We start from the raw sequence: 72089 nt of genomic DNA, 5'->3' as shown, positions 1-72089 counted from the left end.
ACGGATCAGAGTCTGTTTACGCCCGGACCCCGCACGCAAATCGAGGTGAGTAGAAATAATGTTTTTAAGGCTAACGGGCCCGGAATAGAGTCTTAATTCACAAGATGACCATTTGGGTCATCACAATCTCCACCTCTAAAACAACCGTTCGTCCTTGAACGGACATAGAAAAGTACCTGAACTGGCGAACAAGTGGGGATATCTACTCCGCGTGTCCGACTCGGACTCCCAAGTAGCTGCCTCAACAGGCTGACCTCTCCACTGCACTCGAACTGAAGGGTAACTCTTTGACCTCAACTGACGAACTTGTCGGTCTAGAATGGCTACCAGCTCCTCCTCAGAAGTCAAATCCTTGTCCAATTAGACAGAGCTGAAATCTAACATGTGGGACGGGTCGCCATGATATTTCCGCTGATAAACTAGGTGGTAATGCAAGCCTTTAGGCTACTTCACCCACCCTTTTATGAATTTTGAAGGTTCCGATATACCTAGGGTTCAACTTGCCCTTCTTTCCGAACCTCATTACACCTTTCATAGGTGAAACCCGGTGCAATATTCTTTCTCCAACCATGAATGCAATATCACAAACTTTACGGTCGGCATAACTCTTTTGCCTAGACTGAGCTGTGCGAAGTCGATCCTGAATAATCTTGACCTTATCCAAGGCATCCTGTACCAAATCGGTACCCAACAACCGAGCCTCTCTCGGTTCAAACCAACCAACTGGCGATCGGCATCGCCTTCCGTATAATGCCTCATATGGAGCCATCTGAATGCTTGACTGGTAGCTATTATTATAAGCAAACTCCGCAAGTGGCAAGAAATGATCCCAAGAACCTTCAAAGTCTATAACACAAGCACGAAGCATATCTTCCAATTTTTGAATAGTGCGCTCTGACTGTCCGTCTGTCTGTGGATGAAATATTGTACTCAACTCCACCCGTGTGCCTAACTCACGTTGTACAGCTCTCCAGAAATGTGAGGTAAACTGCGTACCTCGATCTGAAATAATAGACACGGGCACCCCATGAAGGCGGACAATCTCACGAATGTAAATTTCAGCTAACCTCTCTGAAGAATAGGTAACTGCCACTGGAATGAAATGTGCTGACTTGGTCAACATGTCCACAATGACCCAAACTGTGTCAAATTTTCTCTGAGTCTGTGGGAGTCCAACAAAAAAATCCATTGTGATATGCTCCCATTTCCATTCAGGAATTTCTAACTTCTAGAGCAAACCACCAAGTCTCTGATGCTCGTACTTAACTTGCTGACAATTTAGACACCGAGCTACATATGCAACTATATCATTTTTCATTATCCTCCACCAATAATGTTGCCGCAAATCTTGATACATTTTGGCGGTACCTGGATGAATAGAATACCTGGAACTGTGTGCTTCTTCAAGAATTAATTCACGAAGTTCATCCATATTAGGCACACAAATACGACCCTGCATTCGCAGAACCCCATCTTCCCCCACAGCAACCTGTTTGGCATCACCGTGTCGCACCGTGTCCTTTAGGACAAGTAAATGAGGATCATCACACTGCCTCTCTCTGATGCGCTCATATAAAGAAGACCGAGCGACTGTGCAAGCTAGAACCCGACTGGGTTCTGAAACATCTAACCTCACGAACTGATTAGCCAAAGTCTGAACATATGAGCTAATGGCCTCTCACCATTCGAAATATACGCAAGACTGCCCATACTCACAACCTTTCTACTCAAAGCATCGGCCACCACATTGGCCTTTCCGGGGTGATACAAAATGGTGATATCATAGTCTTTCAACAACTCCAACCATCTTCTCTGCCTCAAATTAAGATCTTTTTGTTTGAACAGATACTAAAGGCTACGATGATCAGTAAATACCTCACATAAGACACCGTAGAGATAATGCCTCCAAATCTTCAGCGCATGAATAATGGCTGCCAATTCTAAGTCATGAATAGGATAATTCTTCTTGTGAACTTTCAACTGCCGCGATGCATATGCAATTTACCTTGCCATCTTGTATTAATACTGCACCAAGTCCAATGTGAGATGCGTCACAATATACCGTATACGATCCTAAACTTATGGGTAATACCAACACTGGCGCCGTAGTCAAAGCGGTCTTGAGCTTCTGAAAGATCAACTCACACTCGTCTGAGTATCTGAATGGGGAACCTTTTTGGGTCAATCTGGGCAACGAGCTTGCTATAGTTGAAAACCCTTCCACGAACCGACGATAATAACCTGCTAAACCCAGGAAACTCCGGATCTCTGTAACTGAAGTAGGTCTAGGCCAATTCTGAACAGCCTCAATCTTCTTAGGATCCACCTTTATGCCATCTGCCGATACAACATGCTCCAAAAAGGCAACTGAGTCTAACCAAAACTCAAATTTCGAAAACTTGGCATATAACTGATTATTCTTCAAGGTGTGAAGCACACTTCGAATATGATGCTCATGTTCCTCTCAACTGGTGGAGTAAGTCAAGATATCATCAATGAATACAACCACAAAAGAATCCAAATAAGGCTTGAACACCCGATTCATCAAATTCATAAATGTTGCTGGAGCATTTGACAACCCAAATGACATCACTAGGAATTCGTAATGCCCATACCGAGTTCGAAAAGCTGTTTTAGGGACATCAATTGCCCTAATATTTAACTGATGGTAACCAGACCTCAAATCGATCTTTGAAAATACCTTGGCACCCTGAAGCTGATCAAATAAGTCATCAATTCTTGGCAGCAGATATTTGTTTTTGATAATGGCTTTGTTCAACTGTCGATAATCTATACACATTCGCATAGAGCCATCTTTCTTATTTACAAATAATACTGGTGCACCCCAGGGTGAGACACTAGGTCTAATGAATCCCTGATCAAGAAAGTCTTGTAACTGCTCTTTCAATTCTTTCAACTCCGGTGGGGCCATACGGTATGGTGGAATAGAAATAGGCTGAGTGCCCAGAGCCAAATCAATGCAGAAGTCAATATCTCTGTCGGGTGGCATCCCCGGCAAATATGCAGGAAATACTTCTGGAAATTCACGAACAACTGGTACTGAGTCCATAGAAGGAATATTCGCACTGGGATCACGAATATAAGCCAAATAGGCTAGACACCCTTTCTTGACCATACACCGAGCTTTCATATAAGAAATAACCCTGCTGGTAGAATGACCAGGAGTTCCTTTCTACTCTAACAGAGGTAACCCCAGTATGGCTAGAGTCACTGTCTTGGCATGACAATCCAATATAGCATGATAAGGTGACAACCAATCCATACCCAAGATGACATCAAAATCTACCATATCAAGAAGTGGAAGATCCACACTAGTCTCAAGATTACCAATAGTAATCACACATGAATGATAGACATGATCTACTACAACAAAGTATCCTACCAGTGTAGATACATACACAGAAGCACTTAGAGAATCACAAGGCACAACCAAATATGAAGCAAAATAGGAGGACACATAGGAATAAGTAGATCCTGGATCAAATAGAACTGAAGCATCTCTATGGCAAACTGGAATAATACTTGTGATCACAGCATCAGATGACTCGGCCTCAGGCCTAGCCGAAAAAGCATAAAATTGGGGCTGGGCCCCACCACTCTGAACTGCATCCCTGGGACGGCCTCTGACTGGCTGGCCTCCACCTCTAACGGTCTGACCTCCACCTCTAATGGCCTGACCTCCACCTCTAATGGCCTGACCTCCCCCTCTAGCTGACTGACCCTTACCTCTAGCTGGCTGAGCAGGAGGTGAAGCAACCGGTGCCGGTATAATGGCTCGAGAATCTTGCCGAGATCTGTTACTCGCCAGTCTAGGGCAATACCTCCTGATGTGACCAATGTTTCCACACTCATAACACCCATCCTGATGTTGTGGCTGCTGAAGCTGAAGCTAACCCAAATGGGCCAGATAACCACTGTAGTAACTCTGGAGTGGTGAAGCATTGATAGGAGCTGAATTCCGGCTGTCCAGAGTAAGGCATAATAGGACCGTGACTCCCTCAAGCACCGGGAGATGCATAAAGTGATGAATGAAACAGTCTGGGAGGATGACCCCTACCAAAATTACCTCTGCCTCCAGACAAAGCACCACTGAAACCACCGAACTGACGAGGCCTTTTGTCGGACCTCTGCCCTCTCTCCTGTGCAAGAACCATCTCGATCCTCCTTGCGACATTAGCAGCCGCCTGAAAATAAATCTCACTTCCGGTCTCCTTGGCCATCTAAAGTTTGATAGGGTGAGTGAGTCCCTCAATAAACCTCCTCACTCTCTCTCCCTCCGTAGGTAGTAAAAGGAGAGCATGACGGGCCAAATCCACAAAACAGGACTCATACTGAGTAACAGTCATACTGCCCTGTTGTAGACGCTCAAATTGCTTGCGAAATTTCTCTCTTAGTGTGATAGGGAGGAACTTCTCCAGAAATAGCTGAGAGAACTGCCTCCAGGTAAGTGCAGGTGATCCGACTTGTCAGGTCAATGTATAATCTCTCCACCACCTCTTGGAGGAACCCGCCATCTGAAATACGACAAAATCAACCCCATTGGTCTCAACTATACCCATGTTCCGTAGCACCTCATGGCAACGTTCAAGATAATCATGTGGGTCCTTAGAAGGTGTACCACTGAAGTGAACTGGAAAGAGCTTGGTAAACTTATCCAGTATCAATAAGGCCTCAAAAGACATAGCGGGCCTATCACCGATCTGTGCCGCAACAACTGGCTGAACTACCCCAACTGACGGGGCTGCTGGAGCCTGATTCTGGGGAGCCATCTGCTCCGGAGCGGGAGTAGTGGGAGTTTGTGCTCCTCCCCCAGCCTATGAGACAGCTGGTGCCACTGAAAATGTACCATTCTGGGACACGCCCTCCATAAGACTTACCAAACGGACTAGAACGTCCTGAAATACTGGAGTGGCTATGAATCCTTTCGAGACCTGAACTGGTTCAACTGGTACAGTCTGAACTGGAACCTCCTCCTGAAGGTCCACTAGAGGTTCTTCAACAGGTGCAGCTGCTCGAGCTCTGGACTGAACTCTACCTCGGCCTCTACCTCGGCCTCTAGCACGACCTCGGCCTCGACCTCTACCCCCGTCCGTAGTTTCCACCGGTGGTTCTGGTTCCTGTCCATCGGTAGAGGTATTACGTGTTCTCACCATCTGCGAAAGAATAAGAGTAAATGGTTCAATCATCGATGATAGAATAAATTCACACGACAGAATAAGAAAGAAGTGGTATTGTTCCTAAAAATCATAGCCTCTCAGAGATAAGTACAGACGTCTCCGTACCGATCCTTCAGACTCTACTAAGCTTGCTCGTGACTCGTGAGACCTATGTAACCTAGTGCTCTGATACCAACTGTCACGACCCGAAATTCCCACCTTCGGACCGTGATGGAGCCTAACATTTCACTTGCTAGGCAAGCCAATGTTAGAATAATATTATCCATTTTTAAAATAATTTTTGAATTTGTTAATAACAAAGAATAAATGCAGAAGTAAAGTCTAAAATATATTGAATAATCCAAAAGAAAAAAAATAATGGTGTCTAAATTACATCCCAGAATTGGTGTCACAAGTGCACAAGCTTCTAGAATAAATACACATAAAGGTCTGAATAAAATAAAGCTGTCTGAAAACAAACACACAGCTAAAGTAAAGTAGATGGGACTTCAGAACTGCGAATGCCGTGCAGTTATACCTCAAGTCTCCTCTCAGTAGCTGAAATCCGAGCAAGTCTATGGTACGCCGCTGGGACCAACTCCAAAATCTGCACAAGAAGTGCAGAGTGTAGTATCAGTACAACCGACTCCATGTACTGGTAAGTGCTGAGCCTAACCTCGACGAAGTAGTGACGAGGCTAAGGCGGGTCACTTACATTACCTGTACACAATATTAGTAACAACAACAATAGTAGAAATAAATCAGGTAAATCGTTTATAATAATTGAAATCAACTCATTAGTCATAACCAATTATCATTTCTATCAATTCTGTTGCAGCGTGCAACCCGCTCTCACAATATATTTACATTCAATTTTGTTGCAGCGTGCAACCCGCTCTCACAGTATATTCACATTCAATTATGTTACGGCGTGCAACCCGCTCCTCCAATATATTCATTTTAATCAAGTCTGTTGCGGCGTGCAACCCGATCCCCCAATATATATATGTATGTATATATATATATATATATATATATATATATATATATATATGTATGTATGTCGACTTTTAAATAAGTCTGTTGCGACGTGCAACCCGATCCTCCAATATGGACTTTTAATAAGTCTGTTGCGGCGTACAACCCGATCCTCCAATATGGACTTTTAATAAGTCTGTTGCGGCGCGCAACCCGATCCTCCAATATATTCATTATAATTAATTCTGTTACGGCGTGCAACCCGATCCTCCAATATAATCATTATAATCAATCCTGTTGCGGCGTGCAACACGCTCCTCCAACATATTCATTTACTAATTCTTATAGAAGAATTTTCCCCAGTAAATGCAACAATTAATATAAAATTATAATACAACAAGCATACACTAATTATGATTTAATTACGAACAAACAAAGGTAAATATTTAATATGCTAAATGTCAAATAACAATTAAGGCACATAATTCAAATAGCATGCAATAATTAATGCAAGAATTCAAGAATTAATATTTGACAAAGAATAGGAGAGAAACAATTATTATAACAATTAATTCATAATTTAAAATAATTTATGATTTTTCAAGTAAATACACAAACAATTAATTTAACGACGTTTAGACACTCGTCACCTCGCCTATACGTCGTTCACATGCATTTCACATGACAAATAATTTAAGGGTTTTATTCCCTCAAGTCAAGGTTAACCACGACACTTACCTCGCTTTGCAAATTCCAATCAATTATTCAACCACAACTTTTCCTTTTAAATTTGTCTCTGAAAGCTTCAAATCTATTCACAAATAATTCGATATATTCAATACTAATCATAGGAGTTAATTCCATATGAATTTACTAATTTCCAGATAAAATTCGAAATTCATTAAAATATTCGGTAGTGGGATCCATGTCTCAAATCTCGGAAAAACTTATGAAATCCGAACACCCATTCCGAGACGAGTCCAACCATATAAAAATTATCCAATTCCGATATCAAATGGACCTTCAAATCTTAAATTTTCGTTTTTGGAAGAATTTATAAAAATCTGATTTTTCTTCCATAAATTCACGGATTCATGATATAAATGAGTATGAAATCATAATATAAATCAGCTGCGGATGTCACATTTGCGACCTGAGCTTCGCAATTGTGAAGCTCGCAAATGCGGAGGGTTCATCGCAAATGCGAGAACCTTTACATTTCCGCTGCCTTCGCAAATGCGAAGATTATGTCGCAATTGCGAAAATAAACTCGCAATTGTGAGAACTGCTGGCCTAGGCTTTCTTCGCAATTGCGATAAAAACCTCACAATTGCCATACCTGCTTGGTTCGCATTTGTGTTGTCTGATCTCGCAATTGCGAGATCAGAGGCCTGCAACAGGTTCAGTTATACCAGCAAAATTTTCTAAGTTCAAAACATCTCGCGGCCTATCCGAAACTCACCCGAGCCCTCGAGGCTCCAAACCAATCATGCACACAAGTCTAAAAACATCATGCAAACTTGCTCGTGCGATCAAATCACAAAAATAACACCTAAAACTATGGATTTAGCACCAAAACTCATGAATTCCTCAAGAACATTTCAAAACTACTATCTTCTCAACCGGACGTCCGAATCACGTCAAATAAACTCTGATTTCTACCAAATTTCACAGACATGACTTATATATTATATTAAACCTGTACCGGGCTCCGGAACTAAAATACGGGCCTGATTCCAACGATATCAAACATTAATCTATTTCTTTAAATCCATAGAATTTCAGTCTTACAATTTTCATCAAAAATTCATTTCTCGAGTTAGGGACCTTGAAATTCGATTCCGGGCATACGCCCAAGCCCAATATTTTATTACGGACCTTCCGGGAATGTCGGAACAGGGATCCGAGTCTGTTTACTCAAAACGTTGACCAAAATCATCTAAAAATTAATTTTAAATCTCAAAAATTATTACTTCATAAATTTCCACATAAAGGCTTTCCGAATTTACGCCCGGACCTCGCACGTAAATCGAGGTAAGTAAAAATAAGGGTTTTAAGGCTAACAGGTCCGGAATAGAGTCTTAATTCACAAGATGACCATTTGGGTCATCACATATATAGACTTTTAAATAAGTCTGTTGCGACGTGCAATCTGATCTCCCATTATAGACTTTTAAATAAGTCTGTTGTGACGTGCAATCCGATCCCCCAATATAGGCTTTTAAATAAGTTTGTTGTGGCGTGCAATCCGATCTCCCAATATATATATATATATATATATATATATATATATATATATATATATATATACTTTTATTTACGTTGTGACGTGCAACCCGTTCCCCCAATATAACTTTAAACAACTCATAAATGTAATAAAAATTACTCCAATAAATACCACGTCCAATGAGAAACTATTTAGCATCAAGGCACACAATAATTATAATTTATTTATGAACAAACAATAGCAATTAGTAATTAATTGTGAAAATCGTGGAGAAAATAGACAGTTAATATTTAGTATGCTAAATGTCAAATAATCATTAAGACACATAAATCAAATAGCATGTAACACTTATTGCTGGAATTTAAGAATTAATATTTGATAAAGAATATGATATAAACAATTATTCTAACAATTAATTCATGATTTAAAACGATTTATGATTTTTTAAGTAATTATGCAAATAATTAATTGGATGATGTATAGACACTCGTCACCTCGCCTATACATTGTTCACATGCATTTCACATAACAAATAGTTTAAGGGTTCTATTATCTCAAATCAAGGTTAGCCACGACACTTACCTCGCTTTGCAATTTCAATCAATTACTCGACCACCGCTTTTCCTTTTGAATTTATCTCCAAAAGCGTCAAATCTATTCACAAACAATTCGATATACTCAATACGAATTGTAGGAATTAATTTCATATGAATTTATTAATTTTCCGGATAAAATCCAAAATTTACTTATGAAAATCTGATTTTTCTCCCAAAATTTCATGGATTCATGATATAAATGAGTATGGAATTATAAAATATAATCAATATAGGATAAGGAATACTTACCCCAATATTTTCCCGCGAAATCGCCCAAGAATCGCCTTACCCGAGCTCAAAAATTAGAAATGGTTAAAAATGGGTCAAAATTCCATTTCCAGAACTTAAGTTCTGTTTTTCAGATTTTTATTCATCGCGATCGCGTAGAACAACTTTTGCCAGGTCTATTTTACTCTTCGCGATCGCGGATAATTGTTTGCGACCGCGAAGCACAATTTGGCTGCCCATTTTATTAACTCTACGCAATCGCGTAAATGGCCATGCGATCGTAGAGAACATTTTCCCAACCTTACGCGATCGCGTACCGACTTATGCGATCGCGTAACAAAAGTTTAGTGCCTCGGCTTTGCCCACGCTTTCCCAATGCCTTAGCTTTTCCAACTGTGTGATCGCGTATAATACTATGCGATCGCATAGTACAAATTTCCATTAGTGCTCAACAAGCCTTCCCGATCGCGGATGAAGCCACGTGATCGCGATTAAGGTAACAAGAACTGGAAATACCAGAATTTTCTAAAGTTTCAAAACACCCGTAGCCTATCCGAAACTCACCCGATCTCTCGGGGCTCCAAACCAAACATGCACCCAAGTCCTAAAAAATCTGTCACGGCCCAAAATCTAACTAGTCGTGATGGCACCTAACCCAACCCGCTAGGTAAGCCAACTTTCAATTATCCAATTCCAATAATAATTATTAAAGCAATTTAAGTGAATAAAGGCCTTAATCTTATACAATCCCCAAGAACTGGTAGTACAAATCATGAGCTTATAGGAATAGAGTATACAAAGCGGAAATGAAATAAATACATACTCTATTTGAATAATACATAAACAGAGCTTTTAGAAATCTAAGGCTACCCTGAACAAGAGGCAGCTACAACAGGAACGCATGTACATCTTCAAATCTCGCAACCATCGAGTACAGTAACAACAATAGCCAACATCTGCACGCAATGTGTAGAAGTGTAGTATTACTACAACCGATCCCATGTACTGAGTAAGTAACAAACCTAGTCGTAGGTTAAAAGTAGTGACAAGATTCTACCAAGGTCGGGTCCATAACCAATAGTCCACAACAGTCCATAACAACATAAAGCAAATAATACTAGAAGTAACTCAGAGATAAAATGCGCAGCCAAATCATGATTTCAAAAATAATAGTTCTTCCTTTCAAATACATCAGTGAAAACCCAAATCGTTTGCCGAAGTTGCCAAAAATATGAATAGTTTGAAAACAATAATTTCTCCCAAAATCTTTTCAATAATAAATAAGATGTTTCATTTTCCTTTCGGATAACTCGTGTAAAACAAATGCATCACTATGCCCATCTGTAAAAATGTGTGAGAAATCATGAATGATGTGATGTTGTACAACATGAGGAAAATACATCTTTATGCCTATATGTCATGTGTGCATGCCAATGCGATGCAACTCAATGATAAAATCATAAACAGCCCCTCGGGCAGAACATCACTCATATACAGCCCATCGGGCAAACCTCACAGTCATGCATGCCTCTCGGGCATACCTCACAGTCACTCAAGCCACTCGGGCATACCTCACAATCACTCATGCCTCCTAGTCACTCAGCACTCACACTCAGTAGGTACCTGCGCTCACTGGGGTGTGTACAGGCTCCAGAGGGACTCCTTCAGCCCAAGCGCTATAATCTTCACGGACAACTCACGTGCTGCACGGACAACTCACGTGCTATAATAATATCTGGATCCGCAAGACCAACTCACGTGCTGCACGGATAACTCACATGCTATAATAATATCTGGATCCGCACGGCCAACTCACGCACCATAATAAGCCAATAAGGCCTGCTGCAGGCAGGCAGCCCCGATCCATATAATAGTAATAATATATATAAAGCCAACATGGCATGCTGCGGCGCGCAGCCCGATCCCAAAATATCTTCACAATCAGGCCCTTGGCCTCTCTCAGCTATCAATCTCTCCAGTCTTTCTCTTATGGGCTCACAATGTCATGAGAATAGCCTAAAAATGATGATATGATATATCAATGAATAACAACAAAGACTGAGATATGATATGTAATGAAATGAATATGACTAAGTATGAATTTTCAATTTAAAATAAATAATTCACAACAATATGATCTCTGTGGGTCCCAAAATATTTGCACATAGCCTCAACATAATTTTTAATATGCTTCTCACCTCAAGTTCTTTAACTCATAAAATCGCATGGAACATGTCAAGATCATTTCACTACAAAATTCCACAGAAATAATTATGTCACAATTTCTACAGTGCACGCCCACACGCTCGTCACCTAGCATGTGCGTCACCTCCCAACAATTCACGAAATACATATATTCAGGATTCATACCCTCAACTCCACGATTAGAAAAGTTACTTACCTCAAACAAGCCAAATCCAATATCGAGCAGGCTAAGCAATACTAAAGAAATTCCATTCTGCGCGTATCAACTTCCAAACGGCTCGAATCTAGTGACAATTAATTTGATTCGGCTCACAAAAATTATAGGAATTAACTCCATCTCAAAATACTAATATTTTCTAAAAATCCGAAATTATGCCCCAAAAATTACCCGTGGGGCCCATGTCTCGAAATCCGACGAAACTCACAAAATACGATAACCCATCCAATTACAAGTTCAACCATACTAATTTCACTCAAATCCGACTCCAAATCGGTATTCAAACTTGAAAAATTCGTTTTGTGACATTATAGAAATTTCCTTCTATTTCTCTTGAAGATTCAATAATCTTACACCAAAAATGAAGATTAATTCATGGAATATAATCACAAGGGAGTTAAGAATACTTACCCTAAGTTGTGTGAAAAATTTTCTCTCTAAAATTGCCCAACCCGAGCTCCAAAATCCGAAAATGGATGAAAATGTCGAACCCTCGAATTTAAGGTTTTGTCCCAGCGATATCCGCATCTGCGGCCAAGGGGTCGCATCTGCAACCTTCGCTTCTGCGGGAAAAATCTCGCTTCTGCAAGAACAGCTTGGCCAGCCATAATCTCTTCTGCGATGCCAAGGACCGCACCTACTGTCGTGCTTCTGTGCTCAAAGGTTCGCACCTGCGGACCTGCCTTTCCCTCAACTCCGCATCTGCGGAGCCTCGCTCGCTCATGCGGGCTCGTAGATGCGGTTAACTCCCTCGCACATGTGCCCTGCCCAGGCTAACCCAGCTCCGCTTCTGCGTAAAAAAGGACGCATCTGCGGCACCGCACCTGCGGCCAATTCCTCGCAGGTGCGATCACACCAGAAGACAGAAATTTTCCACATTTCTTCTAAGTCCGAATTTGATCCGTTAACCATCCGAAACTCACCCAAGCCCCTCGGGACCCCGTCCAAATATACCAACAACTTGCATAACATAACACGGACCTACTCGAGGCCTCAAATCATATCAACCAACATCAAAATGATGAATCGCACCTCAAATCAAAATCTATGAACTTTGAAACTTCAACTTCCACAACCGATGCCGAAACCTATCAAATCACGTCCGATTGACCTCAAATTTTGCACACAAGTCACATTTCACATTACGGATCTATTTAAATTTCCAGAATCGGATTCCGACCCCGATATCAAAAAGTCAACCCCCCGGTCAAACTTTTCAAAAAAAATCATCTTTTGGCATTTCAAGCCTAATTCTACTACGTACCTCCAAATAATTTTTCGGACACGCTCCTAAGTCCAAAATCACCATACAGAGCTATTGAGATTATCATAATTCGAATCCGAGGTCATTTACACATAAATCGACATTCGGTCACTATTTTAACTTAAGCTTTAAACCTTGGAACTAAGTGTTCCAATTCATTCTAAAACCTCACCGGACCCGAACCAATTACCCCGGCAAGTCACACAATAACGATAAAGTATAATTTGAGCAGAAAATGGGAAAGCGGGATTGTAATACTCAAAACGACTGACCGGGTCGTTACAACATCATATGAACTTGCTCGCGCGATCAAATCGCCAAAAATAACACCTAGAACTACGAATCGGACACCAAATCAAAGGAAATTTTCAAGAAAACTTTAAAACTTATATTTTCACAACCGGACGTCTGAATCACGTCAAATCAACTCCGTTTCTCATCAAATTTGACAGACAAGTCATAAATATTATAGTGGACATGTACCGGGCTCCGAAATCAAAATACGGATCCGGTGTCAATAAATTCAACATCAGTAAATTCTTAAAAATTATTAAGTTTTTAAACTTTTAATTTTTCATCAAAATTCCATATCTCAGGCTAAGGACCTCGAAATTTGATTCCGGGCATACGCCCAAGTCCCAAATCACGATACGGATCTTCCGAAACTGTCAAAACACTTATCCAAGTCCGTTGGCTCAAAATGTTTATCAAAGTCAACTCAATTGAGTTTTAAAGCTCTATTTCACATTTTAATCCATTTTTCACATAAAAACTTTCCGAAAAATGGTACGGACTGCGCACGCAAGTCAAGGAGTGATAAATAGTGCTTTTCGAGGTCTTAGAATACAGAATTAATTATCAAATTTAAATATGACCTTTTGGGTCATCATAAGGTTAGAAGAACAGTTAACCTCAAAAAATTAAATTTCTTCATCTAATAAAAAACCAGCCAACTCATTTAGTTTTGCTAGTATCTTTAGCGGTTTGCCACTTTTTTCATTACTCTATAATTTTTTCTTTGTTGACTTTATCTATTATGATTTTAGTTATGCTATATAATCCATTGTATGGATTTCTTATCAAATTTTAAAAGATACTTTCTCATGTCATATTCAAATAAATCTTATCTATATATTTTTATAATAATTTTTTAGTTTTCTTTTTTGTGAGTAAGCTTATTTTCTCGTTACTTGAAATTCTTTCATTGTTCAATATTTTTTTTGTTTTGATTTTATTAATATTTCAGTTGTGTGGTATTATCTATTATAAGACTTTTCTCATCATAACTGGAATGACACTTTTTCATTTAAATTAAATAATTCTCTTCCTTCTATATTTGTATTTTCATTTTTCCCTTTTTTATTTATTATTACTTGTCATTATTGGATTATTCATTATTTTGTATTTTTATATTTTCATGTGACGTTTTATTATTTTACCATTTGGCAAAATATCCTTGCTTAATATAAAGAAGTATAATACAAATTTGTACTACTCCTGAAAATTTTATTTATTCACTTTTATTTCTTTGCTAAAAAATATTCTTGTATTATTTAAATTTTTCAATAGTATTTTTGAGTATTATTAAAATACTCTCACATTACCTCTATAAGAGAGATATTTTATTTAAGATCTATTTTACTGCTTGCAATTATTTAAATTTTCAAAGTCAACAAATCTTTAATATGTTAAGTAAATGATTTACTTTATTTTATATTTTAACTTACCCCAAAGTATAAATATCATAAGTTATTTCAATATATATTTTTCTTTAAAAAAATTATATTATAATTTTTTTATTTAATATGTCACATCCATATTTCTAGTGAATATAGAAGAAATATTGATGAGTGGATCTTTCTATAGATATGGATATAGATATATAGATATATAAATTAAATTTATTAAAAATAGTTTTAGATTTTTACCTAAAAGTGCCAACTGATTTTTTCTCAATACTGTTTTACCTAAATAGTCTTAGAGAATTCTATCATACTTTATTATATCTTACCATTTAATAGAGTATTCTTGACCATAATTTAGATACAAAAATATCAATCAATAATATTTTTCAAAATTTTGAGCAAGTAAAATACAACAAATTTATTCTCGTTTTAATAATATTTAAATACTATCCATTTAATATAACATAGATGTAACGACTCGGCCGGTCGTTTTGAGTATTACAACCCCATTCCCCCATTTACTGCTCAATTTGTGTCTTACAGTTATTATGTGACTTGCCGAGGTAATTGGTGCGGGTCCGGTGAGTTTTTGTAATGAATTGGAATACTTAGTTCCAAGGTTTATAACTTAAGTTGAAATAGTTGACCGGATGTTGACTATATATAAACGAGCCCGGAATAGAGTTTTGATAATTCCAATAGCTTTGTATGGTGATTTTGGACTTAGGAGTGTGTCCGGAAAATTATTTGGAAGTCCGTATTTAAATTAGGCTTGAAATGGCTAAAAATAGAAATTTAAGTTAAGAAGTTTAACCGGGGAGTTTAATTTTTTTATATCGGGGTCAGAATCCGATTATGGAAATTAGAATAGGTCTGTTATGTCATTTATGACTTGTGTGCAAAATTTGAGGTCAATCGGACTTGATTTGATAGGTTTTGGCGTTGAAGGTAGAAGTTGAACATTCTTAGTTTTATTAAACTTGAATTGGGGTATGATTCGTGGTTTTAGCATTGTTTGGTGTGATTTAAGGTTTCGACTAAGATCGTATGATAGTTTAGGACTTGTTGGTGTATTTGGTTGAGGTCCCGGAGGCCTCGTGTGAGTTTCGGATGGTTAACGGATAATTTTTTTGACTTAGAATGCTGCTGGAATTTTTTTGATGCACTATCTGGTTTCCTTTATCGCTTTCGCGAGAGGAGTCTCACATTCGTGAAGAGGAACCGAAGGGCAGGCAACATTTGCTCTTCGCGTTCGCGAAGGAGAGGACGCGTTCGCGAAGAAGAGAGGGAGCTGGGGTTGGACCAAACGCGTTAGCCTACGCAATCGCGTGTGAGGCTTCGCGTTCGCGAAGGCTTGAGGTCGGTAAAGCATCGCGTTCATGAGGCTGCCTTCGCGGTTGCAAAGAAGAAATTGGGGCAGCACAAAAATGTGCTTCGCGAATGTGAGGGACATGTCGCGTTTGCGAAGAAGGAATGTCTGGACAGTAAGTTTAAGTTCTGAAAATGAGACTTCGTCCTATTTTTCATTGTTGGCGAATTTGAACTGGGGAAAAGGCAATTTTCGGGAGATTTTCAAGAAAAACAACGAGGTAAGTGTTCTTAATTCAATATTGATCAAATTACCAGAATACATGGTTATTTTTAACATTTAATTGGTGAATTAAGTTGGAAAATTTAGAAAACCCTCTTGGTTTAATTTGAAGATTTGAGGGTCGGGTTGATGTCGGAATTCGATAAAATTTATATGGTTGGACTCGTGGTTGAACGAGCATTCATATTTTATAACTTTTGTCCAGTTCCGAGACGTGGGCCCCACGGGCGATTTTTTGAGAGCAATTTCGGATTTTATTGGAAAATTAGTATTTTCATAAGGAATTAATTCTTATAATTTGTATTGACTGAATCGAATTATTTGTGGTTAGATTCGAGGAGTTTGGAGGCCGATTCGCGAGGCAAGGGCATAGCAGAATAAAGAATTTCACGGTTTGAGGTAAGTAACAGTTCTAAAATTGGTTCTGAGGCTATAAAACCCCGAATTATGTGTCATGTGATCGGTTTTGAGGTGACGCACATGCTAGGTGACGGGCGCGTGGGTGTGCACCATAGGAATTATGACTTGGTCAAATTCCATAGAACTGTGTAGTTGAATAATCTGTTGTTATCTATACATTCTCCATGTAGTAGAGAAATTGAACCACCAACCATGTTAGAAATCATGTTTAGATTATGTGTTGGCACTGTAGGGACCTACAAAGGTCGTGTATAAGTTGAATTATCTGCTAAATTGCTATTTTATACTCAGTCACAGTTTACCTGTTTATTTTATCTCAGTCTCTATTGTTCCTTGTTGATACATTATGTCATTTCTGTTGGGTTTGATTTTCATGATTACTGAGAGCCCGAGATACTGGAGAGATTTATGACTGAGTGAGGCCGAGGGAATGATTGTGAGATATTATACTATAGCACGTGAGTTGTCCGTGCAAATCCAGATATTATACTATAGAATGTGAGTTGTTCGTGCATCACGTGAGTCGTCCGTATGGATCCAGATATTACACTATAGCACGTGAGTTGTCCGTACAGCACGTGAGTCATCCGTGTGGATCCAGATATTACACTATAGCACGTGAGTTATCCGTGCAGCACGTGAGTTATCTGTGCGGATTCAGATATTATACTATAGCACGTGAGTTGTCCGTGCAGCATGTAAGTTGTCCATGCGGATCCAGATATTATACTATAGCACGTGAGTTGTCCGGGCGGATCTAGATATTATACTATAGCACATGAGTTGTCCGTGCGGATTATAGCGCTTGGACTAAAGGAGGCCCTTCGGAGTCTGTACACACCCCCACTGAGCGCAGGTACCTACTGAGTACGAGTGCCGAGTGTTGAGCGAATGGAGGACTGAGTGACTGTTGCCCTAAGAGAATGCATTGATTTCATTATTGGTGTGCTTCTGTTGTCATATATCAACGTTTTGGAAATTTCTGAGAGATATCTATGTTTCAGTTGAACTTGACATGAAATTACTATTTTTGCATTAAATGTTGAACTTGAAAGCATGCGTACCATGTTATGTTGGAAATTACTGTAATTGGACTCAGTTTTGAAGCTCGTCACTACTTCCAGTTCTTTATTTAGTATTGTTACTTGCCGAGTTGGTTGTACTCATACTACACCCTGCACTTCGTGTGTAGATCCAGGTATTACCGGATACAGTGGGTGTTGATTTCTTCGCACAGTTGATTATCTAGAGATTCTGAGGTAGCTGCCGGTGTTTCGCAGACCTTGTCTCTCCTAAGTTCAAAATCACCATACGGAGCTGTTGGAATCGTCAAAATTCTATTTCGGGGTCGTTTTCTCAAAATGTAGACCGAAGTCAAACTTAGCCTTTTAAAGCCATCTTAAGGAACCAAGTGTTCCGATTTCAACCCAAACACTTCCAAATCCCGAACTAACTATCCCCACAAGTCATAAATCATTAAAAGCATATACGGAAAATTTTATTTTAGGGAACGGGGTTCTAAAAGTCAAAATAACCAGTTGGGTCATTACATTCTCCACCTCTTAAACAAACGTTCGTCCTCGAACAGGTTTAGAATTATACCTGAAGTACTGAATAAGTGTGGATATCTGCTCCGCATGTTTTCCTCGGCCTCCCAAGTCGCTTCCTCGACTGGTTGGCCCCTCTACTGGACTTTTACTGCATAAATCCTCTTGGACCTCAACTGGAAAATTTGTTTATCAACAATGGCAACTGGTTCTTCTTCATAGCCCAAACTATTATCTAGCTAAACTGTGCTGAAGTCTAACACATGTGATAGGTCGGCATGATACTTTCGGAGCATAGATACATAGAAAATCGGATGAACTCCCGATAGACTGGGAGGCAATGCAAGCTCATAAGCAACTTTCCCAACTCGTCTCAACACCTCAAATGCGCCTATAAACCTTGGGCTCAACTTGCCCTTCTTCCCGAATCTCATGATTTCCTTCATCGGTGAAACCTTCAAGAGAACTTTTTTACCCATCATAAAAGATAAATCACGCGCTTTCTGATCTGCATAACTCTTTTGTCTGGACTGCGCTGTACGAAGTCACTCCTAAATCAACTTTACCTTTTCCAAGGCATCCTTCACCAAATCAGTACCATATAACTTAGCCTCACCGGGCTCAAACCATCCGATGGGCGAACGACATCGCCGACCATACAAAGCCTCAAATGGATCCGTCTCGATGTTGGATTGGTAACTGTTATTATAAGCAAACTCGGCCAAAAGGCGAGAAATGATCCCACTGACCTCCAAAGTCAATCACACATGCCCTAAGCATATTCTACAAAATCTGAATTGTCCGCTCTAACTGCCCGTCGGTCTGCAGATGAAAGGTTGTGCTGAGCTCTACACGGGTCCCCAACTCACTCTGTACTGCTCTCCAGAAATATAAAGTAAACTGAGGGCCTCTATCTGATATGATGGAAATTGGCACGCCGTGCAACCGAACTATCTCCAGAATATAAATCTGGGCCAACCTCTCTGAAGTATACATAGTCACATTAGGAATGAAGTGTGCCGACTTGGTCAACCTGTCGACAATGACCCAAACTGCATCAAACTTCTACAAGGACCGCGGCAACCCAACTACAAAATCCATAGTAATGCATTCCTATTTCCACTCCGGTATAGTCATCTGCTGAAGTAGGCCACCTGGTCTCTAATGCTCATATTTAACTTGCTGGCAATTCAAACACCTAGCTACATACTCAACTATGTCTTTTTTCATTCGCCGCCACCAATAATGTTGCCTCAGGTCACGATACATCTTCGTAGCACCTGGATGAATAGAACGTCGAGAACTGTGTCCTCTAAAATATTTTTCCTCAGTCCATCCACATTAGGAACACATAGACGATCCTGGAGTCGTAGAACACCATCCACTCCAATAGTAACTTCCTTGGCACCACCCCGTAGTACCGTTTCTCGAAGAACCATTAAGTGTTGATCATTATACTGACGAGCCTTGATCTGTTCAAATAGTGAAGACTGAGCTACAACATATGCAAGAACTCGACTGGGCTCTGAAATATCCAGTCGCACAAGTCTGTTGGCCAAGGACTGAATATCCAAAGCTAATGGCCTCTCCTCTGCAGAAATGAACGCCAAACTACCCATACTCTCTATCTTTCTACTCAAGGCGTCTGCAACCACATTTGCATTGCCCGGATGATATAGGATAGTAATATCATAATCTTTCAGTAATTCCAGCCATCTGCGCTGCCTCAAATTTAGGTCCTCTGCTTGAACAAATGCTGCAAACTGCGATGATCAGTGTAAACTTCACAAGACACCCCATAAAGATAATGCCTCCAAATCTTAAGAGCGTGAACAATCGCAGCTAACTCCAAATCATGCACTGGATAATTTTTCTAGTGGGGCTTCAGCTGACGTGAAGCATATGCAATAACTCGCCCTTCCTGTATTAATACACAACCCAAGTCAACGCATGAAGCATCACAATACACTGTATACATACCTGAACCAAAAGGCAACACTAACACTAGTGTTATAGTCAATGTTGTCTTGAGCTTTTGAAAGCTCACCGCACAATCATAGGACCATCAGAACAGAGCACCCTTCTGGGTTAATTTGGTCAAAGGTGCTGCAATAGATGAAAAACCTTCCACGAACCGACGATAATAACCTACTAAACCCAGAAAACTCCTGATCTCAGTCGCCGAAGTGGGACGATGCCAGTTCTGAACTGCCTCAATATTTTTGGGATCAACCTTAATACCCTCGCCCGATACAATATGCCCCAAAAATGCTACAGACTCTAGCTAGAACTCATATTTGGAGAACTTAGCATATAGCTTTTGTTCCCGCAACATCTGAAGCACTACTCTCATATGCTACTCATGCCCCTCCTTAATGCGCGAGTAGATCAAAATGTCATCAATGAAGACAATGACAAACGAATCAATATATGGCCTGAATACCTAGTTCATAAGATCCATAAATGCTGACGGGGTGTTAGTTAAATTGAAGGACATCACCAGAAACTCATAATGACCATATCTAGTCCGGAAAGCAGTCTTCGGAACATCTGAATCCCGAATCTTCAACTGATGGTACCCCGACCTCAAGTTGATCTTAGAAAACACCCTAGCACCTTGCAACTGGTCAAATAGATCATCAATATGCGGTAACAGGTACTTGTTCTTAATAGTGACTTTGTTCAATTGGCGATAATCAATACACATCCGCATTGTTCCATCCTTCTTCTTCACAAATAATACTGGTGCACCCCAAGGCAATACACTCGGTCTGACGAACCCTTTGGCTACTAACTTTTCAAGTTGTTCTTTCAATTCTTTCGGAGCCATGCGATACGGTGGGATAGATATAGGCTGGGTATCTGGAGCCAAATCAATACAAAAATCAAAATCATGATCAGGTAGCATACCTGGAAGATCTGAAGGAAATACATCGGAGAACTCTCGAACTATAGGCACTAAATCAATAGCCGGAGTCTCTACAGTAGTATCCCGAACATATTCTAGATAAGCCAAACAACCCTTCTCAACCATGTGTTGAGGCTTTATAAAAGAAATAACTTGATTAAATGAACTAACAGATGAACCCTTCCACTCCAGCTTAGGCAATGCTGGAATAGCCAAGGTAACAATTTTGGCATGACAATCTAGAATAGCATGATATCGAGATAAACAGTACATGCCTAGAATAATTTTAAAATCGGTCATCGCAAGCAATAGGATATATGCTCTAGTTTCATAACCACAGAATGTAATAATACAGGACCGGTAGATCCGGTTCACAACAACAGAATCGCCCATAGGAGTGGACACATAAACAGGAGTACTTAAGGACTCACGAGAAACACCCAGGAATGAAGCAAATAGAGATGACACATATGAATACGTAGATCATGGATCAAATAATACTGAGGCATCTTTGCCGCAAACAGAAATAATACCTGTAATCAAGGCATCTGAGGCCTCTGCATCTGGTCTGGCCGAAAAAGCATAGAATCGAGCTGGAGCGCCAACTGGCTGGCCTCTGCCTGGTTGACCTCCACCTCTAGGACGACCCTACCCATATGTCCTCCACCTCTTGGTGGTTGGACAACGGGTGGAGCAACTGGTCCGGTAATCATAGGTTGTTTACCATGTTGCACTAGCAGGCCTGGGGCAGAATCTCCGTATGTGATTGGGGTCCCCGCACTCGTAACAACTCTTCGGTGCGATGGGATGCTGACTAAGAGTCTGGCCTTGGGGAACTGAATACCTACTGGGGGTACCCTGAATAGCTGGTGGGCGATAAGAACTCTCTGGTATAGCACTGAGATAGGGTCCACTAGAACATCTCGAGGAGGCGGTGGTGCTAGATATGGGGGCCTGCTGGACTGCCCTCTCACGAATTGACTTCTGCCCCCAGACGGAGCACCTCTGAACTCTCCAGAATACTTGAACCGCTTATCTCTCATAACCTGTTCTCAGCTCCGCTGACGTATACCCTTAATCCTGCGGGCTATCTCAACGACTAGCTCATAAGAAGTACCCATATCAACCTCTCTAACCATAGTGGCCTGAATGCAGTATGTAAAGCCGCAACAAACCTCCACACTCTCTCTGCCTCAGTAGGGAGTATCATAAGTGCATGGCGAGATAACTCAGAAAACCTCGCCTCATAATGGGTCACTGAAATCTGACCCTACTGGAGCTACTCAAACTGAAACCTCAACTCTTCCCTCTGGGAGGGTAGAATATACTTGTCCAGGAAGATACGGGTGAACCTGTCCCAAGTCATGGGAGGAGAATCTGTTGGTCTGCCAAGAATATAAGACTGCCACCATCTACGGGCTCTGCCCTCTAGCTGAAAAGTAGCAAAGTCTACCCCATGAGACTCCAATATCCTCATGTTGTACAGTCTATCCTTGCACTGGTCAATGAAATCCAGGGGATCCTCATGTCGCTCACCCCCAAAGACAGGAGGATGTAGTCTAGTCCATCTGTCTAATAGTTTCTGAGGATCAGCGGCTGCAGCTGGCCTAGGCTCAGGTGTAGCTGCTGCCACTGGATGGGCTCCACCCACGGGTAGTGCACCCTGGGTCTGATATACAACAGTTGCCTGCCCATGAGCCTGCGCGGTAGGGGTCTGTGCTCCCCTGCCCGCCTGAGATGTAGCTGGGTCTGCCGGAAATAAACCGGTCTGAGTCAAATTGTCCATGAACCGCAGCATACGACCCATAATATCCTGGAATCCCGGTGCAGATATGAAATCCACCAGAGCTAGCTCTGCCACAGGCAACTCACCATGTTCCTTGACAATGGGGTTCTCTGCTGGACCCACTGGCGGCATAACTGGAACAGTCCTGGGACATTCTCGCCCCCTGCCACGGGCTGGAGCCCTCCCTCAGCCTCTGCCTCGGCCTCTAGCAACTGGGGGAGTAGCTCTTCCCTGGTCTAGAACCTCATTAGAGCGCGTTCTCACCATCCGTGAGAGAATAAGAGAAGGATATTTAGTACTACATTAATTGCACGATGGAATATGAAGAAAGGTAGTTTCCTAACAACCTATAGCCTCTCGAATAAAAGTACAGACGTCTCTGTACCGATCCGCAAGACTCTATTAGGTCTGCTCATAACTTGTGAGACCTACGTGAACCTAGCGCTCTTATACCATGTTGTCACGACCCAATTTTACCTATAGATCGTGATGACGCCCAACACTACAACTAGGCAAGCCAACAAATAAATTAAACATATATCAATTATTTTCAGAATAATTTTCTAAGTAATTTTATTATTTTTCTAAAAATATTAAAGAAATTTGAAAAGATACTAATTAACTTAAATCCAAGAAAATAATACAATTCTAAATTCTACCAATGTGTGTTCCAAGACCTGGTGTCACAAGTGTATGAGCATCTAGTAGATTATACAAAACTCCAAATACTGTCTGAAATAAAAATAAACAGAATAAAATACAAGAAGAGGCACTGGTAGTTGCAGAACGGCTCAGAAAGGCAGCTCACCACTATGCCTCTGGATAACGTGAATATGCGATGATAGGTCCTCCACTAGTGCTTGTCTCAGATCCTGCACATAAAGTGCAGCAAGTGTAGTATGAGTACGTAAATAACGTGTACCCAGTAAGTATCAAGCCTAATATCGAAGTGGTAGAGACGAGATGGTCGACTTTGACACTCACTAAGAGTCAACAATATTAAATAGAATAAAACAGAATTTATTTAACTCAGCATGATTCACAACGTCAACAATAATTTTATTTAATCAGCAAAAATAATTAAATTCCCTCAAATGCAAAAATTCTCAATATATTAATTAAATTCCTTCAATTCCAAAAAAAAATTAATTTATCAATTAGTTTTACAAGCTGCAATAAACTATCCAAGTATCGTGTAATTATTATTATTAGGCACGATTTCTGCCGAGGTTGTACAGCCCGATCCAGAGTGTCGTGTACACTACCGAGGGACATGCGGCGCGATCCATAGATGCATCTATCCTGTCGAGGCGTTCGGCCCGCTCCACAAGAAAGGAGGACATTTTCTTATGTACCTCCGGAATGCGAGTATATTCATTATAAGATAAATTCGGGAAGATGAATAATTTCTTTTAACAATTAATTAATTTAAACAGAAAATTAAGCATATGAGATTTTCATCTTTTAATATTTTTATCCAACAAAAGCATATATATATCAAATAATATTAATTAAACAAAGAATACAATTTGTACAAGTAATTCATACTTTGAGTCCTAAACTACCCGGACTTTAGCATTAATAGTAGCTACACACGGACTCTCGTCACCTCGTGCGTACGTAGCCCCCACAATTAGCAACAATTATTACTTTAATTACCTATTGGGTAATTTTTTCCTCACAAGATTAGACAAGAGACTTACCTCAATTTGCTCCAATTTAATCCACTATAATGCCTTTTCCACGATTATCCAACTCTGTATGTCTCGAATCTAGCCAAAATAATTCGATACAATCACTAAAATTTATAGGAATCAATTTTATAAGAAAATACTATATTTTTCAATAAAAATTCGAAATTAATTAAAATTTCGTTTGTGGGGCCCACATCTCGGAATCCGACGAAACTCACAAAATCCAATAACTTATTCAATTACGAGTCCAACCATACCAGTTTCACTCAAATTCGACTCCGAATCGATACCGAAATCTCAAAAATTCGTTTCTATGAGATTTCTAAAATTTTCCAAATTTCAAATCTTAAAACACTAATTAAATGGTGAATCACTTAACCAAATGTTTTTCCATGAAAATCTGCCAAAAATCGCTTCTGCTCAAGCTCAAGTTCGTCAAAAATGGTAAATGCGACGAAATCCTCAGTTTTATAAACTACCAATGCAGCCATCGATCCTGGGTATCGATCATGGTTTCGATCTTTATGGCCATCGATCCTGGGCCTTCGATCCTGCCATCGATCATGGCCCTCGAGCTGGGCTTTCGATCATGCCTTCGATCATGGGCCTTCGATCATGACCCTCGAGCCCTACCTTCGATCATGACCCTCGATCATGGCCTCGATCTTGGGTCTCGATCATGGGCTCGATCACAGCCCAGAATTTCCAAGAGAAGAGAAAACTTTCAATACCTGTTTTAAGTCCAACTTTTGATCCGTTAACCATCCGAAACTCACCCGAGGCCCTCGGGACCTCAACCAAATATATCAACAAATCCTAAAATATCATACGAACTTATTTGAAACCTCAAATAACATAAAACGATGCTAAAACCACGAATTATGCTCCAATTCAAGCTTAATGAAACTTAAAATTTTCAACTTCGACATTCGATGTCGTAACCTATCAAATCAAGTCCGATTGACCTAAAATTTTTCACACAAGTCATAAATGACATAACGGGGCTATAAAAATTACTGAATTTCGACTCAGATATCCAAAAAGTCAACTCCCCGGTCAAACTTCCAAACTTAAATTCCTATTTTAGACATTTTAAGCCTAATTTAACTACTGACATCCAAATAAAATTCTGAACACGCTCCTAAGTCCAAAATCACCATACGGAGCTGTTGGAATCGTCAAAATTTTATTCCGGTGTCGCTTTCTCAAAATGTTGACCGAAGTCAAATTTGACCTTTTAAAGCCATCTTAAGGAACCAAGTGTTCCGATTTCAACCCAAACACTTCCAAATCCCGAACCAACCATCCCCGCAAGACATAAATCATTAAAAGTACATACGAAAAGTTTTATTTTAGGGAACGAGGTTCTAAAAGTCAAAATGACCGGTTGGGTCATTACAATCTCAGACTATCATAGATCGTGTTTTCCAGACTTGTGATGTATAGATGCTCATGTACTCTGTGACACCCCGATAGTTGGGAATTCCGCATTATGTTTTGAATTTTCTATCCCGGTTATGAGTTTTTACTATTAAAACTGCTCTAAATTCATTCTTATTAATAGTGTTGGAAATATTTGTGAGAAATCGGCTTGCCTAGTACCACGTTAGGCGCCATCATGATAGATTAGGATTTTGGGTCATGACAATAGATATGGATTATAACTTTATAACCAATGACCTTTGACCAAATAGCAATGAGCAAATAACTATATCTAAGGTTTGATATCTTTTACGGCAAACACGCGCGTGGAGTTATATTATGTGTTGGTAACTTGCCAACTTAAAATATAATAGGTTTCAGATTAAGTAACTTTTAATATATAAAAATTATTACTTCCTTAAAAAAATGTAAATATTTCTTTCTCTTTTTTTGTTCATTATTACTTACCATTATTGCATTATTCATTATTTGGTATCTTTATATTTTTATGTTGCCTCTATTAGTTTACTATTTGATAAAATATCCTTTCTTAATATAAAAAGTATTTTACTTGTAATTCAAATATCCTTATTTTATTTATTAAATTATAATTTTGCATTCATTAAAAATATAAAGAGAGAACCCTTTTATTATTTTGTTCAAAAGTCTAAAGAGATGAGCCTTCTGTTAATTACATTCTGTAATTGTCTACATTTACAAATAATACTTATGTATATTATTTACTATTTTATAATTTTTTCTTGGTTATTTTTTTGGCGTTTAAATTTTTTTCATGAATAATTGTTAAATTTATCAAGTGGCTTTTGTAATATCTTGACACTTGGCTTAATCTTATGAATGACTTTTTTTTGTTCAAAAATTTCTAAGTGATTTTTTATTATGTTACCACTTGGCTTAATATGGTATTTTTGTCTCTCCTTTTATTATATATTGATAAGATATAACTGCATAGTAATTTCTATTATATCTTTATATTTTTTATTTATTTCTTGTAATTATTGTATGTTTTTGTCATTAGTTTTATCTATTATAATATTTTTAGTTAAGTGAACTTATACATATAGCATGACCATATGAATTATTATTCAAAAAATTTCTCATCTAAAAAAATAAATTAGTCTCATTCTTTTATATATCTCTACACTGAAGTTATTTATTTATATATTTTTCCTCCTTTTTTTTATAATAGTTTCCTTAAAAATATATTGATATTTAATTATTTTTAATTCAAATTCAAAAAAGTAACGAATTATTAACTAATTTTGTCCTAAAATTACCACATGTCTTTCTCCTACATTGTCACTTGGTATAATCTTAGGCTAAACTTCTTTTTAATAATATATAGATAGATATAGATATAGATTAATCTTATGAATGACTATTGTTTTGTTCTAAAATTGCCAAGTAATTTTTTATTATGTTGCCACTTGGCTTAATATGGTGTATTTATCTCACTTTATATTAATATTTAAATACTATCCATTTAATATAATATAGATATGGATTATAACATTATAGCCAATGACCTTTGACCAAATAGCAATGAGCAAATAACTATATCTAAGGTTTGATATCTTTTACGGCAAATATGCGCTTGGAGTTATATTACATATTGGTAAATTGCCAACTTAAAATATAATAGGTTTTAGAATAAGTAACTTTTAATATATAAGAATTATTACTTCCTTAAAAAAATTGTAAATATTTCTTTCTCTTTTTTGTTAATTATTTGCATTATTCATTATTTGGTATCTTTATATTTTTATGTTACCTCTATTAGTTTACTATTTGATAAAATATCCTTTCTTAATATAAAAAGTATTTTACTTGTAATTAAAATATCCTTAATTTTTTTTATTAAATTATAATTTTGAATTCATTAAAAATAAAAAGAGAGAAGCCTTTTATTATATTGTTCAAAAGTCTAAAGAGATAAGCCTTCCATTAATTACATTCTTTAATTGTCTACATTTACAAATAATACTTCTGTATATTATTTACTGATTTTATAAAAAAATAATTGGTTCTTTGTTTTAGTGTTTAAATTATTTTCATGAATAATTTTTAAATTTATCAAGTGGCTTTGTAGTATCTTGACACTTGGTTTAATCTTATGAATGACTATTCTTTTGTTCAAACATTTCTAAGTGATTTTTTATTATGTTGCCACTTGGCTTAATATGGTGTATTTGTCTCTCCTTTTATTATATATAGATAAGATATAACTACATAATAATTTATATTATATCTTTATATTTTTTATTTACTTTTTGTAATTATTGTTTATATTTTTGCCATTAGTTTTATCTCTTATAATATTTTTAGTTGAGTGATCTTATACATATAGCATGACCATATGAATTATTATTCAAAAACTTTTATCACAAAAAATAAATTAATCTCATCCTTTTATATTTCTCTACGCTGAAATTATTTATTTATATATTTTTCCTCCGTTTTGTATAATAGTTTTGTTAAAAATATATTTATATTTAATTTTTTTTAAATCAAATTCAAAAAAGCAATTAATTATTAACTAATCTAACTAATTTTGTTCTAAAACTACCGCATGTCTTTCTCTTACGCTGCCACTTGGCATAATCTTAGGATATATAGATATATAGATAGATACAGACTTATTAATTATCAGAAGGAAAAACTTTCACATCGACTTAACCCCCAGTACCAGTATAAAAATCTCCAGTTTAGTTTCTTTTCAAGCCTTGCTCTTGAAATTTTGATTTCCTTTTTAAGTTCACTTGTCAACTTCACCACATTAGTATCTTAAATAAATTTACCAAATTTGGAGAAAAGAAAAAAATGTATAGACATGGAGACAAACAACCGTTGAATTTCTGAAACGGAAAATTTGTGCTTTTGATCTCTCAATCAGTACTAAATTTAATTGTGATCTATATTTGACTAAGCACATTTAGTGGGCGTTTGGACATAAGAATTGTAAAAATTCAAAAGTAAATTTTTGAAAATGATATTTGAAAATTAGAGTTATGTTTGGACATGAATACAATTTTGGGTTATTTTTTGAATTTTTGTGAGTGATCTAAAGTGAATTTTGAAAAATCGAAAATTTTCGAAATTCATATTCAAGTGAAAGTTGAAAATTTTATGACCAAACATTGATTTCGAAAAAAATGAATATTTTTTTAAAAAAGTGAAAAAAATTGTATGGCCAAGCGGGCTCTTAAATTTTTTATTAAGATAATTGTGCACTTACAGTCTCTCGGCTGACAAGTTTCTACAAATTTCATAGACTTTTACCTTAAGAAATACAAGTATAGGTTAACTTTCTCTTAGCATAAACAATGAACATTCACATGCTTTAACAATTAAAACTTCATTGAATTTGTAGAAAATTATTAGTGGATCGACTGAAAGAATTCACTAATAACGGGTTAAATGTACATAATCAATTAGATAAACAAGCAATCAACTATGTCATCTTCAAACTAGTTAGAGATAATCAATATGAATTCTCTATAATATTACGACACCAAAGTTAGAATTTTTCAATAATTAAGTGATCAAAAGCACAAATTTTCCCTCTTCTTGATATTAAGCTAGCATTTGGACATAAATTTGGTTGACACTTGTAAAAAGAATTTTTGAAAAATAATTTTTGAAAGTTGAAACTATATTTGAATATGCATTTTATTTGAAAAAACTTGAAGTTTTGTGAGTGGAACATACAATTTTTGGGAACTTGGAAAAAAAATCAATTTTTTTTCAAAAACCTGATCATGTTTCAAAAAGATTCACCAAAAAACTGCCTTAAATCATGTTTCATCATGAACAAACTGTATTTTTTTTTCAAAACACATACCTAAAATCTATGGCTAAACGGGGGCTAAAAACATATAAATAGAACAATAGTTGTGAGAAAAGGAAGCAACAAAATTAATGACTACCACAAAAAATAAGAGTTAACAAGCCACCTTTGCATATATAACATACAATATGACATGAAATGATGAGTTGTAAACTACACTACAAATGAAGGGAAGAAAGAGCGAGGTCACCGTGACAGGAATTCTTTTTATTTAACCATTCAGTATCTGAAACTCAATAACCCGAGTATTTCTAATCCATATTAGGGCGAGAAAAATGACGCGAAGCCGGGCTCGTATGGAAAGAATTAGGCCTCCATGCAGAAGCAGTAAACAAGCAAAGATCTTTCCAACCAAGTTTAAGAGTGCCATTATCCTCAACCAAAGTGTATCCATGGGAAGGAAACATTCCTAGCAAAAGAGTAGCTTGGGCTGCAGCATTACCGGCAAGAGATATGGACCTAAAGCCAGATTGTTGTAGCTTTTCTCTCCAATTGTTGAACTTTACTTCGCCGCTCCTAGACGGACCACCTACGGCTAACACGTTCCGAATCTCCTTTGACAAAAGCTGTTGCTCCACGACGTGTCTCTCTTCGCTCTCTTCCCCGTAGCACGCGCCCAGCGAGTCGAATAGAGCTGAGTAGTAATGTATTGCCTCCACAAACCTCCCTAAGAATGAACCCGCGTGGCTCAGGTCCTGCTCCACTACCGTCACCACCTTCGGAGCCAACCTGAATTTAAAGCATGCACATTTAAACCAAATCCACATACTCCAGATAAATGCCCAGTGTAATTGCGCATAGTGAGGTATGGGAGGAGAGTGTGTACACATGGGGGAATGCATGTATAATAAAGCGGTGTTACATGACACCGCCTCGCCAAAAGATTTTACCAGCTGACCTCCTATAAACAGAAATTTTTTATAACCAGGGTGCTAACGCCCAATCTAACTTGTACTAAGGAGAAAATAAATAATATTGGAATTAGATTATCTGTTCCCTTCTTTAAATATGACACTGTTTGCAAAAAGTTCTGTATATGACACTGTGTGTACGCAAACGTTACTTCTACCCTTACGGAGGGAAGTTATTTCCAATAGATACTCGGCTCAAGGAAAATCCACTTACTCCGGATATTTACATATAGTAAAAATAGTTCATGACATGTGGTAAATAACTTTTTCTCTCTATCGTTTCTATTGTTTTGGATCGCGCTGCCTCAGAATTTTTACATGTTTAGACTTTTTGTTTTTTGGTCTAAGAAAGCAAGTAAAAAAAGAAGAAAATTCAAGAAAAACTAATTAGGCACGAAGGATTGAGTAATACACCCGAGTCAAATTGGTGCATTGACATAGAAGACAGCTTTTGCTGCTAAAGTAATTGGCCTTTTTCTTCTCTTTTATCCTTCTTCGGTTTTCTGCTTTATTGAGAAATGGAAATATCACCAGCAGTGAAAGAGAAAGATCTTTACGTTATATACATAGGAAATATAAATACTACTGTACTAGTAATTGGTGCAATGCATCATTTTTCTTTTAATTATCATAGATTTTTACAATATTGGTATTGGAGGTTTTTAAGAAGTCTTATTTAATTTCCGGTGAAATTTTGCTAAGTAGTAGGCCAAGTCACCAATATCACATAAAGATTCGTTTTTCATTGCGTTAAACCACATGTTGGTTCTATAATTTAAACTTTTAATTGCATATAGTTAGATACTATCTAGTACTAATATTAAACATGCATGTGAAAGCATTTCTATGGCTACAAAATTATGCTGTTAAAGGTAATGAAAAGTTTAAAATTAAAATTTTCCAAGTATAGAAGGTATAGAAAGAATTTCATAAAGTGTTGATTCTCTCCAACCTTTTCTATGTCATTCTTCTTGAATCAAGATTTAAAAAAGGTGTAGAGGGAGTAATAGTACCTTTGCAAGAGGGAGAGAGTATTAGAGTCGCTGCCAGTGACATCGTAGAGAGAATGTTGCAACCAATGAACGGCAACAGCTTCTCTTTTACTCACATTCAATTTCTCAGGCTGTAAGTTCCCAACTTTATCGGCTACAGGTAAAAACTCGAAAGGAAGCCCTAATCTCTCAGCAAAATCGGACAATCGTTTGCCTGTAGCTTCAAGAGCATCCATTGAAGTTCCGAGCCCGGTGAGACGAACAAATGGAGGCCCACCGGGCCTGGAAGCCAATATATGAAAGAGGCCGGGCCATTGAAGACCTTGCATAATATCAAGGTCTATGATATGAACCCGGTCTTCTCTCTCGAAAGCTTCTTGAATAGCTTGATTGGCTGTGAAATGAGAGAATTTAATGAATGGGCTGATCCCGTTAAACACCTGGAAAGCGGACGCCATTTTCTGAGTGTAAAGTACGGGGATGCTGCTTACTGGTAGCGCTGCATATATTCCTAAGCATGAATTTAATAGCCTTGCTGATATTGCCTCTGAGAAATATGCAGCAACGCGCTGTGCGGATGTACCAAAGGGCGTTGAGAGTTCGGAAACTTCCAGTAGCATTTTATTTGCTTCCTCCAAATTATCAGCTGATACTGCTTCAGCACATTGCAAGAGTAAGGTTAAGAGATGGAGTCCGTCTTCATCCCTCTTCTGTTGTCGCTCTTCTTCCTTTTTCTCTCGGTATGTATTGACTGGAACTACAGGTGTTGTAGTTTTTGTCTTGCCACTCTCAGTCGCCGATGTTGGAGATAGAGAAGTACTAGAAGATTGTTGCTGCTTTTGTTGTTCTAAGTCTATGGCAACCTGTTGCTGAGAATGAGAAGACTCTTGCTGCTGCTGTTGCTGTTGTTGCTGCAATTGAGGAGAAAGAATCGGAGGAGACGTAACAAAGGAAAGATCTGCAGTTGCAGTGGGATTATTGTTGCTGCTAATCTGCTGGTGCTGGTTCAGAGAAGGTGCAACCGGAGCAGCTATATCCCAGTTTAAGTAGTGGTTATTTGATGAATCCGGAATGGACAAAATATTGTTGTGCTGCAATAAAATGGGATTTAGATTTTGGCCATGTTGTAAACTCGCAAGCTGCGGCAACACTCCTTCCTTTCTTCTCCAGAATTCCATGGCGGCCGCATCATTTTGAACATCAGCACTAGCACCATTATTATTGTTATTACTATTATTATTATTATTATTATTATTACTAGTGAGAGAGCGAAGCCTGTATTCCAGTAGGGACGCGAGATATGGATTACAAGGATGGATAATTTCCCTTACATTCTGGATCAGCTGAGGTACAGACACTTGAGCTGAGCTGTTGATTAAATCCTTTATAATACCGTCAATCCATGCCGTTGCTGACGTGGCACTTTCCTCCATTGAAGCAGCGGTAGTTGTTAAGGGGGAAGCTAGAACTGCTGCGGCGGTTGCAGGTTGCTGCTGGAGTAGTACGCCGCCGTTTTGGCGGTTTCTATCTGGAGGGAAGAGGGGCAAACCGGAGAAAACACAAACAGATGGAGATTGGTTGTTGTTGTTATGGTTTTGTGGCTGAATATGATGAGATGAAGTTATGGCGTCGGTATAATTAGTTAGGTTTGGGATAGAATTAGAAAAACCAGTGAAATCAGCCCCTTTTGACGTCACGCCGCACACGTTTGTGGAAGAAGGTAACATTTGCATAGTGGAGTAGTTAGAGACGTGACCAAGATTACTAGTTCCACAAGCCCTAAAATCACCTAACTGGGAATGTGACCCGCCTATTGTTACAGGCCGGCGAAGATATCTATTCTCTTCGCCGGCACCGCTCTGTATTTCCATGTCGGACGCCGCCCTCTTTCTCACCATTTTGCTGTTGTCCTTGTCACTGCTGCCGCCGACGTTTGCACTTGTATTGCCCCAGTTGTCACCGTTCGGAGGTAAAGCCTTTGCCATAACGATATACAGATATAAAAGGAGAGAGATAGATATTTGTCAAACGCTGTTGATTTTTCTTCTTCATTATACTGAGATCCAGTCTCGGCTTAATAAAAGCAAACCAGTAGAAACGTTGCTAAGGAGATGATCCAAGCATAAAACGGTGAAAGGATTTAGACAGAGAGAAGCATTGGGATTCTGTGGTTAGTCTCGTCTCCACCTCCACTATTTTCCACCATTTTAATTTCTCCTTTATTTAAAACCCAACACAACACGACCTCCTAGGGCTTGCTTAGCTTACTATACTAATTGTTTATAAACACTTGACTGCTTGCCTTTTGGAATTATATGCAATTTCAGTATTGCCAATGAGAAAGAGGCTGAAGAGGATGGAATTTATTGACGACACAAAGTACTGAAGTTGTTGAAGATTTAATCGCAAAATATTTGTACTACTACATGAGCTATCTTTTTCTCTTTTACCCCTATCCACCTTTTTTCCTAAACTCGTCAATTATTATTGCGGCTCTAGATCTAGCTAGAATTTTTTGTGTATTATGGAACTGAGATTGGAATGCACGTCGACTCACAAACGATCTCGCATTTATACATATTCAATGGGATTAGTTATCCTTTTACATCAGATAATTAATTCTGTTATTTTAGTATAAAGTTGTACCTTAGATTAGCTAATACCCTAAACTATCATCAACAACAATAACATATTCAGTATTATTCCAAATCGTGAGGTCTGGGAAGAATAGTGTGCACGCAAACTTTACCCCTACCTTGTGAGGATAAAAAGACTGTTTCCAATAGAACTCCGGCTAAACCCCAAACGAACATTACCTTTACCTTGTGAGGATAAAGATACTGTTTTAAATAGGCCCACAGCTAAAACCCAAACCAAACATAGGATAAAGTTAATCTCAAACTTTATCCCAGTATTATTATTCTTATCCCATATATCAAACGACTCTTTTAGTATTACGTTAACAGTTTACTGCTTTCACAGTTCAAACTCGTGAGCTATAGATCACACGGATAACTTTATTGTTGTTTCTAAGTGTGGAATCATAGTTTAATAGTATTACACTTTTATAATTATCGAATGAAGAGCAATGAGTCGAAAGGTGAGATGCAAAGGGGGAGGGGTCCAGATGGGTTTTCAAGTTTCTGAGCAGCGACAGTAGAAATAGGCACCTTTTTCTGGCAACGTAGGGGTAGCTGTTGGCTGAAATGATGGAAACTTTTGTTTTCTTCTTCCTTGCTTTCTTTCTCGTCTCGAGGAGTGAGTCGTCTTCGTGTGTTTGACTTTAGCTACTAATTACTTCTTGGCGGAGGACCTTCACAAACCAACATGTAGTAATAAAATACTTTAGAATTTCGCTTTTTTACCACTCCTACTATTTTGTTACAAATATAGTTATATATGTCGCACATTTATCGGATTATAATGAGTTTTGTTGTTATTGTATAATTATATATTTTATGTATTTTAATTTAAATGATACACTTTTTTATTAATTTATTTTATAAAATCATGATATATTTTTATATTTAGAAAAAATTACTTTTTAAACTTTTTATTTTATTCACTTTTGCTCTTTAAACTTTTTGCTCACCACTTTAACATATCTCCCAACATCACGCTCCAATTAAAATTACCATGTTCATTTTGTTTGTATAACGATATGGTATCCTGTAGTCATGCTCGTTTCATTTAGATTGGCGTCGTATATCTGGTTGCTATCTTCTTCTTTTTTCTTTTGTTTTTGATTTCTGCTATCTTCTTTTAATTTAAGAGAACTAGTATAGCTATCTAAATTAGCTAATTTATATTAGGTCATTATGGAACGGATTCCCAAGGATTATTGACAGTAAATACAGTCATTACCAATGATAGCTCACAGCTCGAGATAGGATAGCCAAAAAGGTCCTTGGGGATTGGATACTCAAACATCTCTTTCCATGGAATTGTCGACAAGACGATAAAACAAGTTGTAATGCTGTACAAAAATATCACACATGAAAAATGAAATAAGATTTATAATTGACATAGATATATTCTGTTGAGGGGCTTTTTGGATTTTATTTTGAGTTCGGTTCTAGAAGAATTGGTAGTTTTGGAATGTATTTAAGAACCAAGAACAGCTAGAATCTAATGTTTTAAATCTTAATAAGTAACTAGATTATTGACTGCTAAAATACATTGTTATATCGTTAAACACTTTTTATTCACTTATAGCTAGGGACTCGAATTCGAAAAGGCAAAAAAAAAAAAAAAAAAAAAGGAGTAATAAAGATAGAGGTCAAAGTTAGGCAATCATGTAACGAGATCTTAGTCTAATGATTAAAAGAGGGAAAATAAATCAACATTTGAAATTTATCAAAGTATAAATTTATGCCCGGTTACAATATTAATTCATTTCTATGAGCTAGAAAGCCACGATATTTCTAAATTGAATTGAACTTTAAATTTTGATCAACGATACTGATCAAGGGGTGGAAGCCAGCGTTACTCTTGTAAAATAGAAATTTTCAAAAAGATGTGGAGATAATGCCAAAAATAATTGTTGTATTTGGAGGTTGGTTTAAAATAGTCATTTAAATTAAATTTATGTAGCTTTAGTACCTTTAATTTATTAAAAGTTAAACATTTTGTATCTCTTTTATACTTAAAACATACGAGGAGAGTTATATTTAGCGGAATATATTCATGATGAAAAGCATGTAATCTATTTAAGATCAAAAAATTTCTGGACAAAAGTTTTCTGATTCATCTTCTCCAATTTGTACCTTAATTAAGAACAACCCTACTATAAACTTAAAGGAGTAAAGCGGCTCAAGTCTACAATTTAAAAACTACTACTTATATTAGACGAACCATCAAACAAAAAGTACAACTTTTATCAGTTTTTCTAAGAATGTATATTTCCAACAGAGCAAGAGTAATATTTTTTTTTCGTTTCTATCCGATGTTTGATATCTGCATTGAAAAATATATTTTGTTCTTTTAATTGATCTTATGTAATACAAATTCAAATTAATCAATATTCGTAGATATTCAAGATCTTCTTTTTTTATAAGCGAGTCAAACTATCTCGTATAAATTAAAATAAATGGAGTAAATGAAGTGTTGAAAAGAAAAACATTTCTAGAGGAAAAAGATGAAAACAAAATGTAAATGAAGTGTGTGAATAGGATTAGATACATTCAAAGAGGGCAGGTAGGGGGGCGAGGACATGTCGAAGAGAGTGTGCAGTGGCTAAGCTAAGGCCAAGGCGGTGTCAGAGGCTCAGCTCAGACCCCGAAAAGTAACGTAGCGTTTGACATTTTGCTTTCAACGGGCATATCATTCTCAGCTTTTTCTGCCTTTGCTTTTTTCCTCTTTGGATCTTCCCTTCACTTCTTTTTTCTTTCTGTTTTGAGTTTTGACTCTTGCCCCCCTACTACTATGCAACCCATATAATAATACCTACTCCTTTATCTTGAACTCTCCCCCAGCCCCATGACTAGACCAGATTCTACAAAATCACATTCTACTTTCTATATTACTCATATAATCACATTCTATATTAGTATAATCAAATTCTATAGGAAACAATCTCTCCGTCTCTGCAAAGCAAAGGTAAGGTCTGTATATATACACTACGCTCTTCACATCACACACATGGAGATACACTTAATGTGTTGTTGTTACCTAATAGAGCTACTCTGTGTATATATTGCTTGCTTGGTCATATAAAAAAAATTTGATCGATCGAAAAGTACTAGTAAATTTATAAGTTAAAAAGCCTTGTAAATTTATAAGTTTTTTCCTTTTTTTCACCCAAAAAAATTAATTAAATTAGTTATACTTCCATCGTTTCATTTTATGCGAGTATTTTCGAGAGGATGAAAACACTTAATATTCTATATGAATTTAGGTATATTTTCTTTGATTTTTAAAAGTATAGTTTACACATCTAAAAGTTACGTGAAAATATAAATTTGTATGGTTATAATAATTTAAAATACTTAAAAAGAGTTCGAAAAATGTACGAGTAGCAAGAAAAATTGATTGTCTCCTCAAATATTAATAATGTGAGATAGGACAAAAGAGATGAATTCCTATTTATGACTACTACCATTTGATTGATGACCGTAAGTATTTGATAAAAAAAATTATGACAGCCCACTAAAGCATGCAAGAAGCAAATAGAGTGGCGAATTAGTTTATCTTTATGAGTAAAATTCATTTAAAGTAGCATGCAAGAAGCAAAATTAATGAATTGAAATAAATTAATGCAAGAACTTAGTTTCTCTATTTCAGATTAAAATTGAAAAAATAAGTATTTAAAGTTGAAACTGAAAAAGAATAACCGAATATAGCAAATAACCTCATATATTTTGCTACTTGTTTGAAAGAAAAACAAAATTACTTCTCATGTGTACCACTTGTCAACTTTAGATTAGTAGGACGGGTGTACACGTTGAATGCTAAATTTAAATTTAAGTGATAAAATCAAATAAGATGAACTTCAACATTGAGTTATTAGAGAGACCATTGTTTTACAATTTTTTTTATAATGGTAGTTTGCGTGCACCTTGGCTAATATTTTGCATAATACCTGCTATGTCTTATCAAAATATATATAGAACAATTCTATCCACCAAGACTAAAACGGATGTGGAAAACTCACACTGTTGTTTCGCTTCTATTGGAATTAGAACCTGAAACATCATTATTCTCTCCGTTTTATTGATAATTCGGTCACACCTTTGGGTGCAAGTCCAATAGCGGATCCACGTTATGTGTTATCGGTGCTTAAGCACCCATTCCTTTTGAAAACAAACACTATTACTTATATAGAAAAACTAGTAATTTATACAAATATATTAATTAAGCACTCAGTCTAAGTAGTAATTTTCAAACTAAAAATAGCTTAGCACTTATGATTTAAAAATTCTGGAGCCGCCACTTGTTGCAACCATTGTCCTACAATTTGTATAGATGGAATTGAAATGGAAAACATTGCTCAAGTTCAAACAAGTTATGGAGTAATTCTCGGAAGATCATCATACCACAGCTAGTACACTAAGCAAAACAACATGCAGAATTTACTATACCATCATCACTATAGGCCCAAAAAAAAAAAAAATGGGCGTACAAGATATCCCGTATTTACGCATGGTCCGGAGAAGAACCGTATTTCAAAGAGTGTGATATAGACAGTCTGTTCTAATATAAGTATTAATGGCTTCTTCCACGGCTCGAACACACAGAGATAACTTTACCTAAGTTAGAGTAATTCTCTATACCAAAACTAGTACTTAGAAATTAGAAAGTGTTGACAACTCCTGTCCCAAAATTCTTGAGTGAGAGTAAGCTTGAGACATGAGTAGAAGCCCAAAAACGACCACTAAAATACTCAATTTTTGTCAAAGTTTTCTTCTCAGGATGATACGTAAACAAGACATCTTCCCCCAACTGAAACATGATCTCTCCATCTTGAAAAACTTTCAATACGTGTACCATTGTGTAGCAAAACCAATTGCACTCTGGGATTATGTTTATGACAATTTCTTTGGTCCAAGAACTTTGCACTCCATATTCTTTCATTACCCATATATCGAGATGACTTTTCGTGTTATTGTCACATAGGCAAAGATAATTTCCCAACACTCCCAAACTCCTATAATCTTGGTAGTCTCTATTGGTGTGAACTCGTGGTGCGGGTAAGTTTTTACGTTTCCTCTTGTTAAATTCAGGAGCCGTGGAAAAGGTCATATCTTTTTCCCGATTTAACTCTTCATCAGTATCCAAAGTCCACTCGTCCAACTCGTCGCGCATATCAATAAAACAAATTGACTCATTTCCTTCAACATCTTTAACCAACCAATGAAGCTTTCCATTGAAATATACCCCAGAATATCTACGTTCAAAACGTAGCTTAATATACCCTACACTACGCCAAAACCTTGTCCCAAGAGTGTACACTTGAACTTCAGACGTGTAATATTTTTCTTTATTTATATTATGAGTTTCCACTTGATAAATCCTTATCACCTTGTATTCCATTCTCATAGGATCAAACCCAAAGCCATAAGTGACTAAGTTTGGGCAACCCCTTAGCCCTTTAGGCTCAGGAAGTTCGATGTATTGTCGAGTAGTTGGATTGAAGATATAAACAATATCAAGAACACTATTATCAAGAGGCTTATAATATAGACAAAACAAACCATGTATTGAGCCAACTGGATTGAAATTAATATTTGGAAAATTGGTTTTGATGTTAAGGTGAAAATTTGGTTCAAAAGTGAGACGATGATAATGAGGTTTATTTTCCAAATTTACAAAGTTGAAGAGACTTGAACGGGAATGATTAAAATTATATATGATGAGGTTGGTAGGGGATTTTGAGAGATGAATTTTGATAAACTCGGGGTGTGAGATTAGGTTTAGCCAAGATTTGCAAACACTTTGGCAAATAAAGATTGTTTTTGGTGATAATCTTAAGAAAATATCTTCCAAGATTGAAGATGGTAGATTCATGGTTGTTTGTGAAGGATTCGAGTACCCACGAAATAATTCACTCATAATCTAATAAATCTCGACACAAAAAAATAGATAGTCCCATCACTATTTATAATAATACAAAACCTACTTGAGTCGAAACAATAAAACCTATTTCAATATGGATTCTGAATTAAACTGAACTATCCCACTCCTAACATAATGTGGACTAGTCCAACCTGCGGTTTCTATAGATGTAATCCTCACAGGAAAAATACTTATTTGAACCCAATTCGTCCACCAAACTAAGTGCATAACTTCTATCTAAGGTGGGTTAATAATTATTTTACCTCATTTTTAATTCTCAATCTTAATAAATAACATAATTTGGTGCATGGGTCGAGTTCAAATTTTCCACCTCACACGTTCTGGTTTATTCATGGATAAAGAAAGAAGCATTTTCATACCAACATGCAGAGGCTGCCTTTCTTTTTATTTCTTTCACATAGTTTAATTTATTATTTTAGTTTATCGTAGAAAAGAATGCCTTAATTTAATTATCACCAACCCAATGACTGATGGACGACGGTGTGCCTTTTACAAACATTGTAACAAGACGTTATTCTTAACTGAAATTTTTTCCCAACAGAATAAGATGTTAATGGATAAGTATCTTGTATATTGTGTTTTCGACAATGTTGATGAATCAAGAATTGCTCTAAAAAAAAAAAAGGTTAAAATCCAGAAGAATTGCTTTTCTTACTCACTGAAAGATTAGAGTATGTTTCTCTACTTTGCTGTCCCCTAGCTTCAGTCTTTGATAAAGTACCTCTTAACTGCAAATCCTTTGAAGTAACACTATTATTATTATCCAAAGGCTTCCTTGAGCAAAGGGTCTATCAGAAACATCTCTACCTTTACAAGGTAGGTGTAAGGTCTACCCACGCATTACCCTAACCAGACCTCACTTATGGGATTACAATGCGTTTGTTGTTGTTGTTGTTGTTGTTGTTATCAAACAGTTAATAAATCTTGCCTAATCAGAAAGATAGCCAATTCATGGACCTCAATCTAAATATCCAAATAATGTCAACATTAGAAGCATAATGAAAGTCATTACTGCTGAGACTTTATCTTGATATGGGCATCAATCAATACAACAGGTGGTTACAGCATGAGATCGGGACTAAGCAGCAGAGGGTGGATTAATCTGGTATAATTCAAGCAGTACAAACAAGGAAATGCCTTTGTATACAAACAAATGAGACATAATATCTTCATAAGCAATTGGCAGCAATAAAAAATCTGAATGAATACTTTCACTCATCTACTTGATCAGATGAAAGCGCTGGCTCTACAACAGGAGGTATACAATCCACCTTATACCGCAGGACCTGTTGCAAATCAAAGCAAAATAATCGCCCAAGACGGTTATGTTTCTTTTACAAAAAATTAGGCAAAGTATCAAAGCAATCAATTGATTGATGCCAGTGCAGATTAACATGCACTTAAAGGCGACCACAATATAAACTACTTATTTTACTAGAGCAAGTTCTACCAGAACAGGAAAAGCCCATAGGCAACGGAAAGGAGCTGTTGTTTGATACGCCAACAGGATAGGACTGAATAATTCTAAAGGGGCAGTCATAACCTCAATGAATTAGGTTTCAATAATGTATTACTCACCTTCTTGAAAAATGTAGAATAAGAATTATCCCATATGAGTTTGTAGTGTCCAGCTAGAACCGTACAAAAGTTTCCCTGGAAAAAATGACATTAAGGAGGTCCGGTAGCAAATCTACTAATTAAAATAGTAAAACAGCAAAGTACACTCACTTGGTCAGCATCATATCGTCGATAAGGTAAGATTTGCTGTGAGTCGAGCGTTTGATTGACAAATGAAAAAGTTCAAAACCAAAACTTGAGTCAGAGAAGAGTGAAAGAAGTATCTTGTAAATGAAAGAAGATTAATTAAGGCATGTGATGCTAGCTAGTAAACCAAGAAATTGCAACAGACGCACTTTATGACAAAAGGGGAAAAGAAAGTCAAGTTGATACACTTTCATACCGTCTTCTGTCCGGAAAGATTCGTAAACTCCATGCTAAAGCCAATGTCCTATTACAAGAAAAATGAAGCCCAGATAACTTGGTTAAATAAATCTGCTAGTATCATGCCTGAGTTAACTGACAAAACATATGTATATGTATGCAAGAGATCTATCACACATTCTCCAAATATACATGATTGAAAAATCAGCATATTCTCCCAACTGGTGCCACTTATGTGCAGCTTAAGTAGCTTTTGAACAAGGAAAACAGAAGTCCGATAGCAAGACATAAAGGTAATGAAGAGGATAAGGAAATAGTTTTCTTCATGCTTCAAGAGATAGAAATTTGCTTCAGTAAAATTTCTCCTCGGGAAAATCTGTAAGTCAAAAGAGAGAACCCGTCTACTTCATATCAGTGGAAGTGAAAGATTTTAGGCCTGTAAGTTTGGTAGGCAGTGTATCATTACCAAACAGCTGTCAGAGAGGTTAAAAAAGGTTATATGCATGTTGATTTCTTAATCCTAGAATGATGTTATAAAGAGGAGGCAAATTACTGATGCAGCAGTCGCCAAATAAATATTTGACATGAGATGGAGACAAGGTGAAACACGTGTTATGTGTAAGCCTGATGTGAAGAAAGAATCAAAGAAAGCATATGATGTCAAAGATATAATTAAGTAAATAAAATGCACTTCTCTAACAACTTAAGCTTTTAGATGAGACGCTCAACACTTCAACATGGTATCAAACCCATTATCAAAAAGATTCCAGGTGCTCGGCCCCGTGAAAATGAATCAGACACACATGTGAAGGAACGTGATGAAAACATAATCAAGTAAATAAAAATATGCTCTCTCTACCAACTTAAACTTTTAGATGCGATGGCCACGCATTTTAACAACCATGTTAGCTGGAATTTCTCCTCCTCTACCAAAGGAAACCACTGAAATCTCTGAGTCACATACATAGTTGGGTAAGAAGGAAACCATAGAAAATCCTTTAGGTTTCCATAGACCACAGAGACGTAGCCAAAAGAAGCAGGAGATAACTAAGCCGGGCATCAATTTTCCAACAAATGGCCATGAATCTAAAGAAGACAGTATATAGCATAAAAATCAACCAACACAGAAAAGGAAGCTGCTATAAAAGAAGTTGGATACCAATAATACCCAAATAGGCACATCTATAGGAAGATAAAAGGATATTACCATATCCACTCTGCCTTGAACCAAAGCGAAATCCCAAGCAATGTATGAATTTATGGCGTCCACCGTCAATGAAACCTAAGATAAGATTGACATAACATATATATAAATCAACTGTACATAGTTTTAACAACACCCAAATGAAGCTCTATAATATAAACTTTCAGGTTCTAGGTCATTCAAAGACAAATAGAGAAAATGTATGACTATCTAAGCAAAATCTAAAATGAACATGCTTTGAAATATAAACTTTGTCCAAAGTTGGATCAAAACACCAAAATCCCCCGCAATTGGTTGATAACCAAGCAATATATAGTACCTAGATCTTGTACTTGATTTATGAAAAGAGTAATCAATAAGATTAAGATAACAAGACTCTTGGATGGTCATAGGTAGCTGACTCGCCAAAAGAAGTTCAAAAGGAGTTCTGAATTGAAGTTCAGAAGAAGTACGATTAGTTAAAAGATGAATACAGTGTGAATCACTTCAACCCGAAATTTAGGAGCAAAGGCAGCTAGAAAGAGTGGAGAACGAATTACATTAACAACGATGTGATGCAAACGTATTGATGCAGGTGTGGACACTGAATTCAAATAGAAGCGCAACTTTTTATTTAAAAAATTACAAAGTGCCAGGCTTGACAAATTTAGCAGTCCCATCACAAAAGAATCCAGAATATTTACCAGGAAGAAGAACATCTATTTTCTTTAACTATTTTTGAAAGATTTAGTGATTGATAATGATCTAAAATTTTAAAATTAAGTCAATACCATTCTCAAACTTGTAGACAAAAGATTTGGAGTTTTCATCGTGAACATTCAACCAAAAAGGAAAATATACCACAAACATCAACCATAAAGAACTATTGGGTAAGATACGACTATATAACATTTTTATAGCTCATGAAATAAAAGTAATGTCATTTCAAATACTATCTCACAAGCTTATTTGATCTCATTATACAACTCAGAGAAAATGTTTTAAGAGTATGTACGCAGTTAAAAGATCTATTATGTTTTGTACAAATTTTGTGAAAATTGACATGAATATACGTGCAACACATGTGACCAGCAACTATTTATAAAGACACACACACATTCACATACATACACACAAAGAGAGAAAAAAACTACAACCAGACATGACCTGCTTAGGAGTTAAAAAATGAGCAGCACCTATCTAAAAGGAAATATGACTTGGAGAAGTAATCCTCCCGAGTAAAAACAAACCTCATGAGTTTTTCCTGCTGGAACACTCACTTCCTTGTATTCGTCACTTTTTCTGCATTTGGAAACCAAAAGAAAGCTCTAGATCAAGTTCTGAAACTCATATCAAGTATTGTGTTATATTTTAGTCCAACAATGGCAAAATGTACATGAAACCACCATAGAAAGGAATTTTGGACATACCTGGCATCTAATGCACCAGCTTCTTCCGCAGTAATAAAGAAAGGGGAATTCGCAAATACGTCACTGTAAAAAGTAAGTAAATCCAGTGAAACAAGTACCAAATTATACACGTACTCACTACACCCTCCGATTCAATGACAAAGTGTTCCTCTTATGATGTGAGTCACTATCTACATGTTTTGGCATACAAGATTAAGATTTGGCTAGGAAACATAGAAAATCCATAACAATCAGTATTGTTAAGGGTTAGATTGAGGCACACTTAAGCCTGAAGCTACGTGAAGCCCAGGATGGGCACTTTGTGCTTGCCTATGTGGCGCTCTAATGCATACAGTGACATCACCTAGGAGTTTGCATTAAAGAGGGCATCAATAAACAATAAATATAATTGAAACAATGATATATTAAGATGTTGTACGCCACTACAGGTGGGGTCACCCCTGAGAATAATTAAGGAATCAATGATATTATCACTTAATTAGAAAAATTAATTGTTAAAATAATATTATGAATAAATATGTTAGTAACCAAACATAGAAAATTAAAATTGAGTTCAAGAAAGCTTATCATTAAAATCTAAAATAAATACTTCAAATATTATCTGTCATTTAAATAAGAAATGTAAAATGGTTTTTAGAATATAAAAAAGGGCAGCCCAGTGCACAAAGCATACCGCGTTTACGCAGGGTCTGGGAAGCATCCAATTCATTTGTTCTAACAATCTCTTCGTTCTTATAGTAATTTCTCTTACATTTTGCATATATATATATATGAACAGACGCAAAGAATATTGAAGTATCAAGCAGAAAACTTAAAATCATTATGGAAGGTTAGTATTACTTGAAGCAAATCACAGAGAGAAGAGAGCAGCCGTAGTAACTTCACCCAAGCCTATTTAAAGCAACGGCATAATTTTTGCTACATGTTTGTAATGTGAATCAGAAAACTTTCTTTCAAATTTGAAAATGTGGGGCTGCAGTAAAATGACCTTGTGCTTGAGTGAACATATAGTAGGACTAGTAGCAGGCTGACACCAAAGGGGAGTTTCTAGCTAGAGAAGGTCCATCTTCTCTCTAGACACGGACCATCATTCAGCAAGTCTAAGTCCAACCAAGGAGTCAAATTTCACGTGCTATCTGTACTAAATTACAACAGCTTGTTTGGTATCTTTTTTATTGTCTTTACCAATAATACAAGCATAAGTTATGCGGACTACGTATTATTTTATGTGAGATAGAACTGGAAAAAGAATACGGGTATTAGTAATTCATAGATTAAAACATTAAAATGACAACACTAACCCTCATAATAGTATATATTGTACACAAACTTGTAATACCTCAAACCAAACATCTAACAAGAAATATCTCTGCATTACAATCCCTACATTACTAATCCATGCATAACTTGTATCTAAACCAAACGACCCTTAATGTAAGTGTACCAACATGACTAGGACCTGATCCAACAAATTGTATCGTTTGTAAAGATCTTTTTTTTTTTAAATTGATTTTTGTTCTTTACCAAGTTTGCATTGATTCCAAACGACTACAACCCTTCTGAGACAACTTCTCCATGTGATTTTAGGTAACTCGTCTCCTTTTAACATATGGAGGCAGCGCATTTGGAGGTCTGCGTAGGACATGCCTATGCGTGCTACTTGCACTTTGTGAAAACAGTGGTTATTTCTTATATTGTCTAATTTGTATGACGACCGCACATCCATCTTAACATCTGCATTTTTATGACACTAATCTTTTGGTAGCATTCACTGCCCATATAACATTCAACTTAACTCGCATGCATTTTTTCCCTGAAAACTCCTTGTTGTTTTGATAGTAGCATTCGGGAAAAAAGGAATCTCCTTTTTATGATGATCTAGCTAATGTCTCTTAGCTTTCCTATGCTCCATCATTTTGGGAATGGTAAGCCAAGGGAGGTTTCACAGAGCTGAAATATGTTGCTTAGCAAGAGAAAGTATGGTTATACTAGCTCTAAATTATACATGTAGGAATATATACACAGAGACATTCCTTTAGATGCCATCTCCTAGTTATCATTACAAAAAAGTAGAAAGGAATTCAAAATTTTAACCTTTGAATTTGATAGTAGTCTAGATAGCTCATCTTTGCCTCGAGGCCAATAGCTAGAAGAAACAAAGAAAAGAAGGCACGAATGGAGAAAGAGGGAGAAAATGAGTCTTTCCTTTATTTGGTTCGAAAAGTCAAGAGCGAAAGGGAAATGTTTCTCTCCAAACTAAAATTGTGAAACACAAAGGTAAAATAGCTTCCGCCCTTAAATTTTGTTCCTCCACTTTTAAGCAAACCAAAGAAAGAGGACAAACTGTAAGCATTCCCTTTGTTTCTCTTCTGTCCTTAGCTTCCACACATTGTATAAGTTGCTTACAATGATGTGAATGTCATCTAAGAAGCTACTTGAACGTTTTCTCCAAGTAATCATGAGATAAAGATATCATATTAGGAAAGACGTTATAGAGCAATACTTAGACAGAAAGGATATTAGACTAATCTATACTGATAAGTGATAACATGATTAGGCACAAGCTAAAGATAAGAAAGTATGGTTCTGGAAGCATTAAATACCCAATGAATTTGATGAATCTTTGGAACTCAGATGTGTAGACATCTACTGCTTCTTCCAAGACCGCCATTTGATCCTTTGATCTGCCCAAAAGGAAACACTACAAGGTTCAGGTGAAAAATGCTATTACCCTGTGAAGCAAGGATGCAAACTTTCTGAAAGAAATAATCAAATGCTCCTTGATTCAATCATTTGAAAGTACAACATATAGACAAGTCTTACAGTTTTCTAGCTTCAAAACGTCGCCATAGTAAAGAAAGAAAAAGACGAATGTTGAGCACCATTTTCGTGAGACTGTACAAAGGTGGACCATAACGTTGTCTCTGCTCTTCCATTGGCCTAGAGGTAGACAATTATCAAAAAGCAGTAGCCAGCATTAATATAGTCCGTTCAACTCTTGAAGAATGAGCAAAGTTATAAAGAACATAATCAAAAAAAATAAATATAGACAGAGAAAATAGATACCCATCATCATCATTTATTTTCCGAACAAAATCCAACAGAACCTGCAAGATAAAGTACAGGTGAATAGTTTTACTGAAGACCAGAGAATCAACATACTATCACTGGCATGAATATATTTTGAATTGAAACTATTTAATTTAACATTAGGGCTTCCAAATGGCCACTTGGCATCCATGAGGTTAAGTATTACTCTAAACAAAAGGTTAATGCATGAAAACAACAGGCTTGATTATAGAAACATTGACAAGAACATGGTAGGGAAAGGTTATAAATCCATTATGTTCTACTAAATGAATTGCAACATACTTGTGGCACTCCAACTAAATACTTCACCAGTGTCTTATAGACACCTGTAGCAGAACCCAGTTGAGCCAGTTGCCGCCTCCTGTTTGGTAGCATCTCAGCATGAGTCAATATCAAATCATATACTGGTTGCACCATCACAAAGATATGATAAAATAATACTTACCGTTCCATTTGTTGATTCCATAGTAGAGCATATCGATCACGAATACTTCCACCAGAGTTGATTAGAGCATCAACTTCAGCCTGCTTATTTCTCTCAGAACGCTCCCTCTGCTGCCTAATAAGAGTGCCGCGGAAGTCTTGTGGCATGTACGTCATCACTACAGAAGTAATAAGAGCATCCAGATGATAAGAGAAGTCGAATAATTATATTGTAGTTTGGAACATGTAAGACAATAGCAAGTTGCTGAAATGTACTGCGCATCTCTTCAACTTGGTGCTTGCCTTTGTAGGAGAATCCGGTAACCACATACTGTAATAGTTGACAATAGGCGCAGGGGTACCTAACTTTGGGTAATACTTTTCTTTTTCTGTTAATGTAAAAATTTTCTTAATATGAAAGGAAAATCATGTACTCCTCCATACACAAGAATTTCATTAGTTCTTTAGCTCTGGCTTAGCCAATTATGTATAGAAGCCGGAATATTTTTTGTAAGCTCAAATGCCAAATCATGTACTTCTTGCATCTTCTTGATGCCAGCTATTGAAATCACTTACTTTATCAAAAACAATACTCCATACACAAGAAATATACAAAGTAGAAAATCAAATACAAAAACATATTTGTACAAAGAGCAACCAGTCATTTAAAAAACAAAAAAAAAAAAAGGAGCAACCAGTCATTTAAAAAAAAAAAGGAGCAACCAGCCATCATACATGACTGAGATACTACATTTACTCCAAAAATGTACCACAATAGAAGTTCCAATTACTCAAGCAAACATTCTTTCAATTCCAAACACCGCCTCTATTACTTTCCTTCTATATTGGATAGTGTACTATCACAATGTTTGAAGCCTGAAAACATAGATCCAACACCAAGAAATAACCTTCGAAGGTCTAAGTGTGCTCCAATATGAAGCGCTGACTATTTGATGGAACGAAAGTAGTTTCATTTCAAATAAAGGAATACATCTCTAATGGTAAATTGGATGAGAAACTGAATATGAAGGACTACTTCAAGATGGGATGGCAGAGATAACTGCAATTATGAGTTTTAAGAAGAAAATTCAATTGTTTTGCGCTTCAAGCTACTGTGCAAAGCCAGCCCGATGTTTTCTTCTTTTCTTGTTTCTTTTAGTGTTCGATGCCGCTCCTCACTCCAACAACCGGTGCCACTACTCCCGGACAATCATTTAGGATCACTCCTCCCCAGCAACCATTCATGCGTTGCTCTTTTCTGGAATTGTTCAAGCGTCGCTCCTCGCTCTATGATCGTTCAAACACTGTTCAGCTCTCCAGCGATCTTTCTGGTGTCACTAACTCTCCAGTGACCAATGCTGCACATTTACGCGACTGACACGATTCTTTTAACCTTGATTTTTCTGCCGTTGTCCTGACAATTCAAGTTCTGCTAATAATATCCTGGAGATTTGCAACACCGTATCTCTTTTCTTAAGCAACATTTGAGTTTGTCACAACATACACTATATCAAAGCATCCTTTTCACTAAACATGCATATATGCCAACTAAAAAGATAAAAGTTCTAAATCTGAGTCACACATTCAAGAACTGTTCCCAAAACAATGTTCGTGTTATGAAGCTGAACAAGTTCCTGTCTAGTGGTAATCAAGAACTTCACACTATGATAATTGGAAATGAATTTAAGATCATCGTCATCATTCTCGGATAAAGGCAAAGAAACTATGCCAAGGGCTAGAATGTTCCAAACAAAAGCTTTAGACTCAGTATTCTTAACCAACTCCAAATGGTGGGTTCACACATGAACACTCTTTTGATTATGGTGGTGGAGTGACTAAGGAAGTTGGAATCATGGAGGTGGGGAAAGAGTCATGGAGAGGAAGAGAAGTGAGGAGCGACTAACGTGTGGTTTGCAGGGAAAAGGGGAGTAGGTTGACAGTGGTAATAAGGAGAAGAAAGGAGGAGAGTGGCAGAGCACACTATGTCGATGACGGTGCATTTTAGTGGGGGACTAATGATAGAGAATGAGAGGATAGATTATTTGTTGAGAGTGTAGGCCACACAAAAGAGTGTAGGTGCAGACTACATTTTGATACTTTCGATGAGCATTTTGGAAGCAGAAGTCCGTTGGTGTATGATATGGATGAGGTGACCAACACAATACAAGATGAAGTTCCTTGGTGTATGATATTTGAGGTCGATACTGTGCTAATTGACAACAGCGAGGGTATCAACGAAAAGCTTGAATTATGGAAAACCACTCTAGAGAGTAAGGGTCTTAGGAAGAGTAGAAGTAAGACTGAATATATGCACTGCAAGTTTAGTCAAAATACAAAAAGTGAAATTGAGGTGATATTAGATAGGATTATGGTGCCTAAATGCAAAAAATTAAGATATATAGGCTCATTATTCCAGGAGAATGGAAATACAAAATGAAGATGTTACACATGGAATCAAATTGGATGGTTGAAATGGAGACGCGTTATAGGAGTGCTATGTGATAGAAGGATGCCTAACAAAGTGAAAGGTAAGTTCTATAGAACAACTATAAAACCAACAATGCTATATGAGAGTGAATGTTGGGCCGCTAAAGTTCAACACATCCGCAAGATGAATATCGCAGAGATGCATATTCTAAGATAGATGTGTGATCATACAAGATTAGATAAGATTAGAGATGATCACATCCGCGAGAAAGTTCAAGTAGCACATATCGAGGATAAAATGAAGGAAGGTCATTTGACATGGTTTGGTCATTGGGATCCATGCGACTTAGCAAAAGATAGGGCACAATGGAAGGTAGGTATTAGTAAAGAATATGTTTTACACATTAGCACTTTACTATAAGTCTTATGCTTTCTATGAGTGGTTTAGCCTTTCAAAGTTTTATACATAACTTCTAAGTAATACTTTTTATTTGTATTTGCATAATATTGACATGAAATGATTTAAATGGAGTAACGTGGTCAGTGAAGATTCACATAACCGACTCCAACTTGTTTGGGACTGAGAGGTGTAATTGTTGTTGTTGTTGTTGTTAAGCGTAAGCAACTTAATTTCTTTCGATTATGTAATGCAATTCTAATTTTGTGGTGTGATGCATAAGGGATCTCAAAGCGGTTCCTATATGTTTTTCTTTTTTCTCCTCCTATCTCCACTGCATTCAAATCACCTATTTAGCCTTGAAAATAGATCCTGCTTCCCATGTTTCCCTACTCCCTATGCTTAAAGCTTCCTAAGGTATAATCCATCACCAATGCCCTTATACCTAATGTTTCTTACCTTTTCATCATATCATTTTACTGGAACCTAGTAGTTAGCACAACTCATCCAACATTTGATTCCCCTTTACATAGCGGAGTTCGACTTTAGAACAAACAAGGAGCATTCGCCCATACTGGCTCAAGAAGGAGCACCCAGGTGACGACATTCTTTTACTTAATTATCAGGAATAGAGAGTAATGATGTCTCATAAACTAACAAATCCAGACTAAAAGCAAACAATCTAGATAGATCTGAATATATTATTCATAAATTGGCAGTAGCTCAACAATTAAGAAGCACAGAAAGACCAACCAGTGTTGAATACAAACTCGGAATTCCTTGATTGGAAAGTCTCCAAAACCTTCAATGTATTTCGAAATTTTTCCCCAAGCCGTCCAAGAAGAGACACAAGTTCAGCATCTTCAGCGGTTGACTGCGATTTGAGCTGAAGAACACCAGAGAAGGATGAAACATTTATTTTTTCGAGACAAATACAGAATGTTTTTATCTTTGCTCAACCCTGTGTGAGGAATTCAAGTACAGAAAAATCATATTTTTTGGGAATGAAGCAAGCCTTGGGACAGAGTGGTTACAACTAACTAAGCCAAAAACAAATGACATCACTAGCAGTCAACTGAGGCCTTTTCAGAAAAGCTAAAACTCGAGTTCTGACAACTGTATATCTCACCACTGGTGGCCAGTTGGAGCTTTCCGATAGGAAAAGTATTTCTTCAATCTGTTCTCGATTCTTCCACAAATTCTCATCAACTTTGTGAGGAGGGGGCCTTTCTGCTTCACGGACTAATGAACTTTCTCCTGTCAAATCAAATCAAATGAGAGTTGCCGCACAAGTGGAGTTCACAAACAGATAAAGAAATACAGGACTGCTTTTATTAACATAATCTCATTCTCATTTCAGTATCTGCAAGTTAGTAAGTAGACAACATCAATCAGGGAAAATGCTTTTCAGCTAATCCTCCATAACATAAATCATGGAAAATACTAAGAAAACTACTGAGAGAATTAGTAAAAGAGTACTAAAAATAAAACGAGATTAAATATAATATGTCATTTTCTAGGGGCCAACTTAGAGATTGCAGTATTAAATCAGATTCTTAATTGACCATCTGCTACTACCAACAACGGGGTCAGAATCACATATTCGTACTATAAGGACAGCTGTTCCGCCTGAATGAAGCTTGCCACGCATCAATTTTATGATTAGTAAATGCAACATGCATAGTTCTCTTTATCTTTTAAGGGATAAAGAGTAGTGGGAACGCGAGCGCTATGTGGACGACGACGGCGAACTGTATAAGGGAGGCGGCAAGAGAGGTGTTAGGGGTCTCGAAGGGTTACTCTGACCAGCACAAAGGCGACTGGTGGTGGAATAAGGTGGTCCAAGGTAAAGTGGAAGCGAAGAAGGTGGCATACCTGAAGTTAGTAGGGAGCACATGCGAGGAGGAGAGGAGTGCGAACAGAGAAAGGTATAAGGTAGCTAGGAAGGAGGCGAAGTTGGCGATTACGGAGGCTAAGACGGCGGCGTTTGGTCGTCTGTACGAGGAACTGGGAGACAAAGGCGGGAAGAAGAAGTTATTCCGACTGGCCAAGGCGAGAGAGAGAAAGGCTCGGGATCTGGATCAGGTGAGGTGCATCAAAGACGAGGACGGTAGAGTATTAATGGGAGAGGATCAGATTAAGAGCAGATAGCAGACTTACTTTCATAGACTTCTGAATGAAGAGGGGGATCGGACATTGTGCTCGGTGAATTGGGGCATTCCGAGAGTCACTGAGACTTTAGGTACCGTAGGCGCATATAAGGTCGAGGAGGTCGTAGGGCAATGCGTAAGATGAGTATGGGTAGAGCAATCGGGCCAGACGAAATCCCGATAGAATTTTGGAGGAGTGTGGGTAGAGCAAGCTTGGAGTGGCTGACTGGGCTATTTAATGTTATTTTCAGGACGAAGTCGATGCCGGATGAGTGGAGGTGGAGCACGGTGGTTCTGTTGTACAAGAACAAATGTGATATCCAGAGTTGTAACAACTATAGGGATATCAAGTTACTAAGTCATACCGTGAAAGTCTGGGAGAGGGTGGTAGAAGTGAGGGTGAGGAGGACAGTGTCTATATCCAACAACCAGTTCGGGTTTATGCCGAGTCATTCGACTACGAAAGCTATCCATTTTATTAGGAGGTTGGTGAAGCAGTACAGGGATAGGAAGAAGGATTTGCACATGGTGTTTATTGATCTGGAGAAAGCGTATGACAAGATTCCTAGAGAGGTTCTTTGGAGATGCCTGGAGGCTAAAGGTGTGTCGGTTGCCTACATTAGGGCGATTAAGGACATGTATGATGGAGCTAAGACTCGGGTTAGGACAGTGGAAGGCGACTCGGAGCATTTTTCAGTTGTTATGGGATTACACCAAAGATATGCGCTCAGTCCGTTCTTATTTGCCTTGGTTACGCACTGACACGCCACATTCAGAGGGAAGTGCTATGGTGTATGTTATTCGCTGATGACATAATTCTGATCGATGAGACACAAGGCGGCGTTAACGAGAGGTTGGAGGTTTGGAGACAGCAGTGTTGTCAAAGGCGCGCTTAAGCCCTGAAGCGAGGCTCAAAACATGTGGAGCGCTTCGCCTCGCTTTGTCTGTGCTTTAGTATCACATCAAGGCTCTAAGGCATACTTTTCCTTGCCAATGAGTGTAATCCTGAAAAGGCGATATTAAACAATTGATATTTCACTTTCTCGTAAATTTTTTCTAATTTTTTCGTCCATATATTTGTTATTCATGCTTATAATTATTAGTCTTGGACTACGTATACATATTTTTACTTTTTCTCCGGTTGCGCCTTTTTTCATTAAAGCCCACGCTTTATTTGCGCTTAAAGCCTCAACGGACCTTAGAGTTTTTTTGCGCTTTTCGCCTTTGATAATACTGGGAAACAGGCCCTTGAGTCTAAGGGGTCGTTTGGTAGGATGCATTAGATAAAATAATGCATGCATTAGCTTTTGTATTGATAATACCTTGTTTGGTTAACTTTTTGAACATATGCATTATTTATGCAAGCATTAGTTATACACCATATTTGGTATTATCCTATGCATAACTAATGCATTAGAAACCATGGTATTAGCAATGCAATGGGTTTTAATGCATGCATTAGCTTAGTTAAAGACAAAATTGTCCTTCAAAATTTATGCTTGATTAAAATATACTATTATATTAATGCAAGTTTGAAATAATCCAAGAAAGTGGGAAATAAAGTTATATCCCTAGTAAATAAATAAATACTTTGCATATTTTCTTTTTTATAAATAAATATCACTACAATATAGGTAAACAAATCAAATAATTTTTTAAAACCTTTTTCATATAAAAACATTCCTCAATTATATGTTTCTTTTAAAAAGATAAAATGATGGACTGGTTATGAGGGTATTTTTGTAAACAAACAATTCTTTTAGAAATTGTGCAATGCTTTAATACATCAAACCAAACAATGGATAAGAAATATGTCGGCATAACTAACACCAGCATAACTAATACCAGCATTACTAATACACATTATTCAGCATTATTCTTATACACTCTGTCAAACGTATACCTGGAGTGCAAGTTCGGCGCAAAGCCGAGGGATGCGGGCACGGAAGTGAGGCTTGAATCACAGGTCATCCCCAAAAGAGGCAGTTTCAAGTACCTTGGGTCAGTTATCCAGAGGGATGGGGAGATAAACGATGATGTCACACACCATATTGGGGTGGGGTGGATGAAATGGAGATTAGCATTTGGAGTACTGTGTGACAAGAAAGTGCCGTTGTTACTCAAAGGTAAGTTTTATATAGCGGTGGTTATACCGGCCATGTTGTATGGGGCTAAGTGTTAGCCATTTAAGCACTCACATATCGGAAGATGAAAGTAGCAAAAATAAGGATGTTAAGGTGCATGTGCGAGCACACTAGGATGGATAAAATTAGGAATGAATATATTCGGGAGAAGGAGGGTGTGGCTCCTATGGATGACAAAATACGAGAAGCGAGGCTCAGATGGTTTGGGCACGTACGGATAGGGGTGGGCATAAAATCCGAAAAATCGAATTCCGAACCGAACCGAACTGAATTAATTTGGTATTTCGGTATCAGTTTTTTTGGTATTTCGGTATACCTCGGTACAGAAATTGCGATATTTCGGTACGGTATTCGGTATTGAGTTTTTGATATTTCCGTATACCGAAATACCAAAATATTTAAGTCCAAGCCAGTGTTGTCAAAGGCGCGCTTAAAACGCGCTTAAGCCCTGAAGCAAGGCTCAAAATATGTTGAGCGCTTCGCCTCGCTTTGTGGGCACTTTAGTATCACATCAAGGCTCTAAGACATATTATTCCTTGCCAATGAGTGTAATCATGAAAAGGTAATATTAAACAATTGATATTTTACTTTATCGTAATTTTTTTTCAATTTCTTTGTCCATATATTTGTTATTCATGCTTATAATTATTAGTCTTGTACTACATATACATATTTTTACTTTTTCTCCAGTTGCGCCTTTTTTCATTAAAGTTCACGCTTTATTTGCGTTTTGCGCTTAAAGCCCCAACGGACCTTAGAGCTTTTTTGCGCTTTTCGCCTTTGATAACACTGGTCCAAGCCCAACTCTATTTCTATTTTCCAGCCCAATAAGCCTAAGCCCAATACCCCAAGCCCCATAATTCCCTAATCCCTTAGCGCGCCTAGCGGCCTCTTTAGGCTTAGAGACAACATACTTACATTAGCTTCTTCTGCTTACCCCCTTTCCCTTTTCTATTTTCTAACCCTAGAATAGCAGAGGGCGACATCGACTTCACGACCTCGGCGAGCAACGACTCTTCTCCTCGGCGACGGCAGTGGTGTTTCAGTTTTAAGATTGTAACAGTCTAATAGAGGAGTTGACTTGGAGTCTTGGACTGTGTTAAGTGTTTTTTCTGTTCTTCTTAATAGTACTTGAAGGCATTTGTACTTACTGTAGAAGTATTTTACAAGAAGATTAGTGCTTTTAGTTAAATATTTTTTTTGGCCATTGAAGTACTTTTGTTGGGGGTTGGCGACAAGGATTGATCAATTGCATCCTTGAATTTAATGACACAGTACCACTTTCACATGTTCTGTGGTTTCTGCATTGCTTTAAAAACTGAGAAACATCCATATTGTTTAACTTTCAAGATCCACGTACGTGTGTTTTTCATCAATGAGGGAATTGGCTTCAATTTCCGTGCAATCAAATTAAGTGTTATGTTAAATTTCATACTTATTTCAGTGGGAGTTCTTCATTGTTATGTGCAAATTAAGTGTTCTGTGCATCTAGTGGGACTGTGGGAGTGTTATAACTTATAACTGCATCATTAATAGGGACGGTGCGATACCGAAACCATACCGAATAATACCAAACCAAACAAGAAAATACTGAACCGTACCGAACTGCTTTGGTACAGTATTTGGTATGCACAATTGATATACCGAATACCGAAATACCAAACCGTAATTCTTAAATACCGTACCGAAGTACCGAACGCCCACCCCTACGTACGGAGGAGAAGCCCAGATGCCCTGGTAAGGAGGTGTGAGCAGTTGATTTTGGCAGGTACGAGAAGAGGTAAAGGGCAGCCTAAGAAGTATTGAGGAGAAGTGATCAGACAGGACATGGCGTAGCTTCAGATTTTCGAGGACATGGCGTAGCTTCAGATTTTCGAGGACATGGCCCTTGATAGGAAGGTGTGGATGTCGAGCATTAGGGTTGTAGGTTAGGAGTTAGTTGAGCATTTTTCTACTTTGTAGAGGTGTGAGGTTAGTCTGATAGGGTTTTGTTTTAGACGGCTAGTTGTTTTTTTTTTTTTTGATTAGGAGACGGCTAGTTGTTAATGTTGTGTTCACACTATTCTCCCGTTTTTCATTTCATTGTGTCGGGTCTTATCTACTGGTTGTTTTTAGTGTCTTTCATCTATTCTCTGGTTCTTATGTTACTGTCATTATTTCTATTGTTTTCTATTGATGGTACTGATATATTGTTTCTCTTTTCGTCTTCTTGAGCCGAGGGTCTACCGGCAACAGCCTCTCTACTCCCTCGGGGTAGGGGTAAGGTCCGCGTACACTCTACCCTCCCCATACCTCACTTGTGGAATTTTACTGGGTTGTTGTTGTTGTTAAGTGAATAGCACATTTTCTAAGTCAATAATAGCTCTTGTAAATATCACTATCCTCGCAATCCTCTATCAGAGTATTGTTGCTAATCATGTCTCGGAAAAGGTTATCCAGGCTATGCAGTAATCCTAAATTTTGCACATCTTCAAACATGCTTAGTATTAGCTAAAAGCACTTGAGACACTTGAAGGAATTCCATGCTATTGGTAATGTTTTAGCCGTATCACTATGTCGTGAAATCTGAGAATAACAGATGTGGATGGAGATACTTTAACTTCTAATAAACAATCCACAAAGACCATTCAAGTGGTATCCCACGGAGATAAGCCTCAAGGGCATGGCATCCACAAAGTTTGCTCGCCTATTTGAGAACCAGCTTAAAAGTTCTACATCAGTGGTTAACATGAAACAAATGCAAAGTTTTAGTGGCTGCCCTAATCAAGTCACCGCATGTGTTCAACGCAGACAAAATACTTCCGAAGATAACCAATAAACTGGTCTCACATTCCAGACCAGCCTCTCAACCCACGCTCCGAAAGAGGGCTCTCAACATACCTCACATGTGGAATAAGAAGCGTTGAATTAAGTGGCGGAGGCAGGATTTTCACCGAGGGAATTCAAAGAACAAAAAAAATACACAATGCAATATACAGAGGCGGATCCAGGATTTGAAGCTTATGGGTTCCTACCGTAATTTTAAATTGATATGCAATAATATCTGGGTTCACAGTTAGATATTTATAAATATTTAGTGAATTTTTTAATATAAATATAGGGTCTACGCAAAAGTTACTGGGTTCCCGGGAACCCGTAGCCAATGCTCTAGGTCCGCCCCTGGCAATATATGCACATCAAATATAGCCAAGGGTTATCATCATATAATATATACACATAAAAAAAAATGACCGTATATACACAACCTAATTTTCCAGCGAAAGGGATTCGGGCCGACCGCCTAGCTCCACCTATGGTTGAACTAAAAACCAAATTATTCAGTAAAATACAACACTCTTCAGAGCAATGTACTCCTTGTTGCATGTGTTGGAGGCTTCCAGCCACCTCAAACCAAAGAGCAAGTGGGTTCCATTACACATTCTCATCCTAAAGGTCCACTATATCCTTGGGCATAACTCTCTCTATGCAATTCCATTACGGACCGCACTGGGTACTGTCCCCTGATATGTATCAAAGACCTTTTTTCCTACTGTATTAACACTTTCAGTCCAATTTGTTCATGAGTTCGATATCAATAGTTGTGAATAGACGCCAAGTTTCCATTTGAATTTAATTCAATAGATGATGATTCTATTGCACTGCTATTAACTTCAAGAGTGTAAATTTGACGAAAAAGATTACCTTCGGTCAAAGGAGAACCCTCATGCAGATCATTAGCCATTGAATAAATTTCATCAGAAAGACGAGAAACATCTTCAGAGAGAGGGGTAAATGGGTACTTATCATAATAAGAAGCCAAAAAAGCTCTTGTTATTGGCATCAGCCCCTCCGTTGACGCCATGTTGTAAGCTTATATGACTAAATAAATAGTTCAGAGGAAGGGATCAAACAATATAACTTAAGCTTCAATCCGTAGAATCTGAAAGCCGGATCGCAACTCAGGGAACTATAAGGAAGAAGTAAAGGAAAGGGAGTGGGGCAATCGGCGGAAAGGAATTTTATTTTATTAGAAGGAATAATTCTGTTGGAATAATGCTTTTGTTTCCCAATTGAAAGGAAAAGGAGTTCTACCGTAAGTAAACCAAACGCGACGGAGTGTGTGTGTGGCGGAGCCCCCCCCCCCCCCGGGGGGGGGGTTGATTGGAAACCGACACATTACCGAGCAGGACAACATTTATCGCGCAATATTGACATCATGTGTTTGGTACGAGGAAGTAAAAAAAATTCTTTTTGTTTTGGAAAATTTTGTTTTTGGTATTTGGTTATTTTGTAGATAATTTTTTTTTTAACTCACAATGAAACACTATAATGCATTTTAAAAGAAAATTTTCTCTAATAAAAAGTAATTTTTGTCATACTCAATACACATATATTGCACGATTTTGCAAAACATGCTCTCCAATGCAGAGTTATCTTATCTATACGTATTTACTTTGTCAAAATACATAGTATAACAAATGTAACTAACTGATGATCATGCTTATTGGCGTTATATATAAATAGAACAACGATATTGATAGATTAACAATGTAATTTATACGTAATATACAAGTAGCCATCGATTTAATATTCTCACCAAACCACTATTAGTCTCCCTATTTGACATTTTTAAAATTAATCTTATTATAATTAATTATATGTGTTTGATATATTAAGAAATCAAGAAGGTTCACATAAATATCTTAGTTCTCCATTGAAGTAAAATTAGTCATACCTCACAACCAAAGGAAAGCATTGGATAACGGATTTCCACTTATTGATGAGCCTATTTGGATTTGTCGATTGTTCTGAAATTTTTCTGGATGTATATAACTCTAAAAAAATCAATAGCTTTAGATATCAAATTAATTCGTCCATTGTTACAAGGTCATCAAGCTATCACGATAATTATACTTGTTCATAGTTCTGGCGACCATTCCAAAATCTAGAAGTGGGTAACTCATGTCAAATCAATAATATTCCCTACCCTAATGCAATCATTTGACATTTTGATTGACTCGGTGTCAATGTAGTTCTAATGTTCTATAAAGAAATCGTAAGTGGGAGGCTGAGCTCATAGCACAAAGCTTCACGTAGCAAATGTCTGATTCTACGCCTCCAAATTTTGCTGAGTAAGATCAAGGATGATTTGTTGAGGGGACAGATTTTAGGGATAAAAGAACTCTTATTCAAAGTTCTTGATTATGCACTCTTCGAGAAAAAATTGCGAGGACTTCAAATTCAAAGAGAGCTGGATACGAGTTATATGTAGTGATTAAACTTGTAAAATAAATAAATAGTATAATGACATGTCATTAATATATTTGTTATGATGTGTATTTTATCCACATGTGTGCATTGAAAAAAATAAATACTCATGTAAACCTTACAACAACGTTTGTTATATATACTTCTAACCGTGTGAAATGTGCTATGCGTTACATCTGTTTTACCTTGCATGATGATATTAAAATTCTCTTTGTGTTGTATGCATTTTGTATAGGGTAAAATATGTTATGACACGTGGCTGACTAAAAGGAGGACACGTGAAATTCAAGATGAGATGGTGAGGACCGAACGCAACCACTTTGCTTGTCACCAGAAAGGATAACGCTTATAAGGATGTATTAAATGCTCTGCGCCCGATAGCATTTACTAAGGAATATTCTGCAGCATTAAGAGCGCGGTCCGTTACAAAGAATTTGGCATTTATGTTCACCGTTACATTTTCATCAATGACCTCATAATTGACATTAAAGGAGGGTACGATCCTATGACCTTTTTCCCTAGATATAGCTATAAATAGTGAGTTAAGTGACCATTGGAGAGGACACGGATTTTCTAGCTAAACTTATATTATATTCTATATAAAGTTTTATACAATTTTACTTTCTTGCTCTCCGATCTCATCATTGCTGTGCCCGGAAGCTTTGTTCTCGGAACTGTCATCTCCGTTGTTTCATCTATATTTCAAGGCTAAGTATTATATATTTCTTGAATTGTTATATTATTTCACGACCAAATTAATTAACTTGTCTAGAAACTACGTATAAATTCAACTGTACCGTTTTACGGGTAAACAGTTTGGCGCCCACTGTGGGGCCTAGACAACCGTGCAATTAAATTGATCCTTACCTTTTTTACTAACGTGTTTTGATTATTTGGTCTTAGAAAAAATCACAAAAAATGGCAGATAACATTGTTAGAGATGCACACAACCTTGAAATTCGAGGGGATCAACCTCATTTCGAGGAGTCAATCAGTAACACCCGCAATGAGGGAAATGACGCCACGCTGGTGCATGACAGAGGGTATCCTCGACGGGTTCGGGAGACTACTCATGATGATGCTGATGAGGAGCATGTAGCGGATGTTGTGAGGGCCCTGCAAGAGCAACATGCAATCATTCTAGGCCATCTCACGCGGCAGGATCAAGTTATGACAGAACTGAAACAGGCACTATCGGGGGACTCGAATAATGCAAACAGACGAGATCCAATTTCTCCCGTTATTCCCGCAGACCAAACAACGCAGAGTGTCGACAACAACACTCCCAGGGGTGAAGTTGGATCTGACGGGGCTGGGGGAGCAGATCAGGTCTTAACAACGAGAACGATTCATTCAAAGATGAACTTTTACGGTTCATGAGGGAAGTAAACTCCCGCATGGATCAAATCCCAGGCGCACCACCAATATTGAAAGGCATGAACCCGAAGAAGTATGTTCAATTACCATACAAGCCAAGTGCGGCACCAGAACTAATCCCGAAGAATTTTAAAATGCCTGAAGTTCCAAAGTATGATGGAACTTCAGACTCACGTGAACATATTACCACCTACACGACGACGGTGAAAGAAAATGATCTAGCTCCTCACGAAATCGAATCTGTGTTACTAAAGAAATTTGGCGAAACTCTCATGAGGGGAGCCCTAACATGGTATTCATTACTGCCAAGCATTCCATAGATTCCTTTGAGATACTCGCGAATTCTTTCATTAAAGCTCATGCCAGAGCCGGAAAGGTGCAAGCCCGGAAGGCCGACATATTCAGAATCTCACAAGGAGAATCTGAATTATTACGAGAGTTTGTTACCCACTCCAGAAAGAGAGAATGTTGCTCCCGACCGTCCCGGATGAATGGGCAGCTGAAGCATTCACTAAAGGATTGAATCCAAGAAGTTCAGAAGCTTCCCGTAAGCTGAAGAAGAGCCTGCTTGAGTTTCAAGCAACAACCTGGGCAAATGTTCACAACTGGTACGAGTCAAAGATAAGGATCGGATATGACCAGGTCGTTTCGACATCATCGGCCAAAGGACAGGAGAAGAATAGAGAAAAATCAAAGGATGACTACGACGCGGATAGGCGGACTTCGAGGGGCCAGTTTTTGCCCTACGAGCTTACCGAAGGTTGTGGCAGAAATTTTCGAGCAGCAAAAAAGTTCATCGTTGATAGAGGGATTGATCGTGGTCGAAACAATAGATCACTTCAAGATAAAGAAACATCGGGGTCTCGAGATTTTTCTTACCTCAGGTTATCAGAATATAACTTCAATGTCAACATAGTGAAACTAGTGTCATCCATGAGGAACATTAAAGAAGCACTATTGTTACAACCCATGTTTTCGTACGTACAAGTACGTCGTAAGTCAATTGATGTAAGCTCAGAAATGAAATCATATTTGAAAAGTTTACAAATTAAGTTAATCATATTACCTCGGAGGTTATAAATATTGAAGATCATGAATAACAAGTACAAAGAGGGTTGGAAGGTTCAGAAGCTAAAGGAATTGAAGAAAATAATATTTCGTCGAAAGTTGACAAGTTGGGAATATTATAGCATGTACTTTTGGGGTGATACCAAGGTGTTTAACATGATAAGGAGGTTATGTTATAAGTTATATTAGTCGTATGATAGTCGTGTGTTATGTTTTGAAGTCAAGCGAGTGGTGGAACAAAAGTCGATGAAAGTCATCACAAGTTACGTTCATAAGTTTTACTGAAACTTTGGGTCAAATATAACTGCCATTTTCTCCCAATATACTTAGATTTATGGGTGTTCCACCTATCAAATTAAAGATATATGAGTCTATTTTCTACCTCATTAAACCGTTTGTCAATATAATATCAGAGTAGAGAGATATGGGCATTTTTGCGAGACTGCACAGACTGTCACCTACTTGCTTAAACGAGAATCCAAAAATGGGCCAGTTCGGGTCGTCCAAAGAGGCATTTTTAAAGGCCTATACCCTTCATATATTAGACTGATAATAGGTCAAAATAACCATACATAATCTCTGCAAAAATTCTCCCAAAAATTGCCTACAAACCCCAATTGATTTTCTCTCCCTTTCAAGTTCTAATTGGAGTTAAAGCCTAGAGTTTAAAGAACCAAAATAGGAGCTGAGTTATCCAATAAATAAGGTAAGTTTACTGCTCTCTTTCATCCATTTTTTTTCTGTTGTAGATGCATAGTAATTCGTTCTATATTTGTAAGAACTCACTGGACGGTGATTGGATGTCGTGAGTTCGAGTTATTCATTTATAGCGGACTGTTTTATGGTGCTGTTGGGCAGCGTATTTTACTACTATTTTGTGGATTTTTGGAGGAGGAAGGGTGTAGAGAAACACCACATAAATGCAGGATGGTGGGCTGGTCGTTCGTCATAATATTTTCGGGTTGTTTGACACTACTACGGTGGTGGTTTTGTGTATGAAGAGATTGGAGTGTGTTGGGTTGTTTTGTAGTATTTTGTGGTGTATATAAGGTTGGAAAATAATATATACATGTTGATATTGTTGTATTCTTGTGTTGTTGGTGTTATCTTGAATTTGGAGAAAGTAAGGATTATAAGGAGATGCTGCCCGTTTTAATACAAAATAAGCTTGTCGTTCGTTGTGCGGTAGTTGTACCTTTCGTAACTTAATGATAGTATTATTATCGATAGTGTAGATTAAGGTACGAAGAGGCGAGTTCAACTTGGTGATTGGAAAGATTGTGATAAGGTATGTTAAGGCTAAACCTTTCTTCATTTTGACATGATCCAGTAACTACATGAGTTTAATAACGAGGCATAAAGAGAAGTTCGTATTCCTGAACTTATGTACATTATTCTAGTATCATAAGTTACAGTATTCTCCCTTATCGGGACTTCATATTCAGTTTAGTCTTGTCTTCTTATATATATATATATATATATATATATATATATATATATATATATATATATATACACACACACACACAATATTACAGTACTTTCACCACCATTGAGCTATAATCAGTGGGCAGGCCCCTATTGGGCAACCTCTGATCAGATGGTAAGTTATATACCGAGCCTACTGTGTCCGAGCACCTATAGCCAACCCAGAATGGCTGAGATACAGAGCCTAGTATGGCCGAGCGCCTATGAGCGAGCCTACTATGGTAGGGCAGTTACACATACCGAGCCTTATAAGGCCGGACAGTTATTTTACATACTATATGGAGAGAGTTGAGTCAGTATTAGCAGGCAAGCATATCTTCAGATTATTTTTGACTCCCAGTTACATTCAGTTATTATATCATCAGTTTAGTTTTAGCTTTCAGTTATTATGTTGCCTTACATACTCAGTACATCATTTTGTACTGACGTCCCTTTGCTGGGGATGCTGCATTTCATGTATGTAGGTCCTGATAGACAGCTGGATAGACCTTCCCAGTAGACAGAGCCAAATATCAGCTTGGTTGGTAAGCTCCACTTCCCCGGAGTTACCAGGTCTAGACCCTGGAGTCCGTTTTATATATACAGGTTTGATGGGTAGGTCGAGGCCTTGTCCCGACCATGATACAGTTCAACTATCTCTAGAGGCTTGTAGACGAGTCCTGTATATTTTGTATATCAGTAGATGTTCATGGCGGCTTCGTCAGCCTGCACAGCTTTTAGGTATGTTTACCCTAGAAATAAGAGAGGCGTCATTTTCAGATGATTCAGAATATGGCCTCATCGGCCTAAGTTGAGGGTTACCCCTCCAGAGTTCATAGTTACTGAGTGGTACACTCGAGCCGAGTATGGCACCGGGTGCCGACCACGCCTCCTCAGGTTTGGGGCGTGATAAACTTGGTATTAGAGCAGTTCTATCCTAGAGAGTCTACAAGTCATGTCTAGTAGAGTCTTGTTTATGGGTGTGTTGTGCACCACACTTATAAGCAGGAGGCTACAAGGCATTTAGGAGTCTTTTACCCTTAATTCAAATCCAAATCATGCTATAGAGCTGAGTCATAAGAGTCCAAGCCAAAGCTTATGTTTGCTAATGATATAGAGATGTTTTCAATTAGAAAAATTATAGCTAGCTAGAGGGCTAATACAACAGCAGGTAAGGGCATTAGTAGAGAGAGAATTCTTAACTACATGGCCCTATTTGAAACCCTATTAGATCGTGCTTACCATATGTGTGAATTTCCCATTTACCCTAAGACGGGCATATCTAATATACCCCATGAATAGCAGGCCATGGGAGTATCAGAAGGTAAAAGTATAAGTTTCAACAGGTAATAGAAGCAAGGTGAAGAAGGGAATGAGGTGCCTAGTTAATGAAGTTTATCCGAATTTCCACGTCAGGCAGAGAAATAAAAGGACTCTAAGTTACCTTCAACAAAAATAGAGGTATGTACAATTGGCTACACCCATTTCAGTTATGCCCAATGGGAGCTAACATATAGAGTTTAAGAGAAGAATGGGATATCAAGATCTAGCTTGGGTTAGAGTAACCCGAAATGGTGGATTGATCCAGGGGAGCTAAAAGTGAAACAATATTTTGTTGAAGTTTTTAGAATATTATGATAGACAAAAGTATTAGTAGGAGAATAAAAAAGAGTAAATGAAGTATTATGAGTAAGATATGATAAATGGGTGATAACGGTAAATCAAAATATGATACGATGACAGAGTCTATAGTTAAGTGAAGGAAAAGACAAGAGGTGACAGACCTTGAGACAATAAAAGAGTATAGGCCAAAAGTCATATCCTCATTTTGAGAAATGAGTTGGTGCGTCCAACGTGATTTCCAAAACAAACAATTTAGACCCTCGGAATAATAGAAATCAGCATGGGCTAGTGAACAAGATAAACTGAACATCAATTAGGAATCGAATGAAGTGATGATAGTCGACATCAAGAGAATTTCAAAGATCGCATTCCAGAAATAATACAATCTACAACAGAATAATAACCTTTAAAGGTCACTCAGGAAGACGCTTCCCTAAAGCAAGCACTTTGAGCAAAGTTAAGCTTAAGGGACTAAGTATTCCAGTTACACTAGATATCTGATACCATCGTGTGTAAGATATTCAATTATCCTTGGTACATAAGGGTTACTGCAAGGCGAGTAAGAGTCAATAAAGATGTAAAAAGACGTCGAAGATGAAGAGGTAAAATATTTATAAGTAAGTCTTCATATCATTAAATGTTAATACTCCCCTAAAGGGGGAAAGATGGTGTAATAGGGTATTAAGTCGAAGTTAAGTGGTTCAGGTAACTATGGAATAGTAAATGAAGAATGCAGTAAATGGTGAAAGGAATGATATTGCATTTATTCAGATCCTGCAGACATGATACGACTCCAGAACATTATGCAAGCACGACACCGGAGAGAGGCAGTAAGGGTTCTCACACCAGATGTTATTGATAAATAAGTGTGAATGAATACTTGATACATTAGGAGCCAGTGCAAAAGCTAAGTTAAGACAGAAGACATAACCCAAGAGAGGTTACCCAGAATGTAAATATGAGCATGGACTGACGAGTGGTTATTAGTTCATTCAGGAATTTAGTAAGAGCCTAGTCATGGCTAGATAAGAGGTCTCAGATAAATTAGTAGATCATGCAAAATAAAATAAGTGAAACCAAGCATAGGAAATTCGGTCTCGTAGATACGACATTGTAATCCTTGAGAAATATTCGGATAGGAGTTGGGGTAGTAAAAAGTACCGTATAAGTGTTATGGAAATAAAAGAGAGAGTGCCACTAAGAAGATAATAAAAATTTGAGTGCAGAAGTAAACATACGAGCATAAGGGTGCAGAGATAAGTAACTAAGGATAATTATTGGCGAGTCAGTACATCAAAATTTTCGTCGGGTATACGATGTAAAAAGCTCCCAGCTTTACAAGAGTCAGAGGGTCTTCCCTAAGTGTTACAACGAAAGACTAGCTGAGGAAATAAGGAAGAAGGCTTCAACATAAGCATAGTGACCTAACGAAGAAATGATCTTGTAACAACAGTCTTACTACAATATTGTATACGCTCCATAAAAAAGCGGCACCTATCGTGGCTAATGAACGGGAAGTAAAAATCAAAAGTAATATTTGAGATCATATGTGTTGCACGAAATTCCAATAGGTGTGGGCACTAAGATAAGCTAAGTATTCATGCAACAAGTGGCAGAACGACCAGGAGAAGTAATTGCACACTTTTAAAGAAAACTGAGAAGGCACGAAAGGAATTATTCAATCAATGACCCAGAGTTAGTTACATTATGACCGCACTTAACATTTTAGAGTACTATCCATGCAGCATATATGTTGACATTCCTACAACTATAGGAGACTTCGGTATAAAGTTAAAAGAAAGAATTGAGTCCACCTCACAGACAAAGGCTTGAATTGTTAGAAGATTATATTATGGATGTTCCATGGCGTCCACCAAAGGCGAAAGTAATAATACCCTGAGCAGCAGATCGGAAGATAGCTTAAGCCTACTTAAAGGCTGGGAGAGAAGAGGAAACTAACGATTTACATCAGGTAAGTGAATCAGGAGTCTGATTATTAGACCAATATAATTATAGAAATCGTGATTCTGAACATTGCAAAATCACTCTTAACATTAGAGGTACAAGAAAGATAGTACAATAGCCATATTCTATAATGGCTCTACAATAAAGCCAGATAAAAAAAAGTATCAGCCTCATAAGGAGTAAGTATGAAGCTCTCGCCAGATTGTGTACGCACTAGAGGTGGAAGTTTATACTAGAGCTTCAAGTTGTGGATGTGAATTCTACCTATGTGGAAGGGAGGTTATGAAAGAGACAGAAGATACAATGCGAGATTAAAAGCTAAGTAAGGTAAAGGTTAAGAAGGTATGGGATGCTCAAGTGTAGAAGGTTGTGAATAGTCCATACATCAGATAGAGGGCTAGAAGCGTCGTGATTCAGTATCCACAAATGATAGTGGTGTTGTCAGTGACATATCTTCTAGCCTATAGTTTCCAAGTACCGAGAGGTCTAGTTAAGAGAGTAAAGAAGAGTTAGAAATGATTTGATGTCTCGCTTGAAGTTCCAGAATAACATATGGAAATGTATGGTGCTAGAAAGTTAAAGGAAGGTTATGAGTACTATAAATAGATATGTGTAGGTCGCAAGCTAAAGTATGGTAGAGCAACAAAGTTTTAGGTGGACAGAATTAAGGATAAGCAGAGGTGATTTAGAAGGTGACGGGAATAGGTAAGGCCTCTGAATTAAGCCCATCAAAACAAGAGAGCTGATGGTTTTCGTAAGTTTTAAAAAAACTCAGTATAGCCTGAATGAACTCAGAGGAGTCTAAGACTATGAGTAATTTGAAGAAATGAAATGTTGCCCTGGTAGTAGAATAAGGGTGTAATTGTAATAGATAAGAGGATGATGTTAAGGCCATTGATTGGTTAATGATTCAAATAGAAGGGATTTCATGAACTGCATGAGATTAGAATACCCCTCATACGATGAATCACGTTGGGATGAGATGAAATACGGTTATTGAAGTATAGTATCGCCCCTAGGTGGATCGAGCAAATAACTTCAGATGTTCCCTGATGAGACATGATCCCTAAGGATAATGTATTACGTAAGAGGTTTCAAGTTATCAGTGGTAGATTATAGATCAACATTAAGGTGAATCAACAATAGGCAGATAAATGTTCCAAAGTATGAGATGATATTAGGCCGTCATTCTTAAGATGAACAGTAATGAGGAAGAACTAAAGGACTTAGATTTATACATATAGGATAAGCAGCGAGAGGGTAACCTGGAGTTGGATAGCAAACCTCAGCAATAATAAACCGAAGTAAATGTCATGGTGTAGTATAACCTACCTAGATGTAGTAAATCCATAAGGATATATTTACAAGGCTACGAAACAAGATATCGCAACAATCGTAAGTTTGATAAAGTACTGAGCGAAGAACTTCACTACACCTATATACACCGGGAGGAACAACTTACCATAGTTTTGTATATGTTCCCAAAGTGAGGCCTAGAGATTGGCTAAAAGCTGGAGGAAAAGAAACAGAAGAGTCGCATAGGCGCACATACAAGGACAAAGTCGTACAGGCTGCATGACAGAAGGTCGCAATAATTACGAGATTGGAAGGATTCCGACCACAAGTCATGGTGTAAGTAAGAGGCCTAAAGAAGGGAATGCCCTGGCCTATGGATTTATTCATAGAACAGTTGCCTAGGTGGAAAGGCCAGTAATAAAGTATTTATAAGAGCTATAGGTTATAATTTTGATAAGTGCACCAGTCAACATTCGAGGACGAATGTTCCAAAGGGGGGAATGATGTTACAACCCATGTTTTCGTACGTACAAGTATGTCGTACGTCAATTGATGTAAGCTCATAAATGAAATCATATTTGAAAAGTTTACAAAGTAAGTTAATCATGTTACCTCGGAGGTTACAAATATTGAAGATCATGAAAAACAAGTACAAAGAGGGTTGGAAGGTTCAGAAGCTAAAGGCATTGAAGAAAATAATATTTCGTCGAAAGTCGACAAGTTGGAATGTTATAGCATGTACTTTTGGGGTGATACCAGGGTGTTTAACATGATAAGGAGGTTATTTTATGAGTTATGTTAGTCATATGATAGTCGTATGTTATGTTTTGAAATCAAGCGAGTGGTGGAACAAAATTCGATGAAAGTCATCACAAGTTACATTCATAAGTTTTACTGAAACTTTGGATCAAACATATTGGCATTTTCTCCCAATATACTTAGATTTATGGGGTGTTACACCCATAAAATTAAAGATCTATGAGTATATTTTCTACCTCATTAAACCGTTTGTCAATACGATATCGGAGTAGAGAGATATGTGCATTTTAGTGAGACTGCGCAGACTATCACCTACTTGCTTAAACGAGAATCCAAAAATGGGCTAGTTCGGATCGTCCAAAAATGGGCATGTTCGGGTCGTCCAAAGAGGCATTTTTAAAGGCCTATCCCCATTTATATATTAGACGGATAATAGGGCAAAATAACCAGACATAATCTCTGCAAAAATCCTCCCAAAAATTGCCTACAAATCACAATTGATTTTCTATCCCTTTCAAGTTCTAATTGGAGGTAAAGCCTATAGTTTGAAGAACCAAGATAGCAGCTGAGTTATCCAACAAATAAGGTAGGTTTACTGTTCTCTTTCATCCATTTTTTTTGTTGTATATGTATAGTAAGTCGTTCTATATTTGTAAAAACTCACGGGATGGTGATCGAAAGCCGTGAGTTCGAGTTATTCACCTGTAGCAAACTGTTTTGTGGGCTGTTTTATGGACTGTTTTGTGGTATTGTTGGGCTGCATGTTTTACTACTGTTTTGTGGAGTTTTGGAGGAGGAAGGGTATGGAGAAACACCACATAAATGCAGGGTGGTGAGTTGGTCGTTCGTCATAACTTTTTCGGGTTGTTTGACACTACTACGATGGTTGTTTTGTGTATGAAGAGATTGGGGTGTGTTGGGTTGTTTTGTATTATTTTGTGGTGTATATAAAGTTGGAAAATAATGTATACATATTGATATTGTTGTATTCTTATGTTGTTGGTGTTATCTTGAATTTGGAGGAAGTAAGGATTATAGGGGAGATGCTGCCCGTTTTAATACAAAATATGCTTGTCGTTCGTTGTGCGATAGTTATACCTTTCGTAACTTAATGATAGTATTATTATCGTCGTTGTAGATTAAGGTACGAAGAGGCGAGTTCAACTTGTTGATTGGAAAGATTGTGATAAGGTATAATAAGGCTAAACCTTTCTTTATTTTGGCATGATCCCGTAACTACATGAGTTTGATAACGAGGCATAAAGAGAAGTTTGTATTCCTGAACTTATGTACATTATCCTAGTCTCATAAGTTATAGTATTCTCCCTTATCGGGACTTCATATTCAGTTTAGTAATGTCTTCTTTTAGCCAAGAGAGAGCGCGCGCGCACACACACACACACATACATATATATATATATATATATATATATATATATATATATATATTTTCACCACCATCGAGATATAATCGGTGGGCAGACCTCTATTGGCAACCTCTGATTAGATGGTAAGTTATATACCGAGCCTATTATGGCCGAGCGCCTATGAACAATCCCAGAATGGCCGAGATACAGAGCCTAGTATGGCCGAGCACATATGAGCGAGCATACTACGGCAGGGCAGTTACACATACCGAGCCTTATAGGGCCGGACCGTTATTTTACATACTATATGGAGAGAGTTGAGTCAGTATCAACAGGTAAGCATATCTTCAAATTATTTTTGACTCCCAGTTACATTCAGTTATATATCATTAGTTCAGTTTCAGCTTTCAGTTATTTTGTTGCCTTACATACTTAGTACATCATT

General features: G+C 37.5%; 3 protein-coding genes and 1 long non-coding RNA gene across 4 annotated transcripts; 1 reads left to right on the top strand and 3 right to left on the bottom strand.

The window, feature by feature from the left end:
- Window positions 1-29857: 29857 nt before the first annotated feature.
- Window positions 29858-33701, bottom strand: LOC104107983 (protein SCARECROW-like). Its single transcript, XM_009616933.4, has 2 exons — window positions 31738-33701; window positions 29858-30542 (listed from the first exon to the last, which is right to left on the bottom strand). The coding sequence occupies exons 1-2, from the start codon at window positions 33699-33701 to the stop codon at window positions 30065-30067; spliced, it is 2442 nt and encodes an 813-aa protein (XP_009615228.1). The 3' UTR covers window positions 29858-30064.
- Window positions 33702-33746: 45 nt separating this feature from the next.
- LOC104107984 (uncharacterized) lies at window positions 33747-34348 on the top strand. The gene is made up of 2 exons (XR_688901.3): window positions 33747-33886; window positions 34044-34348. It is a non-coding gene; the product is annotated as an uncharacterized lncRNA (long non-coding RNA).
- Window positions 34349-39006: 4658 nt separating this feature from the next.
- On the bottom strand, window positions 39007-39747 carry LOC104107985 (F-box protein At3g07870-like). The gene has a single exon (XM_018774758.1). The coding sequence runs from the start codon at window positions 39745-39747 to the stop codon at window positions 39007-39009; it is 741 nt and encodes a 246-aa protein (XP_018630274.1).
- A 1507-nt stretch (window positions 39748-41254) lies between these two features.
- On the bottom strand, window positions 41255-59522 carry LOC104107982 (uncharacterized). Its single transcript, XM_009616932.4, has 15 exons — window positions 59157-59522; window positions 52311-52438; window positions 51935-52067; window positions 48380-48536; window positions 48217-48295; window positions 47911-47951; window positions 47668-47784; window positions 47448-47528; window positions 44845-44907; window positions 44665-44716; window positions 43439-43513; window positions 42251-42298; window positions 42019-42054; window positions 41869-41943; window positions 41255-41576 (listed from the first exon to the last, which is right to left on the bottom strand). Exons 1-15 carry the CDS (start codon window positions 59314-59316, stop codon window positions 41502-41504), a joined length of 1320 nt encoding a protein of 439 aa, XP_009615227.1. The 5' UTR covers window positions 59317-59522; the 3' UTR covers window positions 41255-41501.
- Between the last annotated feature and the right edge of the window lie 12567 nt (window positions 59523-72089).

This window comes from Nicotiana tomentosiformis, chromosome 10 (assembly GCF_000390325.3).
Source record: "Nicotiana tomentosiformis chromosome 10, ASM39032v3, whole genome shotgun sequence".
Classification (NCBI taxonomy): domain Eukaryota; kingdom Viridiplantae; phylum Streptophyta; class Magnoliopsida; order Solanales; family Solanaceae; genus Nicotiana; species Nicotiana tomentosiformis.
The sequence above is the reverse complement of the archived record's forward strand: the minus strand, read 5'-3'. Positions and strand labels throughout refer to the sequence as shown.

Coding starts and splice junctions, on each gene's coding strand:
- LOC104107983 (XM_009616933.4), bottom strand. CDS start 33,701: ATGGCAAAGGCTTTACCTCCGAACGGTGACAACTGGGGCAATACAAGT. Junction 30,543..31,737: donor ACTCTCTCCCTCTTGCAAAG/GTACTATTACTC, acceptor CTTTAAATTCAG/GTTGGCTCCGAAGGTGGTGA.
- LOC104107985 (XM_018774758.1), bottom strand. CDS start 39,747: ATGGAATACAAGGTGATAAGGATTTATCAAGTGGAAACTCATAATATA.
- LOC104107982 (XM_009616932.4), bottom strand. CDS start 59,316: ATGGCGTCAACGGAGGGGCTGATGCCAATAACAAGAGCTTTTTTGGCT. Junction 47,785..47,910: donor AAAATAAATGATGATGATGG/GTATCTATTTTC, acceptor GTCTACCTCTAG/GCCAATGGAAGAGCAGAGAC. Junction 44,908..47,447: donor AGATTCATCAAATTCATTGG/GTATTTAATGCT, acceptor TACTTTTTACAG/TGACGTATTTGCGAATTCCC.